The sequence below is a fragment of the Panthera tigris genome, chromosome D4 (assembly GCF_018350195.1).
Source record: "Panthera tigris isolate Pti1 chromosome D4, P.tigris_Pti1_mat1.1, whole genome shotgun sequence".
In the NCBI taxonomy this organism is placed as follows: domain Eukaryota; kingdom Metazoa; phylum Chordata; class Mammalia; order Carnivora; family Felidae; genus Panthera; species Panthera tigris.
This window is the reverse complement of record NC_056672.1, coordinates 81,269,897-81,335,291: the sequence shown is the minus strand read 5'-3', so window position 1 is coordinate 81,335,291 and position 65,395 is coordinate 81,269,897. Positions and strand designations below refer to the sequence as shown.

The following is a 65,395-nucleotide window of genomic DNA, read 5'->3' as shown; positions in this document are numbered from 1 at the left end:
GCTGCACTGGGGTTGTGAAGGGTGACTGATTATATACTATGGAGTTGGGGGAGGTAAAGGGGAAAGGGAGGCTTCCAGAAGGGCTTTCATATGCTAAAGGGGACTCTTAACATACCCAAGGCCTTGCTAAGATTGTTTTCCCTCTAGTAAGGCATTAACAATAACACAGTAGGGGGTTCCTGGAGAAATATTATACTCTGTATGTATTTGCCTCAAGTATTTGTCAGTGGGCTTCATATTATAAGGAAATTTAATTTTACCTCCCATTTCCTTCTTGCCTTTGTTCCCCATATCACTATGGAGGAGAGGGTGATGTTGGGGCTCCAGGAAACAGAGTCTACAGGTTTCTAGAGATCAGGCTATTGATAAGGTTGCCTTTTTCTTGTGATTTACTAAGACATTTGTCAACTGCTGGTGACTCACGCCCTGTGTGACTGTGATCTCTATCAGTTAACCATTTGTTTTCTCTTTACCTCAGTGCTTCCTGAGGGATGTCACAGGTATCCTACCTGGGGAAAGGGGGGTTTGCTGGGTGTTAGTTTGCCTTATCAAATTGAATCAGATGGATTCAAACAATTTAGAGGGGATGCTCTCATAATTATAGAGATTTCCAATTCATGACCGTTGTATGTCAGTTTATGAAGATCTTTAATAAATGTCAATAATGTTTTATTCATTTATTTTATTTTATTTAAAAATACTTATTTTTGGGAGAGCACAAGTGGGGGAGGGACAGAGGATCTGAAGAGAGAGGGGGACAGAGGATCTGAAGTGGGCTCTGCACTAATAGGCTGACAGCAGCCAGCCGGATGCGGGGCTCGAACCCACGAATCATGAGATCATGACCTGAGCTGAAGTCAGACACTCAGCTGACTGAGCCACCCAGGCGTCCCAATAATGGTTTATTCATTTTTATGTAGTAGTCTTGTATGTATTTTGATGGATTCATTTCTGGGTACTTGGTGTTTTTAAACTATATTTGAAGCAGGAGCTCATAAATACCTTATTTCTTTTTGTTCCTGGTGCATAGACACATATTTAGTTAAGCATAGATTTTGTATTTAGCTGTTTTGCTAATGTTTAAGTCTAACATCGGTAGAAGTTTTTGGAATTTTGATTATACAATCATGCCATCCATAAACCAAAGGAAATTTTGTTTCTCCCTTTATTTCCTTTTGTTACTTCTTTTATCTTTTATTTATTTTTATTTCTTTTCTGCACTGCCTGTGACTTCCAGCACAATGTTAAATAGCAGTGCTAAGAGCTGCTACTTTTGTGTTGTTCCCATTTAGAAAGCAAAGGTTCTAGCGTTTCTTTTGTCTCCATTTGGCTAAGAGAGCTTTACTCTGATTGAATACTTTATTACAGCAAATGCTTTTTCTTCTATCTGTTGAGGTAATCACATGATCTTTGTCCTTTGTTTTGTAAATATGGAGAATTACTCTGATGAATTTTTAGAAGTAGAATCAAAATAGATTTTTCATTAGAGAACAAAGCATTATTTAAAAAAAATTTGCTTTCTGACTCAGCCTATGCCATCAGCACTTTGCAATGATTTTTTTTTTTTGCTCCCCAGTAAGTACTATCAACTGAGTTGTGTACCACCCCCCCTCCCAATTTATATATTGAAGCCCTAACCTCCAATGGGATTGTATCTGGAGACAGGGTCTTTAGGAGGTAATTAAAGTAATATGAGGTTTTAAGAGTGGGGCTCTAGGGGAGCCTGGGTGGCTCAGTTGGTTAAAAGTCCCAACTCTTGATTTCGGCTCAGGTCATGACCTCATGGGGCATGAGTTCAAGCTCTGTGTCAGGCTCTGTGCTGGCAGCACTCTCTCTCCCTTTCTCTCTCTCTCTCTCCCTTTCTCTCTCTCTCTCTCTCTCTCTCTCCCTTTCTCTCTCTCTCTCCCTTTCTCTCTCTCTCTCTCTCCCTTTCTCTCTCTCTCTCTCCCTTTCTCTCTCTCTCCCTTTCTCTCTCTCTCCCTTTCTCTCTCTCTCCCTTTCTCTCTCTCTCTCTCCCTTTCTCTCTCTCTCCCTTTCTCTCTCTCTCCCTTTCTCTCTCCCTTTCTCTCTCTCTCTCCCTTTCTCTCTCTCTCCCTTTCTCTCTCTCTCTCTCCCTTTCTCTCTCTCTCTCTCTCTCTTTTTCTCTCTCTCTCTCTCCCTTTCTCTCTCTCTCCCTTTCTTTCTCTCTCTGTCCTCTTTCTCTCCTGCTCTCTCCCTCTTTTTCAAAATAAATAAATAAACTTAAAAAAAAAAAGAGTGTGGTCTCTAATCCTATAGAAACAAAATCTTGTTCTCTGTCTGCCATGTGAAGGAAGACACAGAAGGTGGCTGCGTGCAAGCCAGGAAAAGAGTTCTTACCAGAAACTGACAGTGCTGGCACCCTGATCCCAGACTTCCAGCCTCCAGAGCAGTGAGAAAAGAAATTTCTGTCGTTTAAGCCACCCAGTCTATGGTATTTTGTTGTGGCAGCCTGAGTTGGCTAAGACTATAAGGAAAGCATTTTTGATCCTGAAACAGACAATTTGGCACACATGGACACACCATAGTTTCTGCTGACCTGTGTGTGTGTGTGCACAGCTTTATAAGAACTTAAGGTCTCATAGAATGACTCAAACCCGGCCTGGCCACATGCCACACGTGGTGCTTTTTCAACCTTCATTGAAATAAAGGCAAGTCTATTATAAGGGATTTGGGGCAGTCTAGTTTTGTTAGAGGCTCTACTGTTAGGTAACCTAGATCAATACCTCAAATGCTGAAACCATGTTGAATGCCTCTAGATCTAATCTCTGGAAGAGAAAAATTCTTTGATTAATTATTGAAGTTCAGCCAACCTTGAGTTACTGAGAAAATCCAATGTGGTCATGAAAAATGATCTTTTCTTATGCATTGTTTGATTTGTTTTGTTAATATTTTGTCTGAATGTGAATCTGTATTCATTAAAGGTACCTGATTGCAACTGTCCTTTTGTATGAGGATGGTCAGCTTTTAATATCAAGGTTTGCTCACTTCATAAAGGGGTCTTGTGAATGTCTCTTATTTTTTATTACTTGGAGGAGTTTTTGTAAGGTATAAATTAATTCTTTCTTGGAAGCAATTTTTCACATGAACCCTGTTTTAATCATTTGGTCCAGGAATTTTCTTTTTTCTTTTCTTCTCTTCTCTTCTCTTTTCTTTTCTTTTCTTTTCTTTTCTTTTTTCTTTTTTCTTTCTTTCTTTCTTTCTTTCTTTCTTTCTTTCTTTCTTTCCTTCTTTCCTTCTTTCTTTCTTTCAGTTTATTTATTTTGAGAGAGAAAGAGAGAGAGTGAGAGCGAGCAGGGATGGGACAGAGAGAAAGGGAGAGAGAGGATCCCAAGCAGGCTCCACTCTGCCAGCACAGAGCCCTATGTGGGGCTCGAACTCATGAACCTTGAGATCATGACTTGAGTCAAAACCAAGAGTGAACTCTTAACTGACTGAGCCACCCAGGCCCCTGGGCCAGGAATTTTTTTTTGAGGAAAGACTTTAATGGTTATAAATCTATTCCGATTTTAAATTTCTTCTCATGTCAGGTTTTAGTAAGTTGTATATTTATAGGAGTTTGTCTATTTAATCTAAAATTTCAAATTTATTAGCATGTTATTCATAACATCCTCTTATATTATTGTAATATCTGAAGAGATGTCATTCTGTTTTCCCTGTTATTGGTAATTGGTGAGCTTTTTTTTTCTCAATTAGTTTCATTAGAGGGATATGAATTTTATTGATATTTTCAAAGATTAATCTTTCAGCTTTTGAACTTATCAGTTGTATTTTCTTTCTATTTCAGTATTTTTTGCTCTTTCTTTTACTCTCCTTGCATTGATTTTGCTGTTCTTTTTCTAACTTTTCATGATGGGTGCTTAGCTAATAGTTTGCAGCTTTCTCTGCTTCTTAACCTCTGCATGTAGCATGTATGGCTGCAAATTTTCCCTAAATATTTTAAGTGTTTCCCACATGCTCCCAAATACAACATGTTGGTTTTTGTTTGCACGTATTTTTAAATATCCATCACTTTTTATATTTTACTACTAGATTATTTCTAAGTATGCTCCTCAATTCCTAATTATATGGGGAGTAGTCAGGTTATCTTTTTGTTGCTGATGTTTAGTTTAGTTGCATTTGTGGTTTCTATGATTTCGGTCCTTTGAAATTTGGAGATTTGCTTTGTGGCTTAGCTATGGTCAAGTTTTTAAAATATTCCTTGTATACATGAAAAGAATGTGTTCTCCACAAGTATGGGACACAGTGTTTTATACATGTGCATTAGATTAATATTGTTAATTGTGTTTTCCAAACCTTTCATACATTTACTGATCTCTTTTTGCCTACTTGTTCTATCAATTATTAAGAGAAGTATATTAAAATCTTCCACTGAGTGTGTTTTTGTCTAGTTCTCTTTGTTCTATCAATTTAAAATGCCTATTTATAGCAATTGTTTTGCTAAAACATTTTAGAACAGTTATATCTTCCTGGTGAGTGAAAGATCTCAGGCTTATAGCATGAACCTTGTATCTGTAATAATGCTCTTTGTCTTAAAGTCTAGTTGTTTGATAATGATATAGCTACATATATATTTTTTTTATAGTGTATGTATTTTCAACTTTATATTTTCTTTTTTTTAAATTAAAAAAAAAATCTAAGTAAACTCTACTCCACAGATGGGACTCGAACTCACAACCCCAAGAACAAGAGTCACATGCTCTACCAACTGAGCCAATCAGGTGCTCAACTTTCTGTTTTCAATCTTTATGCATTTTTAAGTTTTCAAGTAAATATTTAATTGAGGAATTATTGAAGTATACAGAAAAGTGTACAACACAATAGATGTATGGGTTGATTAATTTTTCCAAAATGCACACACGCACTGAGCCAGCCCTTAGGTCATGAAACAGAACCTGAACAGTAGCCCGGAAACCTCTTGGGTGTCCTTTATTATTATTATTTTTTAAAGTCTGTCTATTTATTTATTTATTTATTTATTTATTTATTTATTTATGAGAGGGAGGGAGAGAGAGAGAGAGAGAGAGTGAATGAGTGGGTAGGAGTAGAGAGAGAGGGAAAGAGAGAGGATCCCAAGCAGGGATTCTCACTGACAGTGGGGGGCCCAGTGGGGGGCTTGAACTTACAAATTGGGAGATCACAACCTGAGCCAAACTCACGTGATTAATGGAGTGAGCCACCCGCATGCCCCTTTGGGTGTCCTTTAAATTATCAGTCTTCTCCCTCCTTCCCAAACAACTCAAGTTTTAACTACATTGATTAGTTTTGTCTGCTTTTAAACTTTACACATAAGGAAGCTTCCAGTGTGTACTTTTTTGTCTCAGATTAATCCTACCCAACACTGTGCGAGATGTGTCCATATATTTACATTTAACAGTACTTTATTCATTTTCATTGCTATGTGCCCTCATGAATATCCTAGAATTTATTAGCTGATGTTACCATTGATGGATTTTTGAGTTGTTTCCAACTTCTGGCTATGACAACACTGCTATGAACATTTTTGTACCTGCCTTTTGATTCCTCTTGGGTATATTGTTACAAATGAAGTTTCTGGCTCATAGGATAATGCATATGTCAACTTTAGTAGATACTGTGAGATAATTCTGTTGTACAAATTTACATTTTCACTAGCAATGTCTGAAAGATATGACTGCTGCCTATCCTGCCATTACTTGTCATTTGTCTGTGTTTTCAATTGTAGTTGTCCTGGTAGCTGTTTGCTGGTATTGCACTGTGGCTTTAATGGGCATTTCCCTGATGACTGGTTATATCGAGAACCTTTTTATATTGATTGACCCTCCATCTGTACATTTTTTTTGGTGGCACATCTAGTCTAGCCTTTTGTCCATTTCTTTATGAGCTGCTTTTTTATGTATATAGATTTGGGGAATTGAGCTTTGAGTTAGAAAGACCTACTTGCCACACTCTGTGTTCAGCTAAGGTCTCGTGCTTGGAGTTGTCTGTGAAGTTGGCACCCAGTCTTGATTGGGTGATAGATACCATCCAAAAGGAGTTATTGTAGTGCTCTGGTAGGTCCCAGTTGACATTCGAGAACTACTGGGTGGGGCTCTGAATACATTCTGTGTTTGTTTCTGCATTTCTTGCCATGGTGGGTCTGCTTTTATATTTGCTGTCCTTGGTGACCAGGAAGAAAATACTCACCACTGACCTAGCTTTGCTGCAGTATTTGACATATCTGGATGTTTCAGACTCTGTCATTCTATACAGGAAGGACTGAACATTGGTTAATCAACTAATCAACTAACAACTAACAATCAACTAAAAATGGTCCTGCCTGCATAGTTTAACTCCTAAATGTCTCAACAGCTTTAATAAGAAGATGCAAATTACTGGAGCGATCCCTCCCTCCTGATCTCTGTGGCAACAGGACCAGCTACAGGTTGGAGAGGAGGGGGGTCTTTGTTGGCCTGGAGAAAGAGAAGGCACCACAGAGAGGAAAAGCCATGGGGAAAGACGCTGGGGTGGAATGAACCAGGTGTATGTGAGAGAACTAAGCTAAGAGACATTCAGCATTTCTATGTGTTAATAATTGTGTGAAACAAACAACCAAAACCCCAAATCAAAAGAAAAAGAGGAGGGGGAAACTCTTACAGAAAGCAAGAGGAATATGTTCAGAAAGAACTTCTTGAACTATTTGATTTCTTTCTAAATAATATGTAAAAATCATGTACCATGAGAATATGAGAGAAAGTGTTACTATTCATATGAACTCTGCACAGAGAATATTTTTCTATTATGTCTCCAAAAGAAGAGCCACCAAGAGGGAAAACTGTCATATGATAATACACAAATTCAAAGTCTGTTTACATAAAAAAGGTCATGAAATTTTAAAAGATGAAGAATTAACTGGGAATATCAGAAAATCAAAGTAGACAAGGGTATAACATTACAAAATTGTTTTTTTACGTTTATTTATTTTTGGGAGAGCATGAGCAGGAGAGGGGCAAAGAGAGAGGGAGACACAGAATTCAAAGCAGGCTCCGGGTTCTGAGCTGTCAGCTTAGAGTCTGACACGGGGCTCAAACCCTCGAACCATGAGTTCATGACCTGGGCTGAAGTTGGATGCTTAACCGACTGAGCCACCCCGGCGCCCCGAGTATAACATTTTTAATATACAAAAAGATGCTCTACTGAGACTGTTAGATTCTCATAAGGGAAACTCACTGCTCCCTGTCCCCTGCCCCAGCCATCCCAAGTGCTATGTTCCCAGTGAGCGGCACCTTCTCTCCCAGGGAAATACATCTACCTGTGCTCCCCTCTTCTGGGGCTGACAGAGTTCTCATGGATGAAGAACATATCCTGTTCTGCTCTACCCAGCTTTCCTGTTAATTTCTCTCCCATTGACACCATACCTATATTTTTATGATTACCTTCCTCCTCAAATAAGCTTCCTTTCCTCAGAGTTTTTCTCGGGAAAAGAGCAATCATATTGCCTAATGTTCCCTCAGTATTACTGCACACACACACAAAAAGATATATGGAAGTCAAAGGGAGACAACTCATGTTATAAGTTAAGTAAAAAAGAATGTATATTGTACATACGGCATTTCCTCATAAAAGCAGAAACAAGATCATTTTGAAAAAGAAAGTAATGATGTACAATATTAGTATTGGTGGGTTTTAAATGAAGGGATGGTGGGTGATTTCTTCTTTTCTCCTACTACTTTATGTTTTATATTCTTATTATAGTGTTTATTGCAAAAAACATATTCTTTTGCTTGGAGGGAAACAAAATAAATTAGAGATTAAAAACTAAGGAATTGGGGTGCCTGGGTGGCTCAGTTGATTAAGTGTTTGACTCCTGATTTTGGCCTGGGTCATGATCTCATGGTTCCTAGGTTCAAGCCCCCCATCAGGCTCTGCCCAGTCAAAGGCATTCTTTCTCCCTCTCTCTCTCTTTGCCTCCTCTCTCTGCCCCTCCCCAGCTCCGTCATTCATGCGCACGTGCTCTCTCTCAAATAAATAAACATTAAAAAACCCCAAAGAATCACAAACTTGTCCCATTAAATAATAACCACTCAGTTATTGGAGTCTTAAATCCAGTCTCCGTTGTGTGATTTGGGGCCAGGCTTCTGATGTATCTGTGCCTAGTTTCTTCTCTTAGGATTATTCTTGTCCTCTTAGTCCCAGCAAATTCTTTCTCTGCTTCTTTGAGATGTAAATCTTTGAAAAAGCCTCTTGCCAGTTTTACAACTCAGGAATGTCCCAACTCAATAGATGGGAGCCATGCCTTTGAAATGCAATGAACAAGAAAGGAAGCCACCATTTCCCCCTCTTTGTGAGAGGGTAGAATCCTCCCTCCTGTGGACAAAGCTTGTTTCAAGTTACAAATCTACCTCTTATCATAGAGGTGTGAGAGGTTTGTTTTTCCTTTGGGTGAATACAGTTAGGAAACACAGGTGGCCTGTGTTTTTTCACTCACCCCAGAATTTAGGAATGCTCTCATCATTTATCCCAGCAGACTTGGGTTCAGAGTGAGCTTCGCTTTCTCCCCCTATTGCAAGAGCCTTGAATAAAGTCTTCCCTGCCTGTTTAACTTTGTCGGTGCCATTTCTGCTTTGAAACCCTGCAGGAATTGATGGCCACTCCCTGTCTCCAGGCAGGAGTGCTGTCCTTGGCCCCTTGGTTCTATTCCTCTCCTGTCAGGTCAGGTATCATTTGTTCCTTAACCTGCTTGTGATGCTGAGCATTAATCCTACCTTAGACTTGAGCTTCTCAAAATTGTAATAGAGAAGTCCAATGAGGAAGGAATTCCAAAAAGCCTGGTCTTCTTTTCTGGTCTCTTTATGGGATGGAACATCTTCCCCAGACAAGGAGTTTCCATAAAGCCCTCTTCATGTCCTTGTTCCTCAGGCTGTAGATAAAGGGGTTCAGCATGGGGGTGACCATTGTGTATACCACAGATGCCACCATACCTGTGTCTGCTGAATAGGAGGAAGAAGGCTGGAAATACACCAGAAAGACAGTTCCATAGAAGAGAATTACCACTGTAAGGTGAGAGCCACAGGTCGAGAAGACCTTGTGCTTCCCCCCAGCAGAGGGGACCCTGAGGATGGTGTGGATGATGTGGGCATAAGAGAGCAGGACACAGGTGAGAGGGACCACACCTGAGAGGGCTGCTTCAGCAAACATCATGACCTGAAAGATCTGGGTGTCTGAACAGGCAAGTTTGAGGAGAGGGAGAAGATCACAGAAAAAGTGTGGGATGGCATGAGAGGCACAGAAGGAGAACTGAGACATGAGGAGGGTGAGCGAGGAGGCCAGGAGGTGGGAGCAGAGCCAGGATGTGGCGACCAGCAGCAGGCAGCGCTGGGGACACATGATCGTGGTGTAGTGGAGAGGAAGGCAGATGGCCACGTAGCGGTCATATGCCATCGCGGCCAGCAGGAAGTCATCCAGTAGAGCCAACACCATGAAGAAGTACATCTGCACAAGGCACCCAGTGTAGATGATTGCATGGCGCTGTGTCAGGATGTTTGCCAGCACCTTGGGGACAATGGTGCAGGTGAAGCAGGTATCGATGAAGGACAGGTTGGCCAGGAAGAAGTACATGGGGGTGTGGAGGTGCTGGTCAGAAACTATGGCCATGATGATGAGCAGATTCCCCAACACGCTGACCAGGTACATGCCCAGGAAGAGTCCGAACAGGAGAGGCTGCTGCTCAGGGTGTGCAGAGAAGCCCAGGAGCAGGAAGTCAGAGATGCTGGTTTGGTTGCTGATTTCCTTCAAGGAGAGAAATTGGAGGAGAATCTTGTTTAAATTAAAATTAGCTCTGACTAGTACAGGCTGAGTACAGACCGAGGGGACTGAGAGGGACCTGTGCTTTTTTATTTCATAGGTGCTATGTGAACATCACAGGTGGGGCTTGGGAAAGGGTGGTCTGAAGACCATTCTCTTCAGTGACTTCAGAGAGGACCATCAGGGACATGAAGGACACCAGAGAAGGTGATCAGAAGAGCCAGAGATCGATTGGCAGATACAGGTATAGGATAGAGAGGAAAAAAGCAAAAGGAGAAGCCGAATTGCTACGCACGTGTGTGTGCGCGCGCGCGCGCGCGTGTGTGTGCATGCTCAAGCATGCTTACAAGGGGCCTTAGGTGGACCGTTCATTCCCCATCCATATGCCTCAGTTCTTACCTGGACATGCTGGCCAGCCTCAGTCTCTGACACTTCCAGGAAGGAGATTGGGTTTGCTCTCCCACTGACTCTTTGAGAAGACATGGCTAGAGTCACTGAGCCCTTCCCTGTCTGTAGGAACAGCACGGACTGGAGACTCAGGTCCTTGGTGACATGTCAGGCACAGGAGCCAGGAGGGGCTGCTGACTTTTGACAGGTAGTGTCTCCTGGGACCCATTCCCAGATCTCCTAGTTAGAGCCTAGGTGGGGCGATTGTCCAACCTCCCAGCTGGCCCTTCTGCTTCGTGGTCCCCTGAGTCCCAGCAGTGTCAGTGATAAGACCGTTCAGATGACCAGATGGCCTTCCTGGTTTTCCCTGGGGTGACGTGCTGCTCGGATCCATCCTCGTGGCCCTGATCCTGACCGGGGCCTGGCTCTATCATGGAGTCATACTTTTCTAATTGGAGCCCAGTCCCCATGGGTGGAATGCAGTATGTCCTAGAAAACAAGGGGAAAAATGTAGATAAAATAGCACAGTCAACACCTTCAATTGTCATATAGTAGAAGTAGTAGCAGGAATATCCCTATTTTCTCTGACTCCAGAGAACAGAGATACAAGCACTATGTGGTCTCTACATCAGGCTTGGGATACAGTTTCTGAATATATTTATCTTTTGTTGTAATTTTACCTTACATAAAAAAGCTTATAGAACGTGTATGTGCTGTTGAAGGAGTGATAATAAAATTACTGACCACTCTCCCACCACTCAGCTTCAGTGGTATATAGTTCAATCTTGTAGAAGCCCTGTGTGTACGTGTGTTTAATCATATCCTTTCTTCCCCTTTTTGAGGAAATAACCATTGTGAATATGTGTACTATTTCTTTCTGTTCTTTATAGCTTTGCCACATGTGCGTTGTTGAAGAGTTCATGGAGAAGATGTGACCACCATTGGATCCATAAGTTGTCCCCAGGTAACGGGAGGCTCCTCACCTCTCCTCTCCTCGGAATGTAGCTCTGCCCTTTTCCCACAGTGGGAGCCGGTGTGAAGGTCACAGCCCTGAGAGAGCAAGGTGCTGTTGAGACCTTCTGGAGGGCGAAGTGACTGAACCCCTATGAGGCCTCTCTCTGTATAAGCTTTTAGGATTCTGGCAGGCAGGTGTGGGTATCAACTTGTCTTGGGGTGCCCAAGACACATGCCTTGTGCGTAAGTTCCCTTGCTTATTAGCACTGCTCCCTACCAATCCAGAGTGGCCTGCCTCTTTCCTTGTTCTGTCCCTGCCCTCTGTGTACTGTGGCCAGTTTGAGGACCAACACGCATAGATGTCTAAACTGTATGGTTTACTCTAAATTTGCTTGTTCTTGTCATTTTTGTGAATGGAATTATACTTTTTATATTCTTCTGTAGATCGCTTATATTGCCCTGCATTATTCTTCCACATTTGTTCATGGGACGCCTGTAACCACAGGGCGTTCCTGTTCAGTGTCGTCTCATACACCCCTCACTCTACACCCTTGCTGCCTGCTGACGTTTCAGTTTCAGAACTTCTGGCTTGGGAATTACTGTGTGTTATGTTGTCTGTGATTCTCTCAGCGGATTCTGGGGTAGCATTCCATAATCAGACACATGGCACTTCCACAACAGAATGAATGCATATTCCCACTGAGTACAACTAGTTGAGAATGTAAATACTCTTGTACAAATTCGGATCATGTTTTGTTGCTCAATGAGTTCACTGAGAACATACAGAAAATCCTTCTCTCATGAGAGATTTTTTACGATAGAAATGTAGGTAGATTTTCTGGTGCCTATGTATGTATGTATGTACGTATGTATGTATTTTCTGTGCCATTGCATGTATGTATGTATGTATGTATGTATGTATTTATATGTAGAGTTTTTTAGTTTTAATTCTTTTTTTAATATAGTTTATTGTCAAATTGCCTTCCATACAGCACCCGGTGCTCATCCCAACAAGTGCCCTCCTCAATGCCCGTCGTCCACTCTCCCCTCTCCCCCACCCTCTCATTAACCCTCACTTTGTTCTGTGTATTTAAGAGTCTGTTATGGTTTGCCTCCCTCCCTCTCTGTTTGTAACTTTTTTCCCCTTCCCTTCCCCCATGGTCTTCTGTTAAGTTTCTCAAGATCCACATATGAGTGAAAACATATGGTATCTGTCTTTCTCTGACTGACTTATTTCACTTAGCATAATACCCTCCAGTTCTATCCATGTTGCTTCAAATGGCAGGATTTCATTCTTTCTCATTGCCAAGTAGTATTCCATTGCATATATAAACCACAACTTCTTTATCCATTCATCAGTTGATGGACATTTAGTCTCTGTCCATAATTTGGCTATTGTTGAAAGTGCTGCTGTGAACATTGGGGTACATGTGGCCCTATGCATCAGCAGTCCTGTATCCCTTGGGTAAATTCCTAGTAGTGCTATTGCTGGGTCATAAGTTAGTTCTATTTTTAATTTTTTGAGGAACCTCCACACTGTTTTCCAGAGCGGCTACACCAGTTTGCAGTCCCACCAACAGTGCACGAGGGTTCCCTTTTCTCCACATTCTCTCCAGCATCTATAGTCTCCTGATTTGTTCATTTTAGCCACTCTGACATGCATGAGGTGATATCTGAGTGTGGCTTTGATTTGTATTTCCCTGATGAAGAATGATGTTGAGCATCTTTTCATGTGTCTATTGGCCATCTGGATGTCTTCTTTGGAAAAGTCTCTATTCATGTCTTCTGCCCATTTCTTCACTGGATTATTTGTTTTTTGGGTGTGGAGTATGGAGAGGTTTTTTATAGGTTTTGGATACTAGCTCTTTATCCGCTATGTCATTTGCAAATATCTTTTCCCATTCCATCGGTTGCATTTTAGTTTTGCTGATTGTTTCCTTTGTAGTGCAGAAGCTTTTTATCTTCATAAGGTGCCAATAGTTCATTTTTGCTTTTAATTCCCTTGCCTTTGGAGATGTGTCGAGTAAGAAATTTCTGAGGGCGAGGTGAGAGAGGTTGTTGCCCGCTTTCTCCGCTAGGGTTTTGATGGTTTCCTGTCTCACATTCAGGTCTTTCATCCATGTTGAGTTTATTTTTGTGTATAGTGTAAGAAAATGGTCTAGTTTCATTCTTCTGCATGTTGCTGTCCAGTTCTCCCAGCACCATTTGTTAAAGAAAGTCTCTTTTTTCCACTGGATACTCTTTCCTGCTTTGTCAAAGATTAGTTGCCCATATATTTGTGGGTCCATTTCTGGGTTCTCTATTCTATTCCATTGATCTGTGTGTCTGTTCTTGTGCCAGTACCATACTGTCTTGATGATTACAGCTTTGTAGTATAGCTTGAAGTCTGGGATTGTGATTCCTCCTGCTTTGGTTTTCTTTTTCAAGATCGCTTTGGTATTTGGGGTCTCTTCTGGTTCCATACAAGTTTTAGGATTATTTGTTCTAGCTCTGTGAAGAATGCTGGTGTTACTTTGATAGGGATTACATTGAATATGTAGATTGCTTTGGGTAGTATTGACATTTTAACAATATTTGTTCTTCCTATCCAGAACATGGAATCTTTTTCCATTTTTTTGTGTCTTCTTCAATTTGTTTCATAAGCTTTCTATACTATTCAGTGTATAGATTTTTCACCTCTTTGGTTAGATTTATTCCTAGGTATTTTATGTTTTTTTGTGCAACTGTAAGTGGGGTTGATTCCTTGATTTCTCTTTCTGTCACTTCATTGTTGGTGTATAGGAATGCAACCAGTTTCTGTGCGTTGATTTTATATCCTGCAACTTTGCTGAATTCATGAATCAATTCTAGCAGCTTTTTGGTGGATTCTTTTGGGTTTTCCATATAGAGTATCATGTCATCTGCAAAGAGTGAAAGTTTGACCTCCTCTTGGCCAATTTGGATGCCTTTGATTTCTTTGTGTTGTCTGATTGCAGAGACTTCCAATACTATGTTGAATAACAGTGGCAAGAGTGGACATCCTGTCTTGTTCCTGACCTTAGGGGGAAAGCTCTCAGTTTTTCCCCATTGAGGATGATATTAGTGTTGGGTCGTTCATATATGGCTTTTATTATCTTGAGATATGCTCCTTCTAGTCCTACCTTCTTGAGGGTTTTTATCAAGAAAGGATGCTATATTTTGTCAAATGCTTTCTCTGCATCTATTAAAAGGATCATATGGTTCTTGTCTTTTCTTTTATTAATGTGATATATCACATTGATTGTTTTGCGGATGCTGAACCAGTCCTGTATCCCAGGTATAAATCCCACTTGGTGGTGGTGAATAATTTTTTTAATGTGTTGTTGGATCTGGTTGGCTAATATCTTGTTGAGGATTTTTGCATCCATGTTCATCAGGGAAATTGGTCTATAGTTCTCCTTTTTAGTGGGGTCTTTGTCTGGTTCTGGAATCAAGGTAATGCTGGCTTCATAGAAAGAGTTTGGAAGTTTTCCTTCCATTTCTATGTTTTGGAACAGCTTCAAGAGAATAGGTGTTAACTCTTCCATAAATGTTTGGTAGAATTCCTCTGGAAAGCCATCTGGCCCTGGACTCTTGTTTTCTGGCAGATTTTTGATTATTAATTTGATTTCCTTACTGGTTATGGGTCTGTTCAAATTTTCTATTTCTTCCTGTTTCAGTTTTGGTAGTTTATATGTTTCTAGGAATTTGTCCATTTCTTCCAGATTGCCCATTTTACTGGCATATAATTGCTCGTAATATTCTCTTATTATTGTTTTTATTTCTGCTGTGTTGGTTGTGATCTCTCCTCTTTCATTCTGGATTTTATTTATTTGGTTCTTTTACTTTTTCTTGTTGATCAAACTGGCTAGTGGTTTATCAATTTTGTTAATTCTTTCAAGGAACCAGCTTCTGGTTTCATTAATCTGTTCTACTGTTTTTTTTTTGGTTTTGATAGCATTAATTTCTGCTCTAATCTTTATTATTTCCTGTCTTCTTCTGGTTTTGGGTTTCATTTGCTGTTCTTTTTCCAGGTCCTTAAAGTGTAAGGTTAGGTAGTGTATCTGAGATCTTTCTTCCTTCTTTAGGAAGGCCTGGAGTGCTATATACTTTCCTCTTAGACTGCCTTTGCTGTGTCCCAGAGATTTTGGGTCATGGTGCTATCATTTTCATTGACTTCCATATACTTTTTAATTTCCTCTTTAACTTCTTGGTTCATTCTTTAGTAGGATGTTCTTCAGTCTGCAAGTATTTGCTACCTTTCCAAATTTTTTCTTGTTGTTGATTTTGAGTTTCATAGTGTTGTGGTCTGAAAATATGCACGGTATGACCTTGATCTTTTTGTACTTACTTAGGGCTGATTTGTGTCCCAGTGTATGGTCTATTCTGCAGAACGTTCCATGTGCACTGGAGAAGAATATATATTCTGCTTTAGGATGAAATGTTGTGAATATATCTGTTAAGTCCATCTGGTCCAGTGTGTCATTCAAAGTCATTGTTTCCTTGTTGATTTTTTGATTAGATGATCTGTCCATTGCTGTGAGTGGGGTGTTGAAGTCTCCTACCATTATGGTGTTACTCTCGATGGGTTTCTTTATGTTTGTGATTAATTGATTTATATATTTGGGTGCTTTCACATTTGGTGCATAAATGTTTATAATTGTTAGGTCTTCTTGCTGGGTATACCCCTTGATTATGATATAATGCCCTTCTGCATCTCTTGATACAGTCTTTATTTTAAAGTCTAGATTGTCTGATATAAGTATGGCTACTCCAGCTTTATTTTGTTGACCATTAGCATGATAGATGGTTCTCCATCCCCTTATTTTCAATCTGAAGGTGTCTTTAGGTCTAAAGTGGGTCTCTTCTAAACAGCATATAGATGGTTCTTGTTTTCTTATCCATTCTGTGGATACACAGGGTTACCCTGTGTCTTTTGATTGGAGCATTGAGCCCATTGACGTTTAGAGTGAGTACTGAAAAATATGAATTTATTGCCATTTTGAGGCTTGTAGAGTTGGAGTTTCTGGTGGTGTTCTCTGGTCCTTTCTAATATTTGTTACTTCATATATATATATATGTATATATTTTTTTCCATCTTTTTTCCCCCTCAGAGATTTCCCCTTAAAATTTCTTGTAGGACTGGTTTAGTGGTCACAAACTCCTTTAATTTTTGTTTGTCTGGGAAACTTTTTATCTCTCCTTCTATTTTGAATGACAGCCTTGCTGGATAAAGAACTCTTGGCTGCATATTTTTGTGATTCAGCACACTGAATATATCCTGCCACTCCTTTCTGGCCTGCCAAGTTTCTGTGGATAGGTCTGCTGCAAACCTGATCTGTCTTCCCTTGTGTGTTAGGGACTTTTTTTCCCTTGCTGCTTTCATGATATTCTCCTTGCATGAGTATTTTGTGAATTTGACTATGATATGCCTTGTTGATGGTCGGTTTTTGTTGAATCTAATGGGGGTCCTCTGTGCTTCCTGGGTTTTGATGTTTGTGTCTTTCCCCAGGTTAGGAAAGTTTTCTGCTATGATTTGCTCACATAACCCTTCTACCCCTATTTCTCTCTCTTCCTCTTCTGGGACCCCTATGATTCTGATGTTGTTCCTTTTAAATGAGTCACTGATTTCTCTAATTCTTAGATCGTGCTCTTTTGTCTTAATATCCCTCTTTTTTTCTGCTTCATTATTCTCTATAAGTTTGTCCTCTATATCGCTGATTCTCTGTTCTGCCTCATCCATCCTTGCTGCTGCTGCATCCATCCATGATTGCAGCTCAGTTATAGCATTTTTAATTTCATTGAGACTATTTTTTACTTCTTTTATCTTTGCAGAAAGGGATTCTAATCTATTTTTGACTCCAGCTAGTATTCTTATTATTATGATTCTAAATTCTGGTTCAGACATCTAGCTTGTATCTGGGTTGTTTAAATCCCTGGCTGTCGTTTCTTTGTGCTGTTTCTTTTGGAGTGAATTCATTCATTTTGTCATTTTGAAGGGAGAAAAGGAATTAAGGAGGTAGAAAAATTAAAATAAAAAGTATTAAAATTAAAATATTAAAAACACACACACACACAGAAAATCTATTAAATTATGCTAAATCCTAGGTGTGTTTTTTGTGGGTGTTGAAAGTGGTTTGACAGATTAGAGAAAAAAAAGGGGAAAAGGAAATTGTTTGAGAATTTGAAAACATGAATACACTGAAATAGACTAAAATAAGATGATGGGAGTAAAATAGAATTTGAAAAAAATTACACAAAAGTAAATAATATAGTAGAAAAAAACGAAGAAAATATTTTTAATAAAAATTAAAAATAAAAGAATTTTTCTCTTTCTGTATTCAAGAAAAAGAAACTAAAAAGAAAAATGAGAAAAAAAATAAATCGTTTGAAAATTTGAAAAAGTGAATACACTGTAGTAGCCTAAAATAAAATGATAGATGTAAAATAGAATTTGAAAAAATTTACGTAAAAGCAAAAAATATAGTAAAAAATTAAAGAAAAATATTTTCGATAGACATTAAATGTAAAAATGAAGTTTTTCTCTTTCTGCATTCAAGAAAAAGAAAAGAAATGAGAAGGAGAAAAAAAAGAAAAAAGGAAATTGTTTGAAAATTTGAAAAAGTGAATACACTGAAGTAGACTAAAATAAAATGATGGTAGTAAGATAGAATTTGAAAAAACTTACACAAAAGTAAAATATAGTAAAAAAAATAAGGAAAAATATTTTTAATAAAAATTGAAAATAAAAATGAATTTTTTCTTTTTCTGTATTCAAGAAAAAGAAAAGTAGTGTAAAAGAGAAAAAGAAAAGAATGTTGAATAGTTGGACCTGCTAACAGATTGAAATCGGACTGAAATTACTTCGTTTTCCCCTAGAAGTCAGACTATGTAGTGCTCTGTAGTCCATAAACTAAGCAGGCGGTGAGACTTGTGTTCTTAAAGAGTGAGGTTGGCCCAGTTGGGCGTGGCTCCGTGTAATGGCTCTGTTCTCCACTAGATGGCACTGCTAGCCTGCTGGGGTAGATTGTTGTGGCGCTCCTAGGTGTGTATGCATATGCACTGGAGCGGTGAAAATGGCGTCCCCTAGCTACCCAGTGTGTAGTATGGGTACTGTTCTCTCCGATCAGCAATCGTGCACCCGTCCTCTGTCTTCAGCTTTCGTCCACTCCCTACTTTTACACTGTCCGTGATCAGGCCCCAGGCAGTACCTCTCTCCCGAGTTTTGTCTCAGATGCGGCTGTTTTCCCCAGCCCCTTACTTCTGAAGGACTGTGGCTTTAATCCGTTCCTCCCCTCTGCGAGAGGATCTCACTGAGCAATGGCCAAACAATGGCCGAATGTCAGCTGTACCCAGGAACGCTTGCTGGACCCTGCTGCTGCCGGAGCCCCGAGACTGTGGCCAGGTGCCAGCCCGCCCCAGAAAAAGTTTGCGAGATAGTGTAGCAGCAGCTTTTCACGGGTTATAGAAAATCACAACACACATCTGGCACCAGGCTTCATCCTTAACACCAGTACCAGCTAATGTGGCCGCCTTCTGGGGTCTGCTGGGACCAGGTGGCTTCAACAGTCTCTACCAAATGTCCTTCCAGCAGTGGAACCGCTTTTCCCCATCTGGCCTCAGAACCTCCCAGACCCCACTCTGTTCCTGGGGATTCACCCTTCCCACCAGAATACTGCCAGGTATTGAGCTGTGGAGTTGCAGACTTTGCACTCCCCTTGTTTACAGTCTTAATGAAATTTAAACCCTCTCCTTTCTCCTTTCTCCCGTTTTAGTTTAGTCCCTGTGGCTGTTCCCAATTTTCCACTTTCTCTCCAGCTGCTTTTGGGGAGGGGTGCTTTTCCTGTATTCTCCCCCCGCCCAGTCTCAGTCCTCTCTCCACCTGCAAAAGCGGCTCCCTGCCTGCCACCGGCTTCTCTCTCCCCAAGTTTACCTCTCCATGCCACATACCTGCTGAAGTCTGTAGTTCAGGTTGTGCAGATTGTTGTGTTAATTCTCCAATCAGTTTACTAGGTGTGTAGGATGGTTTAGTGTTGATCTGGCTGTATTTCATGGATGCGAGACACACACACACACAGACACACACACACAATATTTTTATTTTAACTGATTGAAGTCATCAATATATATTTTATCTTGTAAGCACTTTACTTGTGTCTGTTTGTAAAAGTCCTTTCTTCCCTGAGTTCAGGGAGACATTTTCTACATTCTCTTTTAAAAACTTTATAATTTGGCTCTTCCCAATCAGTTCTTTAGAGAATTGTTTTTTGTGTGTGTGTATATCTTGTGGTGTGTGTGTGTGTGGGGGGGGGGTCTATATTTTATTTATTTTTACATCAAGAAACTAATTATTAAACAAATGGTTCTCTATAGACTCTTCTGAATTGCAATTATATGGAAATATCATCTGTAATTGAAATGCAACCTTGTTTCCTCCTTTAGAGGTTTTAAATATTTTATTTTTTTCTCCCTCTACTGCAGTGGGTGGGACCTCAGGTAAAATGTGGGCTAGCTGTGGTGAGAGCTGGTATTCTTTTTTTTTTTTAATCTTTATTTTTGAGAAAGAGAAAAACAGAGTGTGGGTAGGGGAAGGGCAGAGAGAGAGTGGAGACACAGAACCCGAGGCAGCCTCCAGGCCCTGAGCTGTCAGCACAGAGCCCAACGCGGGGCTTGAACCCACAAACTGTGAGATCATGACCCGAGTCAAAGTCAGACGCTCAACTGACTGAGCCACCCAGGCACCCCCCTACACCTAAAGGTAATATCATTCTACTATCTGTCAAGTATACTTCTGTCTATGCTTCATTTTTTCTGGAGATATTAAAAAATTTTTTTTAAGTTTATTTATTTTGAGAGAGGCAGATACGGCATGAGTTGGGGAGGGGGAGAGAGAGAAGAAGAGACAAATCCCAAACAGGTTCTGTGCTGTCAGTGCAGAGCCCAATGCAGTGCTCGAACTCATGAACTGTTAGATCATGACCTGAGCCGAAACCAAGAGTCAGATGCTTAACTGACTGAGCCACCCGGGCATCCCTTTTCTGAAGATTTTACTTTTTTTTTTTTATGGATATAATTTACTGTCAGATTGGCTTACATACAACACCCAGTGCTCATCCCTACAAGTGCCCTCCTCAATGCCCATCACCCATTTTCACTCTCCCCCACCCCCCATCTACCCTTAGTTTGTTCTCTGTATTTAACAGTCTCTTGTGGTTTGACTCCCCCCTCTCTGTGTAGATTTTACTTTTAAAGCAAAAGTAAAAGGGTGCCAGGGTGGCATGGTTCGTTGAACGTCAGACTCTTGATTTCAGCTCAGGTCATGATCTATTGGTTCATGAGATAAAACCCTGCATCAGGCTTTGTGCTGATAGCATGGAGCCTACTTGGGCATCTCTCTCTCCCTTTCTCTCTCTGCCTTTACCCTGCCTGTGCTTTCTCTCTCTCTCTCAAATAAATACATAAGATTTAAAAATGTATGTTATAAAGTAATATCTGTACAAAATGTGAGGCTCAAACTTAGAACCCCAAGATTAAGATTTGCATTGCCCTTGTCAACTACACTTCAGTTAAAAAAACAATAGGGATGCCTGAGTGGCTCAGTTGGTTAAGCATCTGACTCTTGAGTTTGCCTCAGGTGATGATCTCAGGGTTCATGAGATCAAGCACCACATCAGGTTCTGTGCTGGCAGTGTGGAGCCTGCTTGGGATTCTCTCTCTCCCTCTCTCTCTGCCCCTCTCCTGTTTGCACTCATGCTTTCTCTCTCTCTCTCAAAACATAAAAAAATAATAAAAGAATGAAATGGAAGAAAATGGTTAACAGACTGTGGAAAACAGTGCCTTCACCAACAATCAAAGAAATTAAAACTAAAGCAAGGAGATACCATTTAGCTATCATATCATTTATAATTAAGGGTACAGTGTGAACATCAAAATATGGAGAAGATGTAGACAAAAGGGCACCCTCATTTGGGAATTTTTGCAGAATGGATAAAGGGTCCTATAAAGGTTAGATATTCTACTTTTAAAAATATTAAATATAACAGATTATGAACACATGAAAATATTTTTCAGAGGTGTTCTTTGCATCATTACTTGTAATAGTGAAAGCTTAGAAACCCTCTAATCATTCGACAATGGTGAAATACCGTACATGTTATGGATATTTATTCTGATGTACTTTCAGAGAGCCAAATGTCCAGGAAGAGATAATAATATGGAGATAACTCATGAGATTAAGCAAAAAAGTATATATATTTGTGCCAGCAGTATTTTCTCAGCAAAGACAAAAAGTCATTAGAAAAAGACAGGCAGAAAATATTGTAAAATATTACCAGTGGTTTTCTTTATATGGAGAAATAGTGTTTTCTTTTTTCTTTTTTCCTATTTCTTATAGTTTACAAATTTACTATAGTAAGCATGGATTATTCTGTAGGTGAGACATATGAAATAAACCAGCGTTTAAAAGCCAAAGAATCAAGGACTTGTCCATAACTAATAATTACTCTCTGTCAGAATCTTAGATCTGATCCCTGATGTGTGATTTGGGGCCAGTCCTCTGAAGTGTCGGTGCCTAGTTTCTTCTCCTCAAATGTTTCTTGTCCTCTTAGCCCCAGCAAATAGCGTGTCTTCTTGTTGCAGCCTTCTCCATGGGTAGGTTAGTCCCTATCAGTGAGTTGTTTCCAAAGTTGGGCTTGGAAATGGTCCCTGAAACTCTGAGCACTTGAGCCTTCCTGGTTGTGAGCATTTCTTGTAGCTAAGTGGGACCTGTTAGTCCCAGGCTGAACTGGTGCTACCTGGCTTCCTCCTAGCACCCGAATTCTGTCTGGTGTCATTCTTGGTGATTCCTACTCTCTGGCTTGGATCTGCTTGGACACCTATACCACTAGTCAAGTCACCCTGTAGGGTTACTTGCCACTCATCTTCCAGGGGTACAGCTCTGTCCTGTAGCTCTGATTGTAATTCTGGCCAGTGAGGCATTCTCTGTTTGTTAAACCTGGTTGTGATGTTGAGCATCCATCTTGCTTGAACTTGAGTTTTCAAAATTACAATGGGGAAGTGCAGGGAGAAGGCATTTCAGAGAGCCTGAGCTTCCAGTCTGAGGAAGGACCCTCTACTGAGCAGAGCATCTTTCTGAGTCAAAGAGTCCCAACAGGGCCCCTTTCATGTCCCTGTTCCTCAGGCTGTAGATAAAGGGGTTCAGCATGGGGGTGACCATCGTATATACTACAGATGCCACCATTCCTATTTCTGCTGAATAGGTGGATGAGGGCTGGAAATACACCAGAAAGAGCGTCCTGTAGAAGAGAGTAACCACTGACAGGTGAGAGCCACAGGTCGAGAAGACCTTGTGCTTCCTCCCAGCAGAGGGGACCCTGAGGATGGTGTGGATGATGTGGGCATAAGAGAGCAGGACACAGGTGAGAGGGACCACACCTGAGAGGGCTGCTTCAGCAAACATCATGACCTGAAAGATCTGGGTGTCTGAACAGGCAAGTTTGAGGAGAGGGAGAAGATCACAGAAAAAGTGTGGGATGGCATGAGAGGCACAGAAGGAGAACTGAGACATGAGGAGGGTGAGCAAGGAGGCCAGGAGGTGGGAGCAGAGCCAGGATGCGGCGACCAGCAGCAGGCAGCGCTGGGGACACATGATCGTGGTGTAGTGGAGAGGAAGGCAGATGGCCACGTAGCGGTCATATGCCATCACGGCCAGCAGGAAGTCATCCAGCAGGGTCAGCGCCATGAAGAAGTACATCTGCACAAGGCACCCAGTGTGGGAGATGGCGTGGCGCTGTGTCAGGATGTTCGCCAGCACCTTGGGGACAATGGTGCAGGTGAAGCAGGTCTCGACGAAGGACAGGTTGGCCAGGAAGAAGTACATGGGGGTGTGGAGGTGCTGGTCAGAGCCAATGGCCATGATGATGAGCAGGTTCCCCAACACGCTGACCAGGTACATGCCCAGGAAGAGTCCGAACAGGAGAGGCTGCTGCTCAGGGTGTGCAGAGAAGCCCAGAAGCAGGAAGTCAGAGATGCTGGTTTGGTTTCTGATTTCCTTCAAGGAGAGAAATTGGAGCAGAATCTTGCTTAAATGAAATTAAGCTCTGACTAGTACAGTTTGCTACTGGTCTGTTTTCTCTATACTTTGAAAGGTCACTGAGATTCACTAGCAGCTATAAGTGCAGGTTTGCAGATATGAGGACTGTGGTCTATGGTAGTGAGGTGTCAGAGTGGGGCCGTAGTCTGCATTCTAGATTCCTGTAATGTGACAAGTTTTTGCCATGGATTGTCTGAATGATACTGAATGGGGGATTCACTGGAAAGGACTGCTTCACATTTAGTTCCTTTTATAGTAAACATAGAGCAACACTTTGGATTATCTCTTTTTTGGAGCTACTTTTGGGATCATGCACCTACTAGGATTTCATGGACTCATGGAGTGCCTGTGTGCATGTGTTCAAGTGTGCGGGGGCATATTGAGGGAGATGGAAGAGGAATAGCTTCTCCAGAGAGGAGCCAGCTGTGTCCAGGGGTCTCCAGGTGTATGCAGTGCTCTGGATCCCTTTGTCTTTGAAGATCATTCCAATGGGTCACCATGGACGTGAGAACATTGGAAACTGGGAAGCACTCTATCATTCAGGGCATATCATTTTCATTCTCCTCACCACCCTCACCATCAACACCTTTTTTTTTAATCTTCTGGGCTTTGGCATCCTGGAGATGGGATGGGAATCTATTCTCTGTTTCTTATTCTTGGTCTGACCCTGGTTGGCCACTTAACTCTGAATGTGTGTTACCTCATTTGGACTATGTGCAACACTTTCATGGAATCATTGAAGTTATGACTGAGATGATATGTATGGAGGGCAGGTTACTATTGAGGGTGGTGATGCCCCTGTCTCTGTTAGTAGCAGTTGCTGAAATGCGAAGCGGGGACATAGGATGTCACGGAAAAGCATAGCATGCTGTGCTTTATGGCTCTGTTCCCCACATGCCTTTTAACTTTGGGGGCTGTTTTCTCCCTTTGAGCCTTCCTTCCTTCCTCTGTAAGATAGATACTAGCCCTACCTGAGAGGTCTGTTGAAGAGACCAAATGCTGGAATCCGTTGAAGTTTCTTTATCAATCATGATGTGCAATCAAGATGAGAAATTCCCATGTTCCTGTTTGATGGTGTGGAGAAAGAAATGTGATGAACAGTCAGTGGCAGCACGGGTTAATGTCATGTTTATTTAGTGCTGTGATAAAAACATAATATGCCCTCAGGAATCGGAATGCATTCCCCAATCTGTACTCTTGATGTGACTTTGAGAAGGTCATGGAACCTTATTTGGCTTTAGTTTCAACATCTGTTTAAATGCAGTAACAATTGAGTTTACTGAATATAGTGGTTATGAGGATTAAGTTGGATTAAAAATTATGGTATACTATTTAAACCAAGGGTGGCACATAGCAAGTGCTCAGTAAATAGGATTTAGCATTGTTACTGCTGTTTTTAATAAAACAGCAGTCATCTTGTACAAGGTGAGCCAAGCCGTACAGGGTGTTTTGTGGTTGTTGTGTTCTGGTCAATGTCTGCAGATTGGGCTTGTCAATTCTGAGATGTCAACACCCAATGTCACCACCACCGTCACCACCTTTAACATCAGCAGAAGCACTACCACCTTTGAAGGGTTATACCTCAGAATTGTCAATGCAAAGCATTTGTTTTAGCATCTGAAAGCCATGTGTAAACTTGGTTAAATAACTGAATCATCGGAGCCCCTCAAATTATTAGTGGAAGAATGGGAATAAATGAGTGTATCTGAAATAGTTATTTGCTGGCTCAACATTTTAGAAAGAGAAGGGTTGTGAAGAAGTGATTTGGGGTGGTGGCCGAGAGAGATTCTGGACCCACACCTGCTGAGTGGACTGAGAGGGAAGTGTGCTTATTGTTGCCTAGGTGCTATGTGAACGTCACAGGTGGGGCTTGGGAAAGGGTGGTCTGAAGACCATTCTCTTCAGTGACTTCAGAGAGGACCATCAGGGACATGAAGGACACCAGAGAAGGTGATCAGAAGAGCCAGAGATCGATTGGCAGATACAGGTATAGGATAGAGAGGAAAAAAGCAAAAGGAGAAGCCGAATTGCTACGCACGTGTGTGTGTGCGCGCGCGCGCGCGTGTGTGTGTGCATGCTCAAGCATGCTTACAAGGGGCCTTAGGTGGACCGTTCATTCCCCATCCATATGCCTCAGTTCTTACCTGGACATGCTGGCCAGCCTCAGTCTCTGACACTTCCAGGAAGGAGATTGGGTTTGCTCTCCCACTGACTCTTTGAGAAGACATGGCTAGAGTCACTGAGCCCTTCCCTGTCTGTAGGAACAGCACGGACTGGAGACTCAGGTCCTTGGTGACATGTCAGGCACAGGAGCCAGGAGGGGCTGCTGACTTTTGACAGGTAGTGTCTCCTGGGACCCATTCCCAGATCTCCTAGTTAGAGCCTAGGTGGGGCGATTGTCCAACCTCCCAGCTGGCCCTTCTGCTTCGTGGTCCCCTGAGTCCCAGCAGTGTCAGTGATAAGACCGTTCAGATGACCAGATGGCCTTCCTGGTTTTCCCTGGGGTGACGTGCTGCTCGGATCCATCCTCGTGGCCCTGATCCTGACCGGGGCCTGGCTCTATCATGGAGTCATACTTTTCTAATTGGAGCCCAGTCCCCATGGGTGGAATGCAGTATGTCCTAGAAAACAAGGGGAAAAATGTAGATAAAATAGCACAGTCAACACCTTCAATTGTCATATAGTAGAAGTAGTAGCAGGAATATCCCTATTTTCTCTGACTCCAGAGAACAGAGATACAAGCACTATGTGGTCTCTACATCAGGCTTGGGATACAGTTTCTGAATATATTTATCTTTTGTTGTAATTTTACCTTACATAAAAAAGCTTATAGAACGTGTATGTGCTGTTGAAGGAGTGATAATAAAATTACTGACCACTCTCCCACCACTCAGCTTCAGTGGTATATAGTTCAATCTTGTAGAAGCCCTGTGTGTACGTGTGTTTAATCATATCCTTTCTTCCCCTTTTTGAGGAAATAACCATTGTGAATATGTGTACTATTTCTTCCTGTTCTTTATAGCTTTGCCACATGTGCGTTGTTGAAGAGTTCATGGAGAAGATGTGACCACCATTGGATCCATAAGTTGTCCCCAGGTAACGGGAGGCTCCTCACCTCTCCTCTCCTCAGAATGTAGCTCTGCCCTTGTTCCCACAGTGGGAGCCGGTGTGAAGGTCACAGCCCTGAGAGAGCAAGGTGCTGTTGAGACCTTCTGGAGGGCGAAGTGACTGAACCCCTATGAGGCCTCTCTCTGTATAAGCTTTTAGGATTCTGGCAGGCAGGTGTGGGTATCAACTTGTCTTGGGGTGCCCAAGACACATGCCTTGTGCGTAAGTTCCCTTGCTTATTAGCACTGCTCCCTACCAATCCAGAGTGGCCTGCCTCTTTCCTTGTTCTGTCCCTGCCCTCTGTGTACTGTGGCCAGTTTGAGGACCAACACGCATAGATGTCTAAACTGTATGGTTTACTCTAAATTTGCCTGTTCTTGTCATTTATGCGAATGGAATTATACTTTTTATATTCTTCTGTAGATCGCTTATATTGCCCTGCATTATTCTTCCACATTTGTTCATGGGAGGCCTGTAACCACAGGGCGTTCCTGTTCAGTGTCGTCTCATACACCCCTCACTCTACACCCTTGCTGCCTGCTGACGTTTCAGTTTCAGAACTTCTGGCTTGGGAATTACTGTGTGTGTATGTTGTCTGTGATTCTCTCAGCGGATTCTGGGGTAGCATTCCATAATCAGACACATGGCACTTCCACGACAGAATGAATGCATATTCCCACTGAGTACAACCAGTTGAGAATGTAAATACTCTTGTGTAAATTCGGATCATGTTTTGTTGCTCAATGAGTTCACTGAGAACATACAGAAAATCCTTCTCTCATGAGAGATTTTTTACGATAGAAATGTAGGTAGATTTTCTGGTGCCTATGTAGTAGTAATTGTTGTATTTAAAAAAGTTAATCGGGTGCCTGGGTGGGTGTGTTGGTTGAGGCTCCAACTCTTTATTTCAGCTCGGGTCATGATCCCAGGGTCATTTGATCAGGCTTCATGTCAGGCTTTGTGCTGTGTGGAGCCTGGTTAGGATTCTCTTTCTCTCTCTCTCTCTCTCTCTCTCTCTCTCCCTCCCTCCCTCTCTCCCTCTCTCCCTCTCTCCCTCTCTCCGTCTCTCCCTCTCTCCCTCTCTCTCTCTCTCTCTCTCTCTCTCTCTCTCTCTCTGTGTCCTTCCCCAGTCACTCTCCCTCTAAAAAAATAAATAATAAAAAATAATAAAATAAAGATGGATAGACTTAAAAAAATTATCAGCGTAGAGTAACACATACAGAAAACTACAGAAAACAGAAACCTTGCACCCGGGAAATTATTAGAAAGCAGTCATCTATGTATCACTTCCCAGATTTAGAAGTAAAACATTGCCAGCACATCTGAAGCTCGTTTTGTGTATCTTGCTAAATCATTACTTTTCTCTCCTTCTCAGAGAAAAATAATCCCTATCCTCTTTCTAACAGTTTATTTTGTCTTTGCCTGTTTCTGAACTTCAGTAAACACACTCACTCATTATGTATTCTGGTTTCTGGCTTCTTTTGTTCGAAAGTTTACTCGTGTGAGATTCATCTAGATAGGTGTATGTAGTGGCAGTCTGTTCATTACCATCGAGGTGAGTTGCTCCACTGTAACCGTGTGTGTTACTCACACACTCTAAGGTTGAAGGAATAGTTGGGTTTTGTGGCTGTTAGGAATGATATTAGGATGATCATTCTTGTACATGTTTCTTGGTGTGCACACGCATTCCTTTCTGTTGTGGACATGCCTAGGAGTGGCACTGCTGGGATCTGAGATGTCCATATCCCCCCATTTAGTGCACACATCAAGTTGACTTCCAAAGAAATTGTGTCAAGTTGCACTTGTACCAGCAGTGTGTGCGAGTGCTGGCCGCACCACATCCTTGATAACTCTTGGTGGTTTCAGCCTTTTCCGTTGTGGTCATCATGTTGGGTGTGCATTGGGGGACATTCCTGATGCTTTGATTTTATGTTTCAGTGATTAATCATGAGATGGAGGACCCTGTAAATACTTATTAGTATTTTCATTTCCTTATTTTGAAACTGCTTGTTTAAAGTTTTGTTCATTTTTCCGTTTAGTTATTTGTTATATTCTAATGTATTTGTAGAACTATTTAGAGCTATTTATCCTAGATACTAGCCTTTTGTTGATTTATGCATTATAAATATTTCTTGTATCTTGGTGGTTTGTCTTTTCACTCATTATAGTGCTGTTTGCTAAATAAATATTTTTACTTTAACTGATTGAATTCAAGTGTGTGTGTGTGTGTGTGTGTGTGTAATTATTTTCCCTTAGCATTTTATTTGTGTCTAGTTGAAGAAGCCCTTTCTTTCCTGAGTTGAGGCAGACATTTTCCACCATTCTCTTTTAAAAACTTTATAATAATGCTCTTCCCAATCAGTTCTTTAGTACACTTGGAATTGATTTTTGTGTATGTTATGAAGTGTGTGTGTATGTGTGTGTAGGTGTCTATATTTATTTGTTTTTACATCAATATAGCTAATTATTAAACAAATCGTTGCTCCATAGACTCTTCTGAATTGCAATTATATGGAAATATCATCTGTAAACAAAATGCAGCCTTGTTTCCTCCTTTACAGAGTTTAAATCTTATTTTTTTTTTCCTCTCCTGCAGTGGGTGGGACCTCAGGTGAAGTGTGGGCTAGCTGTGGTGAGAGCTGGTATTCTGTCTTGTTCCCCATTTAGACAGCAGAGATTTAAATGTATAAGCTTTATATATTATATGTGCTGTGTGTTTGCAAAAAGGCAATTTTTTTTTGAGATTAAGAAAGTTTTCTTCTATCCACATTTTGCTAGGAGGACTTTCAGTGAGTGGATGTTGAATTGTATGACATGTTTTTTCTTTTTTCTTCCATCTATTGAGATGTTCTTGCATCTAATGATTTTTGTCCTTTGCTTTTTAAATATGGTGACTTACTTTGATTGACTTTTGAGTGTTAAATCAACCATACCTTCCTAGGAAAACTCAACTTGGTAATGATATATCTTATTGTCTCTGCATTGTTGTGATCGTATTGCTAATATTTTAGTTTGAATTGGTATGTTTATTTTATAAAATTTTTGATGCATTTATCTTCATGGAGATCAGCTTGTAATGGTAATTTTTTTTGCAATGTTCCTGTCACTTTTTGGTATGAATGTTGTGCTAATCTCATAAAGGGAATTGAGTGAATATTCCTCATTTTCTTTTTTTTTTAATTTTAATATAATATATCTTTTTAAATTTTAATTAAGCTCCACACCCAACATGAGCCAGCCTGGTGCCTCTCTAAATTTTTGAAAGGGTTTGGAAGCCTGAAATATTTTCCTGGTTGGATTGTGTATAGACACTCACTCTTACAGCCATTTGGGCCTGAAACTTTCTTTGAGGAAAGCCTACACATTCAGCTTCTGATATGTCTATTCCAGTTTTCTATTTCTTACTAAATTAGTTTTGATGAGTTATATTTTTCTAGAAATGTGTGTTTAACCTAAAATTTAAAATTTATATATCATTGTGGGGCACCTGGGTGGCTCAGTCGGTTAACTGTCTGGCTCTTGATTTTGGCCCAGGTCATCATCTTGTGCTTCGTTGGATTGAGCCCCATGTCAGGCTCTGTGCTGACAGCATGGAGCCCATTTGGGATTCCGCCTCCCCCCCCCCCCCCCCGAATAAATAAACTTTAACATTGTTCATAGTATCCTCTTTATTTAATATCAGAGGTAATGTCACTTTCTTCATTCTTGTTACTGATGATTGGTGTTTTCCCCATCTGACCATTTTCATCAGAGGAATATAAGTGATCTTTTCAAAAAATAATCTTTTAGCTTTGTTGGTCTTCTCTATCGTATGTTTTTTTTTCTATTTTGTTGTATTTTTCTGTCATCTGTTTTCTTCCTTGGACTGATTTTATTGTTCTTTTTAAGATGGATTCTAAGCTTATTTTGCAGCCTTTTCTTTTCTAATATTTGCATCTAACTGTAAGAACTGTAAGTTTCCTGTGAAGAATTTCCTGTAAATAATGTTTCATAATTGTTTTTTTTAATTTCAGTTAGTTAACATACAGTGCAATATTGGTTTCAGTAGAATTCAGTGATTCATCACTTACATACAACATCCAGTGCTCATCACAAGTGCCCTCAATACCCATTACCCATCTAGCCCATCTCCCAACCACCTCCTTCCCTCAATCCTCAGTTTGTTCTCTGTCGTTCAGAATCTTCTATGGTCTTTTCCCCTCTCTTCACTCCCCCTTGCCCCATATGTTCATCTGTCTTGTTTCTTAAATTCCACATGTGTTTGAAATCATATATTTGTCTTTCACTGATTTACTATTTCGCTTAGCATAATACAGTCTAGCTCCATCCATGTCATTGCAAATGACAAGACTTCATTCTCTTTGATGGCTGAGTAATATTTCATTATATATGTGTATATATATACATATATATATGTGTATATATATATGTATATATATTTATGTATGTATGTCACATCTTCTTTATCTATTCATCAGTTGATGGATATTTGGGCTCTTTACATCATAATTGGTTTTCATTCATATAAAAAATTTTCTAATAGCCATTATGATGTCTTTTACTCCTAAGATTATTTCTAGCTGAGTTTCCTAACACCCAAATATACACTTATTGTGGGGAGCATATTGTGATGTATATAATTGTCAAATCTCTATGTTGTACACCTGAAAGCAATATTATTATATTACATGTCAAGTGTACTTCTATCTATGCTCATTTTTTCTTTCTGAAGATTTTACTTAAAAGCAAAAGGGTATGGGAGTGACTCAGTCGGTTGAGCATCTGACTCCTGATTTTGGCTCAGATCATGATTTCATGATTCATGAGATCAAACCCCTCATCAGGCTTTGTGCTGATAGCACAGAGCCTACTTGGCATTCTCTCTCTGTGTCTCTTTCTTTCTGTCCCTGTTCCTGCTCTCTCTCTGTCTCAAATAAATAAAGATTTACAAATGTATATCATAAAGTAATTCTATACACTACATGGATCTCGAACTTATGACCTCAAGATCATGAGTTGCATGCTCCACCCACTGAGCCAGCCAGGCGCCCCAGTCAACTACACTTCAGTTAAAAAAGGAATAGGGGCGCCTGGGTGGCTCAGTCACTTAAGCATCTGACTCTTGAATTTGGCTCAGGTCATGAAATCAGGGTTCCTGAGATCAAGTCCCACATCAGTTTCTGTGCTGGAAGGTTGGAGCCTACTTGTGATTCTCTCTCTCTCCCTCTGTCTCTGCCCCTCTGCTCACAATCAGACTCACTCTTTCTCTTTTTTTTCAACGTTTTTTTTTTTTTTATTTATTTTTGGGACAGAGAGAGACAGAGCATGAACGGGGGAGGGGCAGAGAGAGAGGGAGACACAGAATCGGAAACAGGCTCCAGGCTCCGAGCCATCAGCCCAGAGCCTGACGCGGGGCTCGAACTCACGGACCGCGAGATCGTGACCTGGCTGAAGTCGGACGCTTAACCGACTGCGCCACCCAGGCGCCCCTGGACTCACTCTTTCTCAAAAAAAAAAGATGGAGCACCTGGGTGGCTCAGTTGGTTACGTGTCTGACTTAGGCTCAGGGCATGATCTCATCGTTCATGAGTTTGAGCCCCGTGTCAGGCTCTGTGCTGACAGTTCGGAGCCTGGAGCCTGCTTCGGATTCTGTGTCTCCCTTTCTCTCTGCCCCTCCCCTGCTCATGCTCGCTCGCTCTCTCTCTCTCTCTCTCTCTGTCTCTCAAAAATAAACATTGAAAACAATTTTTTAAAAAGAAAAAAAAAAGAAAAAGAGTGAAATGGAAAAAAATGGTTAACAGACTGAGGAAAATAGTGCTTTCACCAACAATCAAAGAAATTAAAAGTAAAGCAAGGAGATACCATTTTGGCTATCCTATCATTTGTAATTAAGGATACAATGTGAACATCAAAATATGGAGAAGATGTAGACAAAAGGGCACTCTCATTTGGGAATTTTGGCTGGCTGGATAGATGGTCCTGTAAAGGTACTACTTAGATATCCTACTTACTTTATCTATTATCTATCTATTTTTTTTGAGAGAGAGAGAGCATGAGCAGTGGAGAGGGGCAGAGGGAGAGATAGAGAATCTTTAAACATTTTTTTAAATGTTTATTTTTGAGAGAGAGGGAGGGAGAGAGAGAGAGAGAGAGAGAGGGGAGAGAGCTAGAGTGAGGGAGGGGAGGAGGAGAGAGAGAGGGAGACACAGAATCTGAAGCAGGCTCCAGGGTCTGAGCTGTCAGCACAGATGTGGGTCTCGAACTCATGAACTGTGAGATTATGACCTGAGTTGAAGTCAGACACTCAACTGACTTGAGCCACCGAGGTGTCCCATAGATATTCTACTTCTAAAAATATTAAATATGATATATGAAAATAATTTCTTTTTCGCGATTTTCTTTGCATCGTTATTTGTAATAGTGAAAGCTTAGAAACTTTCATCCCCCTAATCATCCAACAATGGTGAAATGCCATATACATCCTGGGCATTTTTTATAATGTATTCTCAGAGAGCCAAATGTTCAGGAAGAGATAATAATATGGAGACAATTCATGTTATAAGATTAAGAAAAAAAGTATATATAATTGTACCAGCAGTATTTTCTCAACAAAGTAAAGACAAAAAGTCATTAGAAAAAGATAGGTGAGAAATACTGAGAAATCTTATCAGTGGCTTTCTTTATATGGAGGGATAGTGAGTGTTTTCTTTTTTCCTATTCATGTTTTACAAATTTACTATAATGAGCATGGATTATTCTGTAGTTGAGACAAATGAAATAAACCAGAGTTTAAAAGCCAAAGAATCAAGGACTTGTCCATAACTAATAATTACTCTCTGTCAGAATCTTAGATCTGATCCCTGATGTGTGATTTGGGGCCAGTCCTCTGAAGTGTCGGTGCCTAGTTTCTTCTCCTCAAATGTTTCTTGTCCTCTTAGTCCCAGCAAATAGCGTGTCTTCTTGGTGCAGCCTTCTCTATGGGTAGGTTAGTCCCTATCAGTGAGTTGTTTCCAAAGCTGGGCTTGGAAATGGTCCCTGAAACTCTGAGCACTTGAGCCTTCCTGGTTGTGAGCATTTCTTGTAGCTGAGTGGGACCTGTTAGTCCCAGGCTGAGCTGCTTCTACCCGGCTTCCTCCTAGCACCCAAATTCTGTCTGATGTCGTTCTTGGTGATTCCTACTCTCTGGCTTGGATCTGCTTGGACGCCTATACCACTAGTCAAGTCACCCTGTAGGGATTACTGGCCACTCATCTTCCAGGGGTGCAGCTCTGTCCCTTTCCAGTATCTCTGATTGTAATTCTGGCCAGTGAGGCATTCTCTGTTAAACCTGGTTGTGATGTTGAGCATCCATCTTGCTTGAACTTGAGTTTTCAAAATTACAATGGGGAAGTGGAGGGAAAAGGCATTTCAGAGAGCCTGAGCTCCCAGTCTGAGGAAGGACCCTTTACTGAGGAGAACATCTTCCCCAGCCAAAGAGTCTCCACAGAGCCCTCTTCATGTCCCTGTTCCTCAGGCTGTAGATAAAGGGGTTCAGCATGGGGGTGACCATCGTATATATCACAGATACAACCATTCCGGTGTCTGCGGAGTAGGAGGATGAGGGTTGGAAATACACCAGAAAGAGCGTCGCATAGAAGAGAGTAACCACTGACAGGTGAGAGCCACAGGTAGAGAAGACTTTGTGTTTCCCCCCAGCAGAGGGAATCCTGAGAACTGTGTGCATGATGTGGGCATAAGAGACCAGGACACAGGTGAGTGGAATCATGCCAGAGAGAACTGCTTCAGTTAACATCGTGACTTCAAAGATCTGGGTGTCTGAACATGCAAGTTTGAGGAGTGGGGGTACATCACAGAAAAAGTGTGGGATGGCATGAGAGGCACAGAAGGAGAACTGAGACATGAGGAGGGTGAGCGAGGAGGCCAGGAGGTGGGAGCAGAGCCAGGATGCGGCGACCAGCAGCAGGCAGCGCTGGGGACACATGATCGTGGTGTAGTGGAGAGGAAGGCAGATGGCCACGTAGGGGTCATATGCCATCACGGCCAGCAGGAAGTCATCCAGCAGGGTCAGCGCCATGAAGAAGTACATCTGCATGAGGCACCCAGTGTGGGAGATGGTGTGGCGCTGTGTCAGGATGTTCGCTAGCACCTTGGGGACAATGGTGCAGGTGAAGCAGGTATCGATGAAGGACAGGTTGGCCAGGAAGAAGTACATGGGGGTGTGGAGGTGCTGGTCAGAGCCAATGGCCATGATGATGAGCAGGTTCCCCAACACGGTGACCAGGTACATGCCCAGGAAGAGTCCGAACAGGAGAGGCTGCTGCTCAGGGTGTGCAGAGAAGCCCAGGAGCAGGAAGTCAGAGACGCTGGTTTGGTTTCTAATTGCCATTTAAAGTAGAACAGGTGCAGGAAAATCTTGCTTAAATGTACATAGACTCCAAAAGGCTATATCATTCAAAGCCTTTCCTCTGTTTTCTGTGTTCTTTTCAAAAGTCACAAGAATGCACTCCTGTCTCTCATGGTGGGTTGTAAGCACGTACAGGGCCGAGAACTGTGGACAGCGACAGTGGGTGATCTTGGGAATGAACTTTGCATTTTAGCGGTCTCAGAGTTGTCTTGTAGACCTCCTGGGTGAGGTTGAACTGGAGCTTAGCTAAGAAGAAACTTCCTAAGTTTTAGTCCACTCTCCCCCTTTTAAAAAAAATGAAAATATCAGTCTCATATGCTTGTGAGGCCTGAATAGGATCTCTTGAGGATCTGCATTTACTACACAGTTGTTAAGGAGAGTCATCTCTCTCTCAACCCTCATTGCTTTTTATATTTTGGGTAAATTATTTGTAACCTTTGAGTCTCATTTTCTTCACCTGTAAGATGTGGACATAAACCTATCATATAAGAGTGTTGAAAACATGAAAATACCAGAATCAGTTAAAGGTTTCTTCAGGACCTTTGGATGGAAAATCCCAAAGAGAGATTTTATGTTGTGCATTTGGATGGTATGGAAAGATGAACACACACACAGTCAGCGCCAGCCTGTGCGAGTGTCATGATGTGGTGATGAGATACGTTGCCTCTGGGTCTGACAAAGCTTCATTGGGCCACCAACCTCCTTGTGCGCTGTGATGTTGAACAGGTCTACACGGTTTTCTGGCCTCAGTTTCTGCATCTGCTTAATGAAAGTAATAATGCTGAAATCAGAACTTTGTTGACGATTAAATTAGGTAAGGATTGTAAAGAGCTAGAACAGTGACTGACTTATATCAACTGCTTGTCAAATAGTAGATTTTCCTGATATTGTTTACTCCTGATGGATTTAACAGAAGAAAGGTGCCTTCTGGAGTGACCAACTAGTCCTCTGTGTTTATCCAGGACTTTTCTGCTTTCAAAACTGAACACCTCACTTCCAGGAAACTCCCTCAGTCCTGAGAAAATTGGACTTTTCTTGGTCCCTGTCTGTGGGAAGTTGAGCTCTGAAAACTGTAAAGTTTCATAGAGTTGTAAATACCATAGTCACCAATATCATCATTGTGACCTTGGATGGCAATGGTTCTGACCTAGTAGTACCATGACAGAGCATTCATTTGGACTTGTGACATGTATAGGCCCAGGTTTGAATCCCCAGGCATACCATCTCGGTCAAATCATTTACCTTCTAGAACCTGAATTGTAAAATGAGCCTAAATAAATCTAAATAGCATATACTTCCGAGTCTTAAAAAAAAAAAAAAAAAAAAGATAGGACTTGTTGACCTGTTAATTGTTGTGGAGATTATTTCACTCCTTGGATGGTGGTATAGACTGATTCCAGAAGCCATTCACAATCCGGTGGGTTGGGAGTGAATTGTCTATGCACAATCCAGGGGTTCTCAGCATTGTTATTGCACAGCTGCCATGTCTTGGCCACTGCCGGGGGCTTGGGGACCACTTGCACTAACTTCAGGCTGGACACTCAGGGAATTCATGGATATCAAATCAAAGCAAAGCTTTTCTCATGGTGGTTACGAGAGCCAGGTTCTATTTGGCTGAGAGTGAGGAAGGGACAGGAAAGGAGGAAGGAATAGGGGAGGAGGTGTTTGTGTGTGACCAATGCCTCCCACCTCTACCCCCTCAGGTCTTACCTGGAAATTCTGATCATCCTCACATTTTGTCACCATCACTAGATATTTTTTTTTTTTTTAACAATTTAACGTTAATTTATTTTTGAGACAGAGAGAGACAGAGCATGAATGGGGGAGGGTCAGAGAGAGGGAGACACAGAATCTGAAACAGGCTCCAGGCTCTGAGCTGTCAGCACAGAGCCCGACGTGGGGCTCGAACTCACGGACCGCGAGAGCATGACCTGAGCCGAAGTTGGCCGCTTAACCGGCTGAGCCACCCAGGCGCCCCGTCCCCATCACTAGATGTTTTGTCTGCCTTGCCAGTTTGGTTTGCCTTTCCTTCTTCTCTTCAAGAGGACTTGCTACAACCTCAGTTTGTTTCCTTCTCTGTAACAGCAGCATGGACTAACGATTTGGGGCTGGAGTAACCTGTCCTCAGGAATAGGAACCAGGAGGAGCTGTGGGCTTTTCACATGGCGTATCTCCTGGGACCTAATCCCCAACCTCCTAGTTAGAGACAAAATGGGGCAAATGTCCAACCTCTGAGCTGGCCCTTCTGGGCCTTGGATTTGTGAGTCCCAATAGTGTCAGGAGCACTTTTGTCTCAGAGTGACCAGGTCTGTGATTCCTGAGAGTACTACACCTGGTACCCTTGCCCTGGGCACAAGCGGGGGAGGGGTTGCCTTCTCCCCCCACCCTAATCTGCCAAGGAGTGTGTACTCTAATCAGATTCTAATCCTCTTAAAGAAACCCTATTATTTCTCAGAAAATAATAATAATAAGTGAATTGGACAGGTTTGATGTAGGGTGGGCTACACATTGTCTTCACATTCTTACTGTTCTATGAACAGATGTGTTTCCTGTGACTCTAGAAGGCAGAGAGATGGCTCATCTATAAAAATCTACTGAAGTAATAGAGGCTTCTGCACGCAAAATTCCTTTAAATTTTATAAATTGCAAAATAAATCATATATAAAAATGAGTATATAAGGGGCGCCTGGGTGGCGCAGTCGGTTAAGCGTCCGACTTCAGCCAGGTCACGATCTCGCGGTCCGTGAGTTCGCGCCCCGCGTCGGGCTCTGGGCTGATGGCTCGGAGCCTGGAGCCTGTTTCCGATTCTGTGTCTCCCTCTCTCTCTGCCCCTCCCCCGTTCATGCTCTGTCTCTCTCTGTCCCAAAAATAAATAAAAAACATTGAAAAAAATTAAAAAAAAAAAATGAGTATATAAAACACATGGGACACTTTTCTTATGGTTTTACCAGTTATGTCTATGTGTGAAAATCATGTATTGTTTATATTTGCCTCTTCTTGTCTTTTACATGAATGGAATCATTTAGCTTCTTTCACTCAATTTTATGTTTTTTTAAAAAATTTTTATTTGAATATAGTTGGCACATGATGTTACATCAGTTTCAGGGGTACAGCACAGTGATTCAGCAAATCTGTACGTCATGCCGTGGTCACCACAAGTGAAGCTAGCATCTGTCACCATACAATGCTGTTACAATACCACACATTCCCTATACTGTACCTTTTATTCATTCCATGACTTTCAGAAGCCTATACCTCCTACTTGCCTTCACCCATTTTGCCCACTCCCCAGTCTCCTCCCCCCGACAGCCATCAGTTTGTTTTCTGTATTTACAGTCTGATTCTGCTTTTCCTTTGTTTATTCATTTGTTTTGCTTTTTAGATTCCACACATAAGTGAAATCATATGGTATTTGTCTTTCCCTGTCTGACTTATTTCCCTTAGCATAATGCTCTCTAGGTCCATCCATATTCAATTTTATGTTGTTGCCATTCATTCATATGGAAAGTTGTAGCTACAGGTCATTCTTTTTCACCAGTGTGTAAGAAAGGTTCACAGTGTCCTACATAACATCATTGGGGCTTTTCATTTTGGAAATCAGAATCTTTCTAGTTTTAGACTTATAGAATTGTACATATTTATGGTGATTTGATATGCATATGCTTTGTGGAATGATGACCACAATAAACACATCCATCAATTCAGAGTTACCATTTCTGTTTTGTGGTGAGAATGCTTAAGAGTATTTACTCTCTCAGCAAATTGCAAGTATATAATTCGATATTGTTAATGGTCATCACCAGGCTGTATGTTAGATCCCAGAACTTACTTATCTTATAGCTGAGAGAGAGCGAGCGAGCACAAGCAGGGAAGGGGCAGAGAGAGAGAGAGAGAGAGAGAGAGAGAGAGAGAGAAAGCGGGAGACACAGAATCTGAAACAGGCTCCAGGCTCTGAGTTGTCAGCACAGAGCCCGACGCAGGGCTCAAACTCACTAATTGTGAGATCATGACCTGAGCTGAAGTCAACGCTTAAATGACTGAGCCACCCAGGAGCCCCTGAAAGCTTGTACTCTTTGGAGAGCAATGTAATCATCTACCATAACTTCTCTTTTCCTCTGCAGGAAGGTTCCTACATTTCCCCCCTCCCTTTTTTGTATCCAGTCCCCTTAGTTCCTCCTGGGTAAAGTTATATTTTTGTCCCCCATCTTTTCTTCACTTGTCTCCTTCATATCTCACAGCTTTAGATTGTATTTCAGAACTTTGAAGTGCTGAACAGCATTCCTCATGAAGGTTCTATTTGATAGAGGAATTATTTGAACGTTATTGGAAATGAAGATGGGATGGAGGGAGGAGGGAGGGAAAAAGGAGGCTGGGGGACATTTTGTTATTGTGGATATTAGGGAGGCCTTCTCTGTACCCACTGGAATTCTTAAAAATATTGACAACATAGTTATAAGGTCCTAAGGACAGGATCATTTATAGTGAAACACTTGGAAATACTGAAATAGTTTCAGGAGACACTTAGACTGAACTCACTTGGAGGATGTATGACAATATGACTATTTCCCACTTCACTACAAAACTTCGAACGTTATTTGGGAAGGGTCTACAGACACACTTTCATATACTTTTGATGTAATGGCTGAAATTTATTTGGAGCTTGCTATGTGCAAGACACTATTCCAAATACTTAAAACATAAATAGTATATGTCTTAGGACACTTGTTATATCATTCAATCCTCACAACAATCCACTTTGCATATGACAACTGAGGGACAGAGAGGTTAATGTACTTGCCCAAGATCACAGTTGGTGATGGTGGATTTGGACCTCCAGTACAAGCAGTAAAATTTCAGAACTAGGGAACAGAAGCTCAGAGGGGTTAAGTAAATAATCAAAAGTTGCTAAATTTGGAATTTTTCCTTTGACACCCACAACCACACGGTGAGATTACTTTTTGTATCCATTATGTAGGTGAAGAAAAGTCTACTTCAGTAGACTTTGTGGCTTGATTATGGTCACAATTTGTGGGACTGAGTTGTAACTTAAGTGCTTGACCTCATAATCTTAGGGCCTTATTACCATACTGGTGAAGCTGCCTTCTCTGAAAAATATGTGAACAGCTTTGGGGAAGTTATGAGCTATTCTAAAAGTAACAAGAAAATCTACTAGCTAGACCCAAGGGGATTGTGCCTAAGATGATTAACTCATATGATGAGAACATTGACTTACTGAGGCTTCTTAGGAGCTGACCCATATCCTAATGGATTAAAAAAAATCACTACAGAAGTTTTTCCTGATTTTCATCAGGATATTTTACACAACATTGGTAATATCTGTGACAAACATGAGACAGAGACTGCAAGAGAAAAAAGTAAACTATGTGTCTAATACAGTAAGGCATCAACATCTGTGTCTCATTTTATTTTTACCAAGAAGTATAATAACCTTCTATTGTAATTGTCTCATTCCCCCTCACTGGACTGTGATTAACTTTGAAGACAGAGCTATGATTGAGGTATCTTTGTAATATTTTAATAAGTAAGTACAGTTCCTGGCACATAGCAGGTGTTTCATGGGTTCTTATTGAACGAATGAATGCTGAGAAGTACCATATATGGGTTTTGCTATTCTACTCTCCTGATCAGCTTTTTCAAGGCCTGCTTCATGTCCTTATTCCTAAAACTATAAATAAAAGGATTCAGCATGGGGGTAACCACTGTGTAGACGACAGTGATCACACGATCCTTTGTCACTGAGTAGGTGGATGAGGGGCGAATGTACACGAATATTATGGTCCCATAGAAGAGTGCCACAACTGTGAGGTGGGACCCACAGGTGGAGAAGACCTTGTGCCTGCCTCCTCGAGAAGGGACCCTCAGAACGGCACGGGTGATGTGGATGTAAGAGACAATGATCAAGATGAAGGGACTCATGATCACCAAGGAGCCCTCTGTGAAGGCCAAAAGCTCATTGACAGACGTGTCAGAGCAGGAGAGCGTCAGCAGTGGCTGGACGTCACAGAAGAAGTGGTGGATGATGTTGGGCCCACAGAAGGAGAGGCGGGCCATGAGAATTGTGTGGGTGAGTGAGTGAAGGTGGGACAGCACCCAGGACACCGTCACCAGCAGGAGACAGCGCTGGGGGCTCATAGTCGTGGTGTAATGCAGTGGGTTACAGATGGCCATGTAGCGGTCAATAGCCATGGCAGCCAGGAGGAAGCTGTCCGTGATCCCAAAGGCCACAAAGAAATACATCTGTGTGAGGCATTGGGCAAAGGGGATCTTCTTGGTCTTGCTCAACATGTTTGCCAGCATCCGTGGCACAATGACGGTTGTAAAGCAGACATCCACCAGGGACAGATTGGAGAGGAAGAAGTACATGGGGGTGTGGAGGTGGGTGTCCCCCCGGATGGCTGCAATGATGACTGAGTTGCCAGCCACGTTGACCAGATACATGACTAGGAAGCTGGTAAAGAGCCACTCCTGATATTTGGGGTCACTGGTCAGTCCCAGAAGGAGGAATTCAGGAATATGGCTCTGGTTTCCCCTCAGCATTGATTTCCTGTAAATAAAAAATATGAAGGAATGTTAGGTGTGTGTCCTGGCTTGGGGTCTTCAGTCTGGTAGAGGGGATATCTTAAAACTTGTCCCAGCTTGTGTGCTGCAGAAGGAGAGTCATCATGCAGCCCACCATGTATTCTATGATAGAACTCCATAACTTCATAGAATTGGTGTTGGCTCTCTTGATTTGATTTGATTTCATTTTTATTTTTATTTTTTTGAGAGAGAGAGCAGAGTGGCAGAGGGAGGGAGAAGATCTTTAGCAGATTCAACACCCAGCATAGAGCCTAACATGGGGCTCGATCTCATGACTGTGAGATCATGACCTGAGCCAAAATCAAGAGTTCGCTGGCCACTCAGGTACCTCTGGCTACCTTGATTTCAATTCCAACTTTGCATCTGACTAATTTTGTGAACTTGAACAAAGTACTTCATCTCTTGTTTTTGATCCAAAGACAAAACTTGTAATACTCATGTTCTTGGGCTATTCTAACGATATGTGGTAAAGATACTTGGAAAATTGTTCAGAAGGTAATCATTTTACTTAATTTCCCAAGTTGTATCTAAGATACATCTTTTTGCTCTGTCTGGCCTCAGTTTTTGATCAGCTGCCAACCCCTCGTTGCTTACACCTGGTACTTCTGGCCTGGATTTCTCTCTTTCTGCTCCCCCTATATAAGAGAAGTAGGGCAACCTAAATTCTCCCTATAGAAATCACATAAATACTGTAGAGATTGTATTCTTGGACCCAACCCCTCTTGAAAAAAAGTGGTTTTGGAATGCATTTGAGAGTTTAATTATGGGCAAGAAGGTCAGACTAGGAATGGCTGGGGCCTGGAAATTTGACATGTGCATTAAGGTGTGGAATTGTCAAGGGTAAGGGAGAAGTTGGAGAACTGACTCTGGCAGAGGAAGTTCAGTTACCCAACATTGAGCTTGGTGGTTTTGGGAGGTGGGTGGCATCAAGGAAGACACAGAGGAGCTAAATGTGGGAAGATGCAGTATTTTGGCAAAAGAATACTGAGAGGTATGCACAGAAAGGTGCCAAGGTTCAGAATGGGTTCTTTGTCCCCCCAAAGGCAAGAGCCAAGGAGAATAAGCCAAGGCTCCAGTGTGGCAGGAGTTGAGGCATGAGTTAATCTATCTACCAAGGCAGGGGTTCATTTGAAGTAGGACACAACAAGAAGCCATTTGGACATAGAATTAGAACCAGCCAGCAGCCACCTGGGTTGACAGATGCTGAGTCACAGAGCCATGCACTCCATATGCCCACCCCACCTTAGGACAGGATTGTTTTTAGAGAAAAGAGCAGAAAAGAGAGCCTATAAGTAGTGGTCAAATAATGTTAGGTAAGGGAGGGTACAGTTAGGGATACAGTTTGAATGAGAGAAGTCCACATCCTGTACTCCTTTGTGTCTTCATCATCTTTCTGGTACTTTTGACAATCAGAAACAAATCTTTTTTAATGCTTAGTGACCTTGAATGAAACTCATGGCCCTGCTTAGGAGAACTCAGGCTTTTGTTTCTCTTTTAACCTTTGAACAAGTGCATGCACACAGCAGCATTGTTTTCTGAAGTATTTCCTTCCTCTCTGAGATACTGGGTGCTCGGAAGGCCCAAATTGGATCTTTCCACTAGGCAAGGGTCCTTTAAGGCATGGACAACATGTAGACAGGTCTGTGGTGAAAGTGCTACCTAGGCAGGGTCCAAGTTTGTTTTGCTTCTTACTGGTTTCCACCTGGCTCACAATTACTGGCTCACAGAAATGTTATCCCTGACCATCCCTTATAAGACTGGGTTTTACATTAGTAACTGGGAGACTAGACTCTTAGGAAAGTCAATGGGAAAAATTCATGATTTGGGAATTAGTTTTGGTTCAGATACTGGCTATTTCCCGTTGGGAATATTTGTTTTCATTTTTTTTTCTCATCTGAAAAATGGGGAAGATAAAATGTCATCTCTTGAAGTTTACTGTTAAGTTCAAGTAAGATAACATATCTGAAAAGTGAGAACTACAATTTCTGTATAAGTGTTGCTTATACTAATAATACTATTTCTTGTTAGTATTCCATACTTAATTGTGTACAGCTGAAAAATAATAGATGCAATTTGGAGAAAGTCAGGCAGAGGGTAAGTAAGGGTAGTAGATGCAATCTACGGTAAGCCAGGCTAGTGTATTTGAGGAGGGGAATAGAGTGGTCACTGGAAGGAGTGCTAAGCTACGTGTTAAGCTAGAGGGGTCAGCAGAGCGACAGGGTACAGACCTAGGACAAAGTGGTCTTTCCCAGGAAAAGAGGTAAAGGAACAAAAGTCCTCAAGGGTTTTCTATTCTTTAGGATAATTCTTATTGGAATGTGTGTTAATTTTCTATGCCTGCTATAACAAATTACCATTAACGTAGTAGCTTAAAACAACACAAAATTTTATTTTACAGTTCTGTAGGACAGAAGTCTGAAAAGTCAAGATGTCAACAAGGCTGTATTCCATCCCGGAGGCTCCACAGAAGAATCTAGTTCCTTGCCTTTTCCAGCTTCTAGAAACTGCCCACATCACCTGATGAGTGACTCCCTCACTCTGCCTTCAATGCCAGCAATGATGGGTGAGTCCTTGTGCTGCCACCTCTCTGGTTCTCTTCTGCCCCACTCTTCCACATTGAAGGACCCCATGATTACACTGGGCTTATTTGGGTAATTCAGGAGGATCTCTTTATTTTAAGGTTATGGATTTCTGGCTTCCATAACTGTGAAAGAATACATTTCTGTTGTTTTAAGCCACTAAGTTTGTGGTAATTTGTTACAGCAACCCTAGGAAACTAATACACAGATCTTATGAAATATCAACGATATAGACCCCTTGGCAAGATTAATCATGGAAAAAAAGAATGCATGAAAAAATAGTCAAGAAAGGAGAAGTTATTTCAGGCATGAGAGACAAAATCATAAGTCTTAAGAAATTGGAAATTTTATGAAAAGTTTAAATGAAATGGATAAATTCCCAGAAACATACAAAATTTATAGGAATTATTTGAATAGAATAATAAATTATAAAAAAATTATAAGTGGTAGTCAAGAACCTTCCCTCTCAAAAAATCTCAGGCTCCAATGGCTTTAAGGTAAATTCTACCAAATTTTTGAAATAGCTAATTCGATTTTATGCAAGTTGTTCCAGAAAATAATACACAGAGGGGAGAAAGGGAACGTTCCAGCCCATTTTACAAGTTCAGTATGATACCGAGTCCAAAACCAGAAGAAAAACAAGAGAAGAAAATAAAATTGTAGGCCCATTTTGTTTATGTACATAGATGCAGAATCTTAAATAAAGCAATAGTTAAATGAACCCAACATAGCACTGAAAATATTACATCATGAACAAGCGGAATTTGTCCCAGTAATGCAGATTTCAGAAAACTCCATCAATATACTTCTCCACATTAATAAAATAAAGGAGAATAATATTACATGGTAATTTTCATTGAAACAGAACAATCATTTGCAAGGTTCAACATCTGTCTACAGTGATCTCTGTTAGAAAACTAGGAACAGGAGGGGATATTCTTAATTTGGTGGAAGCTATCTATACCCAAGTCCTACAGCATATCTCACACTAAATAGATAAACCTTAGATGCATTATTTTAAAATGAGAAACAAGATTAGGATATCCATTATCTCCACAAATATTTAACATAGTATTAGAAATCCTGCCTAATGCTGTAAGAAAAGAAAAATGTGAAAGGAAAAGAAGGAAAAAAAAATAAAACTTTCATTATTTAAAGAAGATAGGCTCATCTCCTTGGAAAAAAGAATAGAATCCACTAATAAAACATTAGAACCAATAAGTAAGTTCAGCAGGGGTGCTGGAAACATGATCAACCTAAAAAATCAATAGCATCTCTCTAGAATAGAAAGAAATAACCAAGAGAATGGACTAGAAATAACCAGAATATGTAGTAATAAATGAGATGCTATCCACTGTCACAGTACAGATTCTAAATCTCTAGGAATTAATTTATCTAAGAATACACAAAATGGCTATGTAGAAGCAAAGTCTAATAAAGGGCATATGGATAATTAAAACGAATGGAGAGAAATCCATCTTCTTGGATGAAATAAATAATATTACAAAGATGTTATCTCCCACATTAATCTATAAGTTTAATTCAATCTTAAAATATCTGTTGGATTTTTTGAAGTCATTGGTAACTTTATTCTCAAATTTACAAATAATAGTAAAGATCAGGAAATAGCTAAGTCAAACTTGAAAATAAAAAGTAAAAAGATGGCATTTGTATTAATAGAGATTAAGAATAAGAAAAGTTCATAATAATAAAGACAGCATGGTTTGGGTGCAAGAACAGATAAAAGACCAATGGAAAAAACTAAGTAGCTCAGAGAGAGACCTATATTTATACAAGGACTTAATACAGGAAAATGATGGTACTAAAAACCAATGGGGGAAAGGATGGAATGTTTGGAAATACTGGGAAAATTGACTCTATATTGAAGGTTATCAGAAAGAATTGTTTCTAATATCATATATAAAGGTGGAATCAGGTGTATTATGAGCTTATCTGTGGTAACACGTAAATCTATAGAGTTAATAGGAAAAGACTAGGAGAATACCTATGAGCTAGAGGGGAAAGAACTTCTTAAATAAGACACTTACTCTTAAAAAAAGGGCAAAAGTAAATTGTTTACATAAGTATGAATGAAGCTAACAGACATATGAAAGGCTAGGAGATGATATTTGCAAGTATAACAGGTGAGATACTAGTATGTAGAATATGCAATGGTTACTTTCACATCAGAAAGAGAAATATATGAATCCCAGTACAAAAATGAGCAAGAAAGCCAAAAGGCTAATAAGCCTATGAAGAAATACTCAAATGCATTGCTTATCAGAGAAATGACGAAATAAACCATGAGATTTCACTTGACATTTGTTAGCTTGGCAGACATTAGAAAGGAGAATAAGGTCAACTCTTGCAAGGGGATGTGGCAATATAGGGATCCTTGGACACTGCTGGTTGGAAAATAAAACTGGTGCAAGGCTCTACAGAACCAACTGGCATGATTCAGTCAAGTTAATGAATATCCCATGAGCTTACAACCCTGCTGCTAGATGGAAAGCCCAGAGACATTGGTACACAGGCAAATAGAAGCTTCTGGATGAGGATGTTTCCACAGTGTCAGCTGCAGTGATGGGGAATTTGTGGCAACCTCGGTGTCCCTCACTGGGCTGGTAAATGTGATAGGCGCCCGCCATGGGTACAGTGCAGCTGTCTAGAAACAACTGATTAGAATTACAGCAACTTTGATAGATTTTAAAAACATAATCTGGGGCGCCTGGGTGGCTCGGTCGGTTAAGCGTCTGACTTCGGCTCAGGTCATGATCTCACGGTCCGTGAGTTCGAGCCCCGCGTTGGGCTCTGTGCTGACAGCTTAGAGCCTGGAGCCTGTTTCAGAATCTGTGTCTCCCTCTCTCTCTGACCCTCCCCCGTTCATGCTCTGTCTCTCTCTGTCTCAAAAATAAATAAACGTTAAAAAAAATTAAAAAAAAAAACCATAATCTGAGTGAGAAAGTAAGGGAATGAATGAGATCTATGACACAAGATGTTTTATATAAATTAAAAATGCAACACAAATGGTAATATTTCATAACGTATGCATATCAATAAGTCACATTGTACACCTTAAAAATAACTTAAAAATGCAATAAAACAACAAGGATATCCATACACAAAGTTGAATGTTAAGCATATTAGAACGGGGGAGGAACAGTAGTGGGGAGTGGGTGAGGAAGCAAACAAGAGAAAAAAGGGTCCAGAGTTGGCAATATGCTATGAACTGGGGTATGTGATTAATTCAACCCTTTGCATCTGAAGTCTATGAATAAGAAAAAGAATATCAAGTCTTAAATAAAACTCAGAGATTTTTCTTCCTTTCTATTTGTCAGAGCATGAACCCATCAGGAACTGTACAGATGCCAGGTCATCCCACTAAAATATTGCCAGTAAATGGAGCCCACTGTCTCCTAAAATGTGCCCCTGTCCCTTTGCAGTCAAAATTGGAGAAGCCCGTTTATCTTGGATTGAAATGCAAAAGCCAAGCATTCTACTAAGCCCCCCAGTAGCAGCATCCTGTTAGCTGGCTTTCTCTTTGCTAGTGATGTTAGATATGCCTTCCTTTCATGGGTTGATGGATTGATTTATGATTCACTTGACAAAGTTTCACCAAGTGCCAGGAAACAACCCAAGCATTGGGAATACAGAAGAATCAGATACCATGATAGCCATTCTGATGTTTGAAAACAATGCCCATGTCCCCAGGTTTGTTCTCTGGGTGAAATTCCCCCAGTTCCTTCCAATCCTTACCCAGCAAGACTTGGTATTAAGTAATCCCACAGTCACCTTTCGAAGCTTCTGGCTGGCATGGCTAAAGCTCCCTGTGTAATGGTCAAGTATTTCTTTTTAGAATGTAAATTCCTGTGAGACATTTGTACAATTCTAAGTTGTTGGAGATGGAAGTGATCTTAAAGTTTATCCATTTCATAAGTTTCCAAACTGCTCCCCTGGGGACTCAGGGGCCACCCCGAGAGGGATCAGGAAGCTGAGGGGAAGGCTGAATGAGAGGTATTTTGGGTCTCTTTCTCTTTAATTAGAGCAATTCTGCTATCAATGTGTTTTACAGAATGAATTACTCCATAAGAAATATTACGAACATGAGGATGAAATCAAGGTACTCATTTTATATAGGGAAAACTTGAGGCCCAATTTTTTACCCAGTACCACAGTCTCCTCTTACCACTTACATGTGTCAGCTCATGACTTAGGCTGTTCTGAAGATGTTCAGAGGTCAGGGTGAGGCCATAGTATCTGGAAGCTTCCTCAGCAGGCCTGGCTTTTGGGACAACCAGGGGCCAGGCTAGGTCTCCCCGTCAGGATCAGGGCAGCTACATCTGTTTCATTCCTAGTGCAGAACTTCTTTCCTTGGGGTCTGACCCACTAGAATAACAAATCCTTCCTGTATTATATAAATGGAGAAGGAGAAACAGAGGGATGTGGAGACCATGGCATTAGAAGCATGGATATATGACTTGGTTTGTGGTTTCAGCTATGCTGAATCTGAGCCTCAGATTTTGTCCTTGGAAAAGGGGATGATTTACAACATGATTTCTTAGTTTCTAATGCTCCAGGGTTTGTAGGACTTGGGTGTAACAATGGGTAGATGATAACAGCTACTTACTCAGAAAAGGGATCGTGACCTCCAGGGTGGTCATTCAAGAATCCAGGCATCTTCTCCTCAGCCTCACTGGCCTTGGTGATTAGGGAGAACATGGGGGCTGGGGAGATAGAACTCTCGTATCAAGTGAGGAAGAAAAGATCCAGACTTGGTGTGGGAGCAGACAGGACTCACTACACTCTGACTGTTGTGTGTGTGATTGTCATCTCAGACACTTCTCTTCCTTTAGAGAAGTAATCTTTCAATGTAGCCTCAGCCATCTGGCACCCAAGGCTTTCTCTCTTGCCCAGCTACCATCACTGGTCTCTGAAGATTTACTCAAATGATGAGGAAGGGTGAAGACCTGGAAGGAGGTGATTGCCTTTCACATGAATCATCCCAAGGAGGCAGACGGTATTTCCATCAACCGCCCCTGGAGAGCTCATTAAGAGGGGAGCCTTGGGGAGAACAGTAGAGACTGAGGAATCTCTGCATTCCAGGGTGGCAAGTTTCTTTGAATCTAGGATAATTAGTTTGTTACCATTGTGATTTTGAAGGAGATGGAGGTAGGTAAATAGAGAAGGCTTGGACCTGAGGCTGTCCCTGGGATGTTGGGGAGTGATGTGTGGTGCCATGGAAAGGATCCTAAGGGTAAAGATTCTCTTCACTCACAATGAGTAGTTGTGATTTGATTAGCCTCTCTAAATTTTAGGCTTGTCATCTAAATTTTAGTACCTGTATGGCAGGGCAGGTTGCCTGGAGAATGAAATAAACTTAAGAATATGTTCATATAATAATAACCATTTATCAAATGTTTATGTGACATTTTTATATATCACTCTTCAAGTGCAGTGTTCTTGTTTTTGCAGATGAGGGAAATGAGGCTCAGTCTTATTAAAAAACTTGCCTAAGGGGATGCCTGGGTGGCTCAGTCGGTCGAGTGTCCGACCTCGGCTCAGGTCATGATCTCACAGTCCGTAAGTTCGAGCCCCATGTCGGGCTCTGTTCTGACAGCTCAGAGCCTGGATCCTGCTTCAGATTCTGTGTCTCCCTCTCTCTCTGCCCCTCCCCTGATCATGCTCTGTCTTTCTCTGTCTCAAAAATAAATAAAAACATTAAAAAAAGAAACTATTAAAAAAAAACTTGCCTAGGGGCATCTGTGTGGCTCAGTTGGTGGAACTTCCAACTTCAGCTCAGGTCATGAGCTCACAGCTCGTGGTTCAAGCCCCGTGTCAGGCTCTGTGCTGACAGCTCAGAGCCTGAATCCTGCTTCGGCTTCTGTGTCTCTGGCTCTCTCCATCCCTTCCCCACTCACGATATGTGTCTCTGTCTCTCAAAGATAAATAAATATTCAAAAAATAAAACAAAAACTTGCCCAAATTCACATAACTAGAAAGTGCTGCAGCTAACTTCAAATTGAGGGTTGTCTCAGTCCTATATTTCACACTTATTCTACTTTGTTATGTGGAGACTACACCTAGGAATGTGTTTGATGGCTCCCTCTTTTTTTCTCCTCCATGGTGCTAGGCCATCTTCAGATGTTCTACAAATTTATCTGCTTTTCCCCCTATTCTGATAATCCTGAGCAAGCTCTTGCTCCATTGGAGGAATGGCTCATTGAGGGTAGGGTCATGTCTACTTTTTACTTCACTGATGTGTCCCCTTGACATCTAGCACAGACTCTGGCCCATAGCGGGCATTCAAAACCATTGGCTAAAGTAATAAATAATATATCAGCAGGGTATTTCTTTTTAAAATCTTTGTGAAAAATTTAAAAAGTCATTCCAAGCAAGAATACACTCTTACTGCTGTGCTACCAAAAACAATTATATTTATAAAGTGTTTTAAGACTTTAGGTGAGTACATCATGCCCCGGAACAGCAAACAGAGACTTAAAGATACTCCTACCATATCTGATGTAATGCAGCCATTGTATCATCAGCTTCTCAGAATGAGAAAGCCAGAAAATACTCTGAATGTGGCTTTGCCTTCAGTTATGTTGCTCCCTTGATTAAAACTTTCGGTTCATTTATTCATTCAGTACTATATTAGATGCTAGAAATAAAGAAGTCAATCACACCAAGTAAGTCCTTATTCATACACTCTAGAAGGGAGAGTGACCTGTATTAGTGTAATTACATGGAGTGATCAATCTTATACAATAGGAGTATGTAGGAGTCTTAGGAGTATGGAAAAATGAGCATTGAATTCATGGTTGGGTGAGGCTGGGGATTAGGGATGGGTTGAGAAAATCATTTAGAGTATAAATGACACTTGAGCTGTTTCCTGAAAGTTTAGGTAAAAGATGGCCAGAGAGTCATGGTAGAAGGACACTGAAGGCAGAGGGACCACCTCATGGGCAGATATACCATGTCTGGAGATCTGAAAATAGCCATGTTACTCAAATTTAGAGTGAATATGTAGGAGTGATCAGAGATGAGGCTGGAATGTTAGGTTTACTATATTTATTGAAAATAATTAAAATTCCTTAGCTTGCCATTCATAGCATTCCATGGACAGGTCCTTTTTCTAGTTTTCATCACCTATCAGTACTTCCTGAGGCCATAGCCATCCTTGGCTTCTTGCCATTCTTAGCACCCAATTGCCATGTGGATCTGCACGTGCCATTTCATTGACATCACTGATTTACTGAGGCTCACCATCTTTGCTTGCCTGAAAAATTTTGTCTTCCAAGTCTAGCCTTCCTCTGCTGTGAAAGCTTACCATATTTGTTCTTCTTTGAATATGACTCATTTGGTACTTCCTTTGATTCATGTAGTGCTGGCCTTTCCACAGTCATACTGGGGGGACTCCCTTTCAATCTGGTATGCTTTTATTTGTGTTCGTTTCATTTTACCCGATATATTACCAACTCGTTGAGGACAGGACACATCAGAGTGGGGTGAAGCAGACACCATAGGTTGGTTCACCCAGTACCTGATCCAATCCCCTTCTCCTTTCCTACCTTTAGAATGCAGGCTGTAAAAGTTATACATTAGATTTTCAGCCACTATCTCAGCTGGAGGAGGCCCCCAACATAGTCTCGGTCAATGAAAAGATGTAAACATAAGTCATATATTGCTATCCCTTCCCTGTGTTTCTCACTCTCTTCTTTCTCTGTCTCTCTCTCTTTCACTTCCTTTAACTCTTTTAGTTGGAGCTGAAGCAGCCATCATAAGTAGAGTCAAGAGATTGAGACACATAGCATCTCTGACATCACAGAGGCATGGACCTAATGCAAGCAACCATCTCTTCTGATATCTTAGGGGATAGGTAGGATATAAACACCCCCTTCCCAATTGATTAAACCATTGTGGTAACATTTTCCATTACTTTCAGCCAAATATGAGTCTAAATTATACAGAGAACTTTGTGAGAAACTCAGAGATTAGTAGAAAGATGGGTCTAGACAGAGGAGATACACACTTGAGCAGAGTCCATGCTTGAGTGGACATACGGGGTGTGCTAATGGGAGGCCATCAGGACAGATAACGTATTTAGAGGTGACAGGTAATGGGTGACAATTCAGGCAAGAGGTATTCTTAGGAAGGTCTAGTAACAGGGAGACTATGAACAGGCTATGTATTATGGCTCTTTTTTTCTGTTAGTGAATCTCAGCATAATCAGCCCTTGTTCTAGGCTAGAGTAGTAAAGCATTCATATCGGATGGGATCTTAAATATCACTGGTCACTCTTTCAACAACAATTAATCTTTTCCCATATCATCCATCATTTTCTGGTACACCTCCTGTGGTGGAAAGCTCACTTCTGCCCAGACCACCCTGTCCATCTTTAAGCAGCACTGGGACTTGTTCAGGTCCCTGGGGTTGTTCTAGTCTTATTCTTTTCCTTGTACCCTGTGATGGTGGGGACTGGGTTTCTCCACATTGTAAACATTCTCCTTCTCCTGGATTTTCAGGACTGGCTGCTCCATGCTTCCTTTGACCTCTCTCTCTCACTCATCTGGTTTACAACTCCTTTGCTGAGCAGAATGGTAGACACATCTAGGGTCTAACACATACTTTGACATTTATGAGCTAAAGTTTTCAATCCTCTGTCAGGTGTTCTAATTTACTTCAACTCAGAAAAATGACTTCAAACAATTCTTATTTCTCAGCTTTATTGAAGTATAATTGACAAATTAAATTTGTGTATATTTAAGGTATATGCTTGATGTTTTGATATACATATACACTGTGAAATGATCACCACAATCAGGCTACATAGTTATCACGTCCATCACCACATCCATCACCTCACGTAGTTACCATTGTTTTGAGTGTGTGGTGAGAAAACTGAGGATCTGCCCTCTTAGCACATTTCATGTATACAATACAGTACTGTTAACTGTAGTCACTAGGATCTAAATTCTATCTCAAGAATGTATTAATCCGGAGTAACTGAAACTTTATACCCTTGGGTCAGCTTTGCACAATTCTAACAGTTGTGATATTACCAGTCAAGGTATGTCTAATGATTATCAAGCACATGTTATTTTCTCAGTTTCAAGAACCCATTTCACTACCATTAATAACACGTATTGAGTGCATTCTAAAGTTCTGTTCTGATGACTGTGTATTCATCATTGCATCCAGTCTTTACAATAGCTCACTATCTACAATAGCCCGATAATAATATTATTATACCTATTTATTGTTGGCTTACACAATAAAAGTTTATTTTTTGCTGATCCAAAGTCCAACATGAATGTGATTTCCACATGTGATTTCCTTCAGGGTCCTGGAATTCTTCCTCCTGTGGCTGTACCCTACCCTAGTTCCTCAAAGTCCTTTCTATTCAGCCCATGGTTGGGTTAAGAGAGAGTGTAGCAGGTAGGAGACTTGAATTGGCCAGGCTGAAAAGTGACTTGCATTTTTCCTACCCACATGCTTTTGGCTGGAACTCAGTTCCATGGCCTCATTTAACTCTAAGAAAGGCTGGGAAGTGTGGGATAGCTGTGTTCACAGAAGGAAAATGCCGAGGATTTTGAGTGTTATTTGAGCAAGGCCTGAATTTAGAGAGAGCAGAAGTGTTGATATGTGTGAGTATCTGAGCGAAAAGCATTTAAGACAGTGGAAATGATGAATTCAAAGGGCCTGAGGTGGAAGCAATCCATGTTTTTTTAAGGAACACCAGAGATCAGTGTTTCTGGAGGGGTTCAGGTAAAGACAGGACCAGCAGGGTGAGAAGGCAGAGGGGTGTGGGGGGACAAATTATGTAGAGTCTGGTAGGCTATTACAAGGACTTGGCTCTTTCTATGAGTCAGATGTGAGGCCACTGGGTCATTGTGAGTTTTTGAGCAGAGGGGGATATGATCTGATTTATGTTTTTGCTTCCAAAGTTTTATGTGGAAAAATTTCAAAGTCACATAAAAATGGAAAGAATATTGTGACAAACATATATCCTTCATGCAGATACACCAGTTATTAACCTTTGGCCACATTTGTTTCATTCCTTTCAATAAATTTCCAATTTATTTTTTGCTGCCCTATTGAGAGTAGGTTGAAGACAATATACCACTGCCCCTTTGGGTGCATCAGGGCAGACTCGGTAATTCTCCTGCTGGTTCTGCCATGATTTGAGTTTGATTATGAGTCTGCAGACTCGGAGAGGTGATATAGTTGGTCTTGGGAAGAATCAACATTCCCCTGCAAGATGACTGTCCTAGGAGGAATTATTCTATCCGGTTAGTGCAAAGGGCAGATAACTTCCTCCGTGAGAAGTGGCAAAGGGGGCTCAGACATTTGGGTGTTCCAAGTACTCAGATTCATCACTGTCTATCAAAATTTTCCCATTCAAATTTTCAGGAAACCATTCTTTCCCAGTAAATGCCCTGACTTTAACATAAATGACAAGGCCATAAATCTGATTTGTGCTGTAATTCAGCCACTTACAGGGTGAGATTCTGGGTTTGCTTTTTATTTTATTTTTTAAAATTTTTTAAAAGTTTATTTTATTTATTTTTAGAGAGAGAGTGTGTGAGCAGGGGAGAGACAGAGAGGGAGGGAGAGAGAGAGAGAGAATGAATGAATCCCAAGCAGGCTCCATGCTGCTCAAACTCACAAACCTGAGCCAAAACCAAGAGTTAGATGCTTAACTGACTGAGCCACCCAGGTGCCCCATAGGTTTGCTTTTTATTAATCTGGATCCTGTGACAGAAGTAAGAAGGGATTTTTTTTTTCATGGAATCATAAAAGCTTTTAGCTTTCTACTCATGTCTTGAGTTTGAAATGTAAATTGTTGAGCTTGCCATGTTCTTTCTCAAAGTTCTCTGCTATAATCTGAAGCAGCCAGTACACCCCACTCTTTTTATACTCTTTCTTTCTATTCTAGCATTCTATTGCTAAGGCTTCTTGGTCTCCCAAGTGATCATAACATTGTTTTTAGTGGATTCCATGGGTTAACAGTGTCCCATTTTCCACTAGCAAGGTCATTACTACTTTCAAATCTAAGCAGATTGGATTCTAGATTCTTGTATTTAATTAATTCTAGATTCTCTTATTTAAGTCTCTCTTTGGAGCCATCTTTGGTACTAAAATGTGTATCAACCAGTTAGAAAAACATGGTATTCTGTGTTCCTGATATAATAAGTTTAATATAGCATTTGGGACATATAGAATTCTTTAAAGAATGAGAGGAACAAAGGTCAGAGAAGCTTCTACTAGAGGTAAAGGAGACTGACACTGAAGATCTTGGCCAGAAGCACTTGTTAAAAATAAACTAAGACATATAAGTGAAATCATATGGTATTTGTCTTTCTGTGACTCATTTCACTTAGCATTATACTCTGTTCCATCCATGTCTTTGCAAATGGCAGGATTTCATTCTTTTTTATGGCTGAATTATTTCCATTACACACACACACACACACACACACACACACACACACACACACACCATATCTTATTTATCCATTCATCAGTTGAAGGACACTTGGGCTGCTTCCATAATTTGGCTATTGTAGATAATGCTGCTATAAACATAGGGTTGCATGTATCCCTTTGAAATAGTATTTTTGTATTCTTTGGGTAAATACCTAGTGATGCAATTGCTGGATTGTAGGGTACTTCTATTTTTAACTTTCTGAGGAACCTCCATACTGTTTTCCAGAGTGGCTGCACCTATCTTAACTGGAATTTAAATAAAACTTAAAAATATAAACTGAGATATATTAAAAATTTAAATTTGAGTAAAAGTCAATTAAAATTGGGTAGCATTCAATCTAGCAGATGGAAAGAAGCTCTGAGGAGTTGTACAAAATGAAAGACTTTCATAGGCCAGAAGGGAGTGGGAATCAGGAAGTTATACTAGACAAAAAGGTGAAACTAATATAACATTTTATGTCAACTATACTTCAGGAGAAAAAGAAAAAAGTGGGTTGATTTTGCAAAGTCGCTTTCCTTTAGGGGATGGCAGGGATCTTTCTATAGGATTACTGACCTAGTGCTGATCAGGTGACTCCTGATTGATTGGTTTAAGATTCCATTTCCGGGAGAGCCAAAACCATAATGAAGTCAAACCCCAATTTGGTGGCACAGGGCTTAGAATAAACAGCTCCATTTTGGGCTTGTTATTTTGTTTTTGACATTCTAAAGCAAATGGTTCTCAAAGGCTTACCTAGAAGATGCCATAACTCTTGAGAATATCTGAGAAGTTTCCACAAAGTGTCTTAGTTTGCAGTTGCAAAGCAGGTGGTTTCATGAATTTTTTTCAGGAGCTATTATAAATTCTTACTCTGTCCACACATTTGGCTGCATCTGTCTCCAGGGGATAATGTCTTGCACTTCACTTCTGTGTTCCAAATATGATACAAGTTCCTTTATTGGAAAACTATCCCAGAACCATAGAGAGAAAGGAATTCTGGGAAATGTAGTTCTAGAGTGGTGGATTGACAGTAGTCAATCCAACACACTATGTAAATAAATAAATGATATTTTAAAATAACAGAAAGTTTGATTACTATACAAGGTAGTAGGATACAATAATTTGTTATAAAATATCTACCACACCTTTACTTCATGGAAATAAATTTTTATGACAGTGATAATTTGTATTTTAACATATTTTAAAGTTTATTTATTTTGAAAGAGAGAGAGAGTGCAAGTGGGGGAAGGGGAGGAAAAGAGAGAGAGAGAGGGAGAGAGAGATAATCTCAAGCAGGCTCCACATTGTCAGCTTGGAGCCCGATGTGGGGTTCAATCTCATGAACTGTGAGATCATGACCTGAGCCAAAACCAAGAGTTGGATGCTTAACCAACTGAGCCACCAAGGCACTCCCATGTTTCAATATTTCATTTTCTTCAGAAATGGTCACTAAGTGTGAGGTTCTTATGATATTGAAAGTATTTAGCAGCTTAAAGAATTCTTCAAGGCTGTAGCAACTTCTTACTAGATATGTCTCCTGAGGCAAGGGAAACAAAAGCAAAAATAAACTATTAGGAGTAAGTCAAAATAAAAAGCTTTTGTATAATGAAGGAACCATCAACAAAACAGACTATTGAATGGGAGAATATATTTTCAAATGACATATCTGATAAAGGGTTAGTATCCAAAATATATAAAGAACTTATCAAACTCAACACCAAAAAAACAAACATTCCAGTTTAAAAATGGGCAGAAGACATGAATAGACATTTTTCCAAAGAAGACATACAGATGGCCAACAGACAAATGAAAAAGTGTGCAACATCACTCATCAGGGAAATGTAAATCAAAACTATAATGAGATATCACTTCACACCTGTCAGAATGGCTAAAATTAACGACACAGGAAACAACAGGTGTTGGCAAGGATGAGGAGAAAGGGGAATCTTCTTACACTATTGGTGGGAATGCAAACTGGTGCAGCTACTCTGGAAAACAGTATGAAGATTCCTCCAAAAGTTAAAAGTAGAACTACCTTATGATCCACAGTTGTAATAGTAGGTATTTATCCAAAGGATAAAAAAATACTTATGAGAAGGAACACATATACTCCAGTGTTTATAGCAGCATTATCAACAATAGCCAAAGTATGGAAAGAGCCCAAATGTCCATAGATTGATAAATGGAAAGAGAAGAAATGGTGTGTATATATATATACACACACATACATATACACACACACATATATATGTATATATATACATACACACACAGTGGAATATTACTCGGTGATAAAAAAGAATGAAATCTTGCCATTTGCAATGATGTGGATAGAGCTAGAGAGTATTATGCTAAGCAAAATAAGTTAGTCAGAGAAAGACAAATATCACATGATTTCACTCATATGGAAAATTTAAGAAACAAAACAGATGAACATAGGAGAAAAAAAAAGAGATGCAAACCAGGAAACAGACTCTAATCTACAGAGAACAAACTGAGGGTTGATGGAGGGGTGGTGGGTGGGGGGGATGAGTTAAATAGATGATAGATATTAAGAAGGACACTTGTGATGAGCACTGGGTATTGTATGTAAGTGATAAATCACTAACTTCTACAGCTGAAACTAAAAAAAATTGTCTAAAATTTTGAAACAGTCTCCAGATTACAGAAAAATGCCATTATGGCACAAAACCTGACCTTTCTCCCTCAAATAGTTTAGTATGTATTTCCTACAAACAGAGACATTCTCCTCCATAGTCACAATAAAATTGAAATCAGGAAATTAACATTAATACATTACCATATCTACCATGTCAAGTTTCACTGCTTGTCCCAATAATGTCTCCATAGCAAAAGGAATAATAAAAATATCCAGTTCAGAATCCTATATTACATTTAACTTGTTTCCCTCAGGCTGGAATAATCCCACAAACTTTCCTTAACTTTCACACACTTGACATCTTTGAATATTATGGGGTACTTGTTTTCTAGAAAATCCCTCAATTTGGTTTATTTTTCATTTCCTTATGACTAGATTTGGGCTATCCATTGTTGGCAGGAATATCATAGAAGTGACACTTGATTCTTGTCATTGCACCCTATCAGGGGGTACAGGATTTTGATTTGTCTCATTACTATTGATATTCATTCTGATTACTGGATTAAAGTGGTTCTGCCAGACTTCTCTGTGAAGTTACTTTTCCTCTTTGTTAGAAATACATATTTTATGAAATGATGTAACTACCCCATTCCTCACCAAAATTCTTCCCATCTGTTCATTTACCTATATTGGTATAGACTCCCGTTTTTTTTACTTTATTCAGTGAGTTATATAATTTATTGCTTCTGTGTTCTTTTGATATGTTCCCACCATTCTCTAGGCACTTTCTTACTTTCTATCTCAAGATGTTCCAGGATCATCTTATTCTTTCTCTGCCCCAGTCCTGTAATTAGCTGTGTCTCCAAAGATCCAGGCTCCCAACAGGGATGCCTTCTTCACTCTACTTGGACTCAGTACACACCAAATCACCCCTCCTTGAGGACACTCTTGTCACCCATTTCTGGATCTGACTCTCCTCTCCAGGATGTACTGCACACAGATGCTTATTTTTGTCATTGAGGAAAATGGGGCTTGGAGATAGTGACAGCCTTCTTCATAAAACTAGGAAGACCAAGTTGTGACCTAATTTCAAGTTTCTTGTCTTAGAATTCTATGACCTTTTTACCACTCCAGGTTAGTTTGTTACCCCCTTAAGCCCTTAAGTAGACAGCTATGGAGCAGTATGAGCTTTATTATATTGATATTTATGCTATATCTTACTAAGAAAATCTATATTGGTCCAAGAGAACCAAGTGTAGAATTAATGACTTATTTGGTAGGAACATTAAACCATATGCCTAAACTGTTGAAACTATTCTGAAACATTCAGAAGCTTTTCTTCCTTACTCTTTATGGTTAAACATATTGGTCTACACTGGTAATTTACATAATAAGATGCATGAACTAAAGAGTATAAAAAAGGGGCACCTGGGTGACTCAGTCGGTTAAACATCCAACTTCGGCTCAGGTCATGATCTCGTGGTTCGTGGGTTTGAGGCCCACATCAGGCTCTGTGCTGACAGCTCAGAGAATGGAGCCTGCTTTGGATTCTGTGTCTCCCTCTTTCTCTCTGCCTCTCTCCTCCTCTCATGCACTCTCTTTGTCAAAAATAAATAAACTAAAAAATTTTTAAAAAATATAAAAAAGAAGGGATAAAGTGAGGAAGAAGGGAGTTGGGGAGTTATTTTATAATTTATTGAGGTATTATCATTTTTAATTTTATGAAAAAGTATGACATTCTGATTACAGTAAGCATTTAACAGTCTTTTCCTTTCTGCTAACTAGACTGTAAATACTTTTGGAGACAGAAGAGATGATTGATGTATTTTGCCTTCCTCACAGAATTAAACATAGTATCTGCAGGTAGTAGGTGCTTAACCTTTAATTGTTGAGTCAATGATTAAACTCCTAGAGGTAGCAGAATATGAGAATTCTATTCCTTTCTCCTAGTCAGCTTTCTCAAGGCTTGTTTCATGTCCTTGTTCCTAAGACTGTAGATAAAAGGGTTCAACATGGGGATTACCACAGTATAAATAACAGTGACCACACTGTCCTTTGTCACTGAGTAGGTGGATGAGGGGCGAATGTACACAGAGATGGCAGTCCCATAGAAGAGTGCCACAACTGTGAGGTGGGACCCACAGGTGGAGAAGACCTTGTGCCTGCCTCCTCGAGAAGGGACCCTCAGAACGGCACGGGTGATGTGGATGTAAGAGACAATGATCAAGATGAAGGGACTCATGATCACCAAGGAGCCCTCTGTGAAGGCCAAAAGCTCATTGACAGACGTGTCAGAGCAGGAGAGTGTCAGCAGTGGCTGGACGTCACAGAAGAAGTGGTGGATGACGTTGGGCCCACAGAAGGAGAGGTGGGCCATGAGAATCGTGTGGGTGAGTGAGTGAAGGTGGGACAGTACCCAGGACACCGTCACCAGCAGGAGACAGCGCTGGGGGCTCATGGTCGTGGTGTAATGCAGTGGGTTACAGATGGCCATGTAGCGGTCAATAGCCATGGCAGCCAGGAGGAAGCTGTCAGTGATTGCACAGGTCACAAAGAAATACATCTGTGTGAGGCACTGGGCAAAGGAGATCTTCTTGGTCTTGCTCAGCATGTTTGCCAGCATCCGTGGCACAATGACATTTGTAAAGCAGATGTCCACCAGGGACAGATTGGAGAGGAAGAAGTACATGGGGGTGTGGAGGCGGGTGTCCCCCCGGATGGCTGCAATGATGACTGAGTTGCCAGCCACGTTGACCAGATACATGGCCAGAAAGCTGGTAAAGAGCCACTTCTGATATTTGGGGTCACTGGTCAGTCCCAGAAGGAGGAATTCTGTGATGTGACTCTGGTTTCCCCTTGACATTTTTATCCTGCAAGTAGAAAATACAAAGGAATGTTAGGCATGTGTACTGGCTTGGAGTCTCCAGTTGTTATAACTTCCCGTGAAGGCTGGTATAATTGATGAGAGTATGCATTTTTGATGTGGCTTCAGGAACTGGATTCTTACCCTTGAAATGGGTGCAATGAAGCAAGGTCCAGAAAGAACAAAGCAGGACCTCAGTTTGGCAGGAATTGTGGCTCTGCTTATCCACATAAAGACAGAGACTCGGCTGCAGTGAAACATAATCAGAAGTCAATTACCTGCTCTTGTGCTCAGGATGAAGTCATTCTGGCCAATAGCCAGAATTTAATCCTGGTCAGTCACTATGATCCTGGCCTTGGACTCCTAATGTCCACCTTGCCTAGGGTCAGGATTAGTTTGAGAGCAGAATTCAGGAAGAGATCTGCAGATGTCTGCCAGTGACTCCAGATAAAGGGAGAAACAGGGGTATAAGAAACATGGGTGAAATGAAGTCTACTTCCAAGGACACTGACTATCAGTGATTTTTTTTTTTCAATGTTGAAAGCACTTAAATAAAATCCTTTGCAATGTTGGAAAAGATCCATACTGTCTGCATGTTCCCTAAGATGCAGAAGCATGGGCTTCTGACGCATCTTTTTTTTTTCTCCCAAGTGTTTGGAACTATGGACCAATTTGATTTCTCTTACCAGGTAGAGCACAATGAGACACCATTGACACACAGAGGCCCAGGATATTACTTCGGCAAGGGCAGGGACCTGTCTGGCTGTTACACTGTATCCCCAGTTCACCACTGTATCCTTGTAGCAGGTGGAGAATACAAATATCAAACACATCAAGAGTATTTACATGTGCTAGGCACCGTATGATTATTTAATCCACGTAATAACTCTGGCAGTATACAGATGAGGAAACTGAAGATCATGTGTGTTTTTTTTTAATTTAAATTCAAGTTAGTTAACATACAGTATAGTCTTGGCTTCAGGAGTAGAACTCAGTGATTCATCTCTTACATATGACACCCAGTGCTCCTCTAGAAAAGTGCCCTCCTTCATGCCCATCACCCATTTTACACATCTCCCCACCCACCTCCCTTCCAGCAACCTTCAGTTTATTCTCTGTATTTAAGAGTCTCTTACGGTTTGCCTTCCTCTCTGTGTTTATCTTATTTTTCCTTCCCTTCCCTTCCCCTATATTCATCTGTTGACATACACTACTAGGAATTTATCCAAAGGGTATAAAAATGCTCAAGATCATATTACTAGTAAGTGGCTATATTTCCAATGCAAGCAGTTTGGCCTCAGGGTCTTGTTTTTTGCCATTCTGCTATATTAACTCTCTGCCTGTTATATATTTGCTAACAGAATAAACTCAGAATGGGCAGCTTTGCCAGCACCTTGAATGACGGAGCATTTTGTATAAGTGGCCAGAATTAGATTCTTTGGATCAGGAGAATTAGTGTAAAAAGTCCAGGATTTGGTTTTAGTCCTGGTGTAGTTACTTACCAGTTGTTCCCCTTTGAATATCTTGTGCCTTCTTTATTTTTCTCATGGAAAAATGGGAGAAGTACAACACCATTTCTGTCAAAATGTTGTGGGCATCAAATGAAGGAACATATCTGAAAAGTGTTTTGTAAATGAGCAGGTGCTATATAAGTGATAATTATATAAATAATATATAACATAAAGTAATATATAATAATGGAAAATAATAGTTCTCATATTTATACTTTTTTAATGTTTATTTTTGAGAGAAAGAGAAGCAGAGCATGAGCAGGGGAGAGGAAGAGAGAGGGAGACACAAAATCCAAAGCAGACTCCAGGCTCTGAGCTGTCAGCATAGAGCCCGATGTGGGGCTCTAACTCACGAACAAGGTCTTGACCTGAGTCGAAGTTGGATGCTTAACCGACTAAGCCACTCAGGCACCCCAGTAATCCTCATATTTAATATATAGTACCTGGTTAAGGCAAAAGAAACTGAGAAAGTGTGTGTGTGTGTGTGTGTGTGTGTGTGTGTGTGTGTGTGTGTGTGTGTGAAATGGATGAGGTGGTCACTGAAAGGAGAGCAAGATCAAAGCTTCTGGAGAGGTGTGAAACAGGCAGCATTAGAATTTCCTGGTCAGAGAATGAGAAGGGACAGAGATTTCAGTGGGTTTCCTACTTTGTGAGGTCTTTTCTGCAGTAGTGACGGATAAGTTATGGGGCCCAATGCTGACAGTCTTCCCACAACCAGGTCACCTAGAATGGTTTCAAATATCTTAGCAAAGCCGGATGACCTTTGTTTAGCCAATACTTTTGACTTACTCAAAGGTCTTTTGATATGGACAAGAGACTGGTTTGCTACGACACCCTCATTCCTATGATTATCTCTATGCATCCTTCTTAGTTCCCAGGCAGGCTGTTTCTGAGCTGAGACAGTGGGAGAAATGGAGAAAAGGCCAGGAAGAGGCAAGGGGGCATGGTCATAGGGTAGGTGCATGTGCCAGGTAGGGTCAAGGGCCTTGCCCGAGAAGTTTCCAATTAAGAAGCAAGTGATTGAACTCCTACAGCCCAATAGTAAGAAACCCAATAGCCCAGTTAAAAAATGGGATAAGGATGTGAATAGACATTTCCCAAAGGAGACATGCAAATGGCAAAGAGGTATATGAAAAGATGCTCAACGTCAATCATCATTAGAGAAATGCAAACCAGAACTGTAATAAGGTATCACCCCATACCTGTTACGATGGCTGTTACCAAGGAAACAAAAGACAACAAGTGTTGGCAAGGATGTGGAGAAAGGGAACCATTCTACATTGTTGGTGGGAATGTAAATTGGTACAGCCATTATGGAAAACCTGTATGGAGGTTGCTCAAGAAATAAAAAATAGAATTACCATAAGCTCACAGCAATTTCTCTTCTTGGTATAGATCCAAAGAAAATGAAATAACTATTTTGAAAAGATATTAACACTTTTATGTTCATTACAGGATTATTTATAATGGCCAAGGTGTGGAAACAACTTAAATGTCTATTGACAGATGAGTGGAATGTGTTCCAGATGTACAATGAAATCCTATTCAGCCTTAAAATAGAAGGAAATTCTGCCAGATGGCGACAGTGTGGATGAACGTTAAGTTCATTATGCTCAGTGAAATAAGGCAGCCACAGAAAGACAAATAACTTGACAATTCCACTTATATATCTAAAACAGTCAAATCCATAGAATCGGAGAGTGGCATGGTGTCCAGAGGCTGGGGAGGGGACACCGGGGAGTTACAATGGGCATAAGGTTCAGTTAAGCAGGATGAATAATCTCTAGAGATCTGTTATACAACAGGGGATGTATAGTCAGTAATAAGGTATTGTATACTTAAATATTTGTTGAGGGTAGATCTCATATTAAGTGTTCTTACCACAATAAAATACAATTTTTAAAAAAGGAAGCAAAATAATGAGAGCAGAGAGGGGATTGAGGAGAGTATTATGGGACCGATCAACCGCAAAGCCACTTGGGGTGTGACTGAGTTGGGTTCAACTGCAAACTCCACTGAGTCCAGCCTAGTGGCTACAATTGAGGGCTCTGAGATCAGACAGTCCTGGTTTCAAGTACTAGCCTCACCAGATATTGGCAGAGTGATTGGGCAAGCTGCTTAACCTTTAGGCCTTAGTTTTCTGGTTTCGAAACAGTAATTATAATAGGATCCGCCTGTAGGTGATTATAAGGATTCTCATAATATGCATATATATTATGCATATGTAGTTAGTAGTGTAAGTCAGACAGAATAAACTCCTGATAAATGCCAGCTGTAATTATTTCTGCTCTTTAACAACATTATTTAATGGATTCGTGTATGTAAGCTGTAGGAAACTGGCACATAATCAATGTTCAATAAGTGTCTGAAGAAATAACTAATCTCAGAACCAGAAGAAAAATCAGAGATCATTCCTTCCAAACCGCCACCCAGGGCAAGAGACTTGCAGTAGCTCTGATGGCAGTCATCCAGCTTGTATACCTGTAGTGACAGGGAACTTCCTGGCCTTCTAATTTTTACCCGTAGAGTTATACTGAGCAAAAATTGCATTTTTGGTATTAAAGTCAAGAATCAAGAATTCTGAACCTCACACTTCCAATATTCTTTCTTTACTGATTTCAGTTATAACAAGTGACCACAATTTTGCTTTTCTTTTACTTGTGGAATTATTGATTTGTTAAGCACTCAGTAAGCACTTTCTGAGTGCTGGCAGTCACGGCAGGTCCTGGGGACACAGAGGAGAGGAGACACCAAGTCTTCCTACAGATGTTTGAAGACAGTGGCCATGTCTGCCTGAGTCTTCACTTTTCCACATCAACTACCTTCTGTTTCCTCTGGCCAACCCCCAGGACACAGCCTCAAATTCTCTCCCATCTCCACTCACCCTCTCCCTCCATCCTGGGACTGACCCTTCTATGTGACAGACATGTCACCAGCGAGGCAGAGTGGGATTAGGGGCTCAGGAGTCCTAATATCTTCCTCTTTACTCAGAAAAATTCTACTTTCATGTGTTTTACAGATTTAAAAAAACAGTATTTTTGAAGTCAAGCTCTCA

At 40.8% G+C, this 65,395-nt stretch overlaps 5 protein-coding genes across 5 annotated transcripts; all 5 read right to left on the bottom strand.

Annotated features, from left to right (window-relative positions):
• Nucleotides 1-8,826: 8,826 nt before the first annotated feature.
• Nucleotides 8,827-10,263, bottom strand: LOC102971942 (olfactory receptor 1G1-like). Its single transcript, XM_007094532.2, has 2 exons — nucleotides 10,180-10,263; nucleotides 8,827-9,765 (listed from the first exon to the last, which is right to left on the bottom strand). The coding sequence occupies exons 1-2, from the start codon at nucleotides 10,261-10,263 to the stop codon at nucleotides 8,827-8,829; spliced, it is 1,023 nt and encodes a 340-aa protein (XP_007094594.2).
• Nucleotides 10,264-10,487: 224 nt separating this feature from the next.
• On the bottom strand, nucleotides 10,488-25,437 carry LOC102971653 (olfactory receptor 1G1-like). The gene is made up of 5 exons (XM_042963499.1): nucleotides 25,354-25,437; nucleotides 22,269-23,167; nucleotides 19,032-19,053; nucleotides 11,547-11,614; nucleotides 10,488-10,656 (listed from the first exon to the last, which is right to left on the bottom strand). The coding sequence occupies exons 1-5, from the start codon at nucleotides 25,435-25,437 to the stop codon at nucleotides 10,488-10,490; spliced, it is 1,242 nt and encodes a 413-aa protein (XP_042819433.1).
• A 224-nt stretch (nucleotides 25,438-25,661) lies between these two features.
• Nucleotides 25,662-34,703, bottom strand: LOC102971360 (olfactory receptor 1F1-like). The gene is made up of 4 exons (XM_042963498.1): nucleotides 33,788-34,703; nucleotides 30,057-30,106; nucleotides 26,689-26,789; nucleotides 25,662-25,830 (listed from the first exon to the last, which is right to left on the bottom strand). Exons 1-4 carry the CDS (start codon nucleotides 34,701-34,703, stop codon nucleotides 25,662-25,664), a joined length of 1,236 nt encoding a protein of 411 aa, XP_042819432.1.
• A 5,646-nt stretch (nucleotides 34,704-40,349) lies between these two features.
• On the bottom strand, nucleotides 40,350-41,279 carry LOC102970773 (olfactory receptor 1L6-like). The gene has a single exon (XM_007094528.2). It carries the CDS (start codon nucleotides 41,277-41,279, stop codon nucleotides 40,350-40,352), a length of 930 nt encoding a protein of 309 aa, XP_007094590.2.
• Nucleotides 41,280-59,899: 18,620 nt separating this feature from the next.
• Nucleotides 59,900-60,829, bottom strand: LOC102970486 (olfactory receptor 1L6-like). Its single transcript, XM_007094527.2, has one exon. The coding sequence runs from the start codon at nucleotides 60,827-60,829 to the stop codon at nucleotides 59,900-59,902; it is 930 nt and encodes a 309-aa protein (XP_007094589.2).
• Between the last annotated feature and the right edge of the window lie 4,566 nt (nucleotides 60,830-65,395).

Bases quoted from the DNA above. Each gene is read 5' to 3' on its own strand.
- LOC102971942 (XM_007094532.2), bottom strand. From the start codon at position 10,263: ATGTCTTCTCAAAGAGTCAGTGGGAGAGCAAACCCAATCTCCTTCCTG. The intron at 9,766-10,179 runs GTAAGAACTGAG...CTCTCCTTGAAG, and splicing joins AGGCTGGCCAGCATGTCCAG to GAAATCAGCAACCAAACCAG.
- LOC102971653 (XM_042963499.1), bottom strand. From the start codon at position 25,437: ATGTCTTCTCAAAGAGTCAGTGGGAGAGCAAACCCAATCTCCTTCCTG. The intron at 19,054-22,268 runs GTTGGGACTCTT...TGTGGCATGGAG, and splicing joins AGGGACATGAAAGGGGCCCT to AGGTAAACTTGGGGAGAGAG. The intron at 10,657-11,546 runs GTATAATTCCAT...CTTGTTTTCTAG, and splicing joins TCTACAGAAGAATATAAAAA to GACATACTGCATTCCACCCA.
- LOC102971360 (XM_042963498.1), bottom strand. From the start codon at position 34,703: ATGGCAATTAGAAACCAAACCAGCGTCTCTGACTTCCTGCTCCTGGGC. The intron at 30,107-33,787 runs GCTGGGGAAGAT...AGACCAACAAAG, and splicing joins GGCTCTGTGGAGACTCTTTG to CTAAAAGATTATTTTTTGAA. The intron at 25,831-26,688 runs GCAAATTTAGAG...CTTGTTTTCTAG, and splicing joins CGCATAAATGACAAGAACAG to GACATACTGCATTCCACCCA.
- LOC102970773 (XM_007094528.2), bottom strand. From the start codon at position 41,279: ATGCTGAGGGGAAACCAGAGCCATATTCCTGAATTCCTCCTTCTGGGA.
- LOC102970486 (XM_007094527.2), bottom strand. From the start codon at position 60,829: ATGTCAAGGGGAAACCAGAGTCACATCACAGAATTCCTCCTTCTGGGA.